This window comes from Musca vetustissima, unplaced genomic scaffold, assembly GCF_032173495.1.
Source record: "Musca vetustissima isolate MV318-11 ecotype Yass unplaced genomic scaffold, APGP_CSIRO_Mvet_v1 utg16389, whole genome shotgun sequence".
NCBI classification, from domain to species: Eukaryota; Metazoa; Arthropoda; class Insecta; order Diptera; family Muscidae; genus Musca; species Musca vetustissima.
The window spans coordinates 290,912-363,000 of NW_026883829.1; the positions used below are offsets into that span (position 1 = coordinate 290,912).

General features: G+C 37.0%; 2 protein-coding genes across 2 annotated transcripts; one reads left to right on the plus strand and one right to left on the minus strand.

Annotated features, from left to right (window-relative positions):
* The first annotated feature begins 4,651 nt into the window (after positions 1 to 4,651).
* Positions 4,652 to 49,221, plus strand: LOC133330830 (cGMP-specific 3',5'-cyclic phosphodiesterase). Its single transcript, XM_061539237.1, has 10 exons — positions 4,652 to 5,566; positions 31,736 to 32,006; positions 36,900 to 37,411; positions 37,475 to 37,564; positions 37,626 to 38,160; positions 38,240 to 38,655; positions 48,099 to 48,252; positions 48,312 to 48,471; positions 48,538 to 48,758; positions 48,821 to 49,221. Exons 1-10 carry the CDS (start codon positions 4,652 to 4,654, stop codon positions 49,219 to 49,221), a joined length of 3,675 nt encoding a protein of 1,224 aa, XP_061395221.1.
* A 12,231-nt stretch (positions 49,222 to 61,452) lies between these two features.
* On the minus strand, positions 61,453 to 62,394 carry LOC133330831 (basic proline-rich protein-like). The gene has a single exon (XM_061539238.1). The coding sequence runs from the start codon at positions 62,392 to 62,394 to the stop codon at positions 61,453 to 61,455; it is 942 nt and encodes a 313-aa protein (XP_061395222.1).
* Between the last annotated feature and the right edge of the window lie 9,695 nt (positions 62,395 to 72,089).

Consider the following 72,089-nt stretch of genomic DNA (forward strand, 5'->3'; position numbering starts at 1 on the left):
CCCTTTTTTAAATTTATTTCACAATTTACTACAACCAAACTTTATTTCATTACATGTTCTCAACAGAATAAAATTGTATTTCCTCCTTTCACATAGGACATAGGTTAAACAAAAAACTATTTGAACACGTAAAATAAAAATACGAAAAGGAAAACTCGTTACAAACATAAAAGTGAAAAATGCGATTTAATCTTTTGCATTGACATTAAAATGAATTTATTAAAAGTTGAAATGCCACAAGGATAAATTCTAACCGTAAAACAAGATGAAAGTTCATCCTTACGGTACATTCAACGGTACACATAACGTACGATAATTTTATGCAATTCCATATATATGTCAAACGTACAGCGAAAAATGCATAGCGAACATATCAAGTGGCATACATACATACACACACAGTAACCAGTGCACAAATACACTGACACAGGAAGCATGTTTTTGTTTCTCGCGCTCCCCAGTGTAAACTATGGCAATAAAAGTTTACAGGTAATAGTGTTGATGCACTCTTCAGCATCTGCATGACTCTATCCGGGTTATGTAGGATGAAACCGAGTTTTAGCGGGTTTTCTGTTACTACCATTGTCGGAGTATTACAGGTATTTGCGTCAACGGTTCCTCATTTACACTACAGCTGAAATGTCTAACTTCCATTAACTTTTTGTTCTGCTGCTAAGCGTTGAGTATGTCGTTAAAAACAGGTGTGTGCGTATGTGTGTGTGTTAAAATAGTGTTTGTTGAAGACATTAGGAATTTATTATCATTTTTGTAAAATTGCAAAGAACTATTGCGGGCTAGCGTGAAATGCAAAGGAACTTAAGTGCACTTAGACAATTAAGTGGGTTATTATGGTCCTACACAAGGAGTAGAATATTTTAAGGTCTCCCACACTAGGCGTGGATTTTTTAAAGAATTTTTGTAAGTCTTCCGCAAGGCGATTGGATTTTTTAGGGAATATTTTTTTATTTGGCACAGTTCACTTATTTGGCCCAAGGACGAACACTATTGAAATTGGAGAAAATCGGTTCAGATGGAACCGATTCAGATTTAGATATAGCTCCCATATATATTTTCGTCCGAGAGACGAATTTGGCTGCGGATTTATGGTTAACAGGAGAATAAAAGACCTTGTCTCCAGATTCTCTCCAGTATATGAGCGAATTGCTATAATTCGTATAAAAGCGAAGTTCTTTTACATCAGTCTAATTTGCGCCCATGCTCCGATCGAAGATAAAGATGAACAGACCAAAGACATATTTTATGAGCGCCTAGAAACAGCATATGACCGTTGTCCTGGCCATGACATTAAAATTCTACTAAGAGATTTTAATGCAAAAATCGGAAGGGAAAATATCTTTGGCCCCACCGTCGGAAAATTCAGCCTTCATGAAGAAACATCCGACAACGGCATGAGGTTGATTGACTTCGCGGCAGCAAAAAACATGGTAGTTAGCAGCACCAGATTCAAGCGTCTCGATATACACAAGGCCACCTGGAAATCAAATAGATCATGCTGTGATAGACGGAAGTCATTCATCCAGTGTTTTAGACGTCCGATCGATCCGAGGAGCGAATATCGATTCGGACCATTACCTTGTGGCAGCAAAGGTACGCAACCGTCTTAATGTTGCAACAAAGGTGCGATCTAATACAACACGGAAACTCGACATCGAAAAGCTGCAAACACAACAGGTAGCCGAGGCCTACACCGCTCAGCTTACCCATCTGCTTGAATAAAGCACTTCTTGTCCCGATAATAGTATAGAAGCACAATGGCAAAAAATTGCCCACTCCCTACAAACTGCAGCAAAAGCAACACTTGGGTACCAAAAACCACCACCAAGAAACCTATGGCACGATCAGGAGTGTCGTAATGCTACTGAGGTGAAAAACGCAGCGAATAGGGCAACCCTGCAGACAGTAGGAAAACGTAACGTGATGGTGAACTATCGGGAGAAAAGGAGAGAGGAGATAGGTTACCAGCCGAACTATTCAAGACTGGTAGCCAGATGCTGGTCAGGAGCATGCACCAGCTAATTAGCACAATTTGGCTAGATGAATGCATGCCCAATGATTGGAACCTCAGCATCCTGTGTCCCGTGCACAAAAAAGGAGACAATACGATATGTGCCATCGCATATAAAGTGCTGTGTGAACGATTGAAGCCAATGGTCAATGACACCATCGGACCATACCAATGCGGCTTCAGACCTGACAAATCCACCATTGACCAGATTTTCACTCTGCGCCAAATCCTGCAAAAGACCCACGAAAAACACATCGACACATACCACCTATTTGTCACTATAAAGTCGCATTCTACAGTCCTATCCGTTCAGAGGTGTTTAAAGCCATGTCTGCGTGCGGCATTCCTGCAAAATTAATACGGCTATGCATGATAACTTTAAGTGACACAAAGTCAGCAGTCAAAGTAGGAAAGGACCTATCGGAGCCCTTTACTACCGAACGAGGATTCAGACAAGGTGACAGTTTTTCGCGTGATCTTTTTAACATCCTACTGGAAAAGGTCATACGAGACGCAAAGGTGAACAGAAATGGCTCTCTGTGCACCAAACAACACATGTTACTCGCCTACGCCGATGACATCGATATAATGGGTCGAACATTGCGAGCGGTAACAGCCACCTTTGAACAAATTGAAAAAGAGTCTGCCAAAGTGGGTCTGGCAGTAAACGGCGAGAAGACCAAGCTGATGGTATCAACGCGCAAGACGTCCAGTAAACTCGGACCAACTGTGGAACTTGAGAACTACAGCTTCGAGGTAGTTAAAGACTTTATATACCTTGGTACCACCATAAATAAAACGAATAACATCAGTGTTGAAATTCGGAGAAGGATTGTGATGGCCAACAGATGCTACTAAGGTCTAAGTAAGCAGTTTAGAAAAAAGCCACCTCCCGCCAGACCAAACTCACACTTTACAAGACGCTGATACTACCCGTGCTATTATATGGATCAGAAGCATGGGTACTTGCGCAAGCAGATGAGGCAGCTCTTGGGGTGTTTGAGAGAAAAATTGTCCGAAAGATCTTCGGGCCGATCTGCATCGACGGTGAATATCGGCGTCGAATGAACCACGAGCTTTACAATTTATACGCGAACATCGACATAGTCAGTCCTATTGAGCTGCAGCGACTACTGTGGCTAGGTCATGTTGTGCGGATGAATGAAAATGCTCCAGCTCAAAAGGCATATAAAAATGAGCCTACTGATGGTTCCTGTAGAAGGGAAAGGCCACGAATTAGATAGAAAGACCAAGTAGAAAACAACATCTTGGAACGTGGTCTTCCAAATTGGTGGACTTGCGCACAAGACCGACGTGCGTGGTCATCTTTTTTAAGCTCGGCTTATGGAACAACCGTTCTGTAACAAGCCAGATAAGTAAGTAAGTTAATATCTATCAAGATAGCACATTTAATTTCGCCCGATTTCATCTCAATGGTCCTCCAAAGATTCTATGACCTTTCTATCTACAGGATATTGTAAATATTAACATCATATAGTCCGACTTTTGAACTTTCCTTACTGGTTTAAGAATATTTTTAAAGGTCTCCCGCAAGGCGTGGAATTTTTAAAAGAATACTTTTTAAGGTCTTACATAAGGCGTGGCTTTTTACAGTATATTTTTTTAAGGTCTCCCACCAGGCGTGGATTTTTGAAGAATATTTTTAAGGTCTCCCACCAGGCGTGGATTTTTAAAGAATATTTTATAAAGTCTCCCGCAAGACGTAGATTTTTTTAAGAGTTTTTAAGGTCTCACACAAGGCGTGGATTTTTTAAAGAATTTTTTTAAGGTCTGACACAAGGCGTGATATTTTGTTTCATTGACCTTTTTTTTGAAATGTCAACAAATGTTAAATAATTTTATTCTGCTTAATTTTTCAAAATTTAATTTTCCACTCAATTGTATCTAAACGAAATGTCATGTTGATGGAAATCTCTTAATATAATCTGTATTTTATTTGCATATATTTTCAGATATTATACAATTTGTATATAAGTTGCGAACAGTAGCAGAATCATCTGAGCCGGACGTCAATGGCAGCCATTGACAATTTATTCAAAGTGAAAACGTAAAATGAAATTAGTTGTTAATTCATTACAAAAGGAAGGAAACACTGTCTTTGTGCACAAATCGAGTTAAAAATAGAAGACAACCATGCGAAAATTAAACTGTTGAAATTAAAAATTTAAAAACAAAACAACAACAAAGACTTTAAACTACATTTTTGGCAAGGACATCCGTTGAAACTTGTTTCTTTGTTGTTGTTCCTTGATGACGTTTTACCTCATTCAATAGAGAGGCGTAGAGCTGGCGATTACCATGCCTACCAAGGGTAGTAAATATTGATACTGTTGATTTCCAACGATAGTTGTATTGCAAAAACAACAACAACATTCTCAAAGGAAAAAAGGGTTGTACAACAAAACCAACTTTTTTTGCTATATGTTAGCTTTCCTGTGATTGATGACATTTTTATTGACATTCTAGTTCGTTGAATCGTCAAACAGTTGCTTGTGTTTCCTTTCAACTCGATCATCGACCCACACAAAAATCTCCTCTGGCACCGGGTGATGGCATATGATATTTGATGGACAAAGCCTGGCAACGGATCCTGCCAGTCACAACATGACCGATGTGTCAACGACACAACAGCAAAGCAACGCACCAACAAGTGCAAAATCAATAAAAGCCACCAACGAAATATGTCACTCAACAGGGAACGGTACAACGTCCAGCAACAACCCCGGCAAACCGAAAACATTAGCGAATGGTTCAGCAGGCCGGTCAACAGTTGCCAGCCAACAAGGCATTAGTAGTAGTGTACCATATCAAATAGCCAGCCCCAGCGCAAATAAACAGGTGGAGCAGAGAATTTCGAAAAACAACAGCGACGCCTCCGCCACCAATAATAATCGCCCCATCCCCAAAATGTCCAATGCCGGTCTCAAAAGTCTTACATCACCCACCAGCCCAGCACAATCACCATTATCAAATGCAATGTCCTCCCAGCAACAAACTCCATCCACCCCATCGCCCCCCATCGACTCGGGAGGCCATCAAGTCACCACAACAACTAATCAATTCACAGAACCACCTGCCATTTCCACCTGCCACCCTGCCGCCTTACAAAGTGACAACAAAGACACCACCAGTACGTCCACTATTTCATCATCAGAAGCTACCGCCGCCACCACTTCGAACGCCTCTTCGTCAACGACTATAATTAGTAGTTGCACTGGCAGCACCAGTAACAGTAGTAACAGTCTTGTACCAGCTGTCCACCAACAGCAACAACATCAGCATCCTTTGACTAAAACGACGACTATGCAACGTGAAGTCACGCAGCAGGATGTCGACGAAGTGGCACGTCTGTACGAAGAAAAACCTGAGGCATTTGAAAAATGGCTAATGGAAAGAGCACCACCCGAGGCATTGTTGCGTCTACAAGAATTCATCGAGGGACGTAAACATCCGCCCAAAAGGCCATCGGTTACATCGGATTTATTTCAACAATGGATGGCAGCATCTCCGGTAGTGCAGGTATGTCCGTTATGTGTGCTAGCAAAGCTAATAAGCTTCTTATAGAAAATTTCATTTTCATGTTTTTCATTATTGACAAGATGGAAACGCTTTTGAGGGAAATTTAAAGCATGGATTTTGAGGGAGAAATTTTACGTAAAGCCAATAGAAGTTTTGAAGTTTTAGTCCAGAGAAATAAGAAGGAATTGTGAAAATGTGTCGAATCAGGGAAAGCATAAGTTGATACTAAAACCATTTGAAACACATAATATAACCATTTGAGACAACAAAACGTGGGATTTTTTATGAACCCGTTTTTGGAGAACTATAACGTGGATTCAATGGTGTCTGGAAAAGGAATCTAAGACATTCATATTTTGCAGAAAATCATCCAACCACAATGCGTAATTTTCGGTATTTTTAAGGTATACGCTAAATTTTTAGATCGGTTCACTTTGGTTCTTGGAGGCTGGCATACATTTATGCAGAAAATGATACCTACGTGTCAATATTTTGACATAGTCTACTCCGTGTATTTTTTTCGAATATTTTTCCCAGACTAAGAAAGTCGTGGATTTTTTTGAAGAATATTTTGCAGGGACCAAAACTAAGGCGTGGATTTTTTAAAGATCAACAAAAACAGGCGTAGATTTATTAAGGAATATTTTTCCAGGACAGAAATGGACATGACAACGCGCCGATTTTTTAAATAATTTTTTTCAAAGTACCATTACAAGGTGTTGTTTTTTTTAAGATATTTTCCAAGGACCATAACAAGACGTGGATTTTTTTAAAAAATATTTTTTTCAACTGACCATTACAAGGCGTGGATTTTTTTAAAGAATATTTTTTCAACCGACCATTACAAGGCGTGGATTTTTTTAAAGAATATTTTTTCATGGACCATTACAAGGCGTGGATTTTTTTAAAGAATATTTTTTCAACCGACCATTACAAGGCGTGGATTTTTTTAAAGAATATTTTTTCAACTGACCATTACAAGGCGTGGATTTTTTTAAAGAATATTTTTTCAACCGACCATTACAAGGCGTGGATTTTTTTAAAGAATATTTTTTCATGGACCATTACAAGGCGTGAATTTTTTAAAGAATATTTTTTCAACCGACCATTACTAGGCGTGGATTTTTTAAGGAATAGTTTTTTCAACCGACCATCACAAGGCGTGGATTTTTTAAAGAATATTTTTTCAACCGACCATTACAAGGCGTGGATTTTTTTAAAGAATATTTTTTCAACCGACCATTACAAGGCGTGGATTTTTTTAAAGAATATTTTTTCAACCGACCATTACAAGGCGTGGATTTTTTTAAAGAATATTTTTTCATGGACCATTACAAGGCGTGGATTTTTTTAAAGAATATTTTTTCAACCGACCATTACAAGGCGTGGATTTTTTAAGGGAATATTTTTTCAACCGCGTGGATTTTTTACAAGGCGTGGATTTTTTTAAAGAATATTTTTTCAACCGACCATTACAAGGCGTGGATTTTTTTAAAGAATATTTTTTCATGGACCATTACAAGGCGTGGATTTTTTTAAAGAATATTTTTTCAAAGTACCATTACAAGGCGTGGATTTTTTAAAGAATATTTTTTTAACCGACTATTACAAGGCGTGGATTTTATAAAGAATATTTTTTCAACCGACCATTACAAGGCGTGGATTCTTTTAAAGAATAGTTTTTTTTATTTATTTTTAATTCTATTACAAATTTAAAATATTTTAAAACTTGGATTATTAGGAATATTATTTCGGAACCATTGTATTAACTGAATTTTTTATGAATATTTTTCGAGGACTGGAATATGCGTGTTTTTATACCCTTCACCACTCTGTGGTACAGGGTATTATATCTTTGTGCATATGTTTGTAACAGGCAAAAGGAAACGAGATAGACACATGGTTCCTTTTGAGAATATGCATAGAATCACTTTCTGAGACGATTTATGCATGTCCGTCCGTCTGTCTGTCGATGTTAAATTGTAAACAAAATGCAGGTCGCATTTATAATCCGAATTGGATGAAATTTGGCATAGGTCACTTATTTGGCCCAAGGACGAACCCTATTAAATTTGGAAAAAATCGGTTCAGATTTAGATATAGCTCCCATATATATTTTCGTCCGATTTAATGTAAATGGTCCCTATATATCATTCGATGTGTGCAAAGTTTCGTGAAAATCGGTTCAGATTTGGATATATCTCCCATATATATTTTCGTCCGATTTAAGGTAAATGGTGTACCAAAGTCCCTATATATCTTTCGATTTGCAGGAAATTTGGCACAGCATAATGAATTAGGTCGAGAACGATGTGTGTTAAATTTTGTAAAAATCGGTTCAGATTTAGATATAGCTCCCATATATATTTTCGTCCGATTTTAGGTAAATAGTGCACCAGAGTCCCTTTATATGCTTCGATTTGCACAAAATTTGGCTTAGCGTACTAAATTGAGTCTAGAATGATGAGTGGTGAGTTTCGGGAAAATCGGTCGAGATTTCGATATAGCTCCCATATATATGTTCGTCCGATTTTATGTAAATGATGCACCAACGTCCCTATATATCCTTCGAATTGCACGAAATTTGGCACAGCGTACTGAATTAAGTCTAAAGTCTTTCCTTACTGGTTTCTAAATAGTTTTTCATGAATGAAATAGGGCCCCTCGTTTAAATATACTCCCTTCACCTCGTCCCTAATGAATGTTTTCTGATCATGTCTAAAGACACGTTTCAGCTCGTCTATAAAAACTCCTCCCAGCTCGTCTATAAAGATTCCCTTCGTAGCGAATATATAGACACCCTTCAGCTCGAATATAAAGACTTCATTCAGCTCGTTTATAAAAACTCTCTTCAAAACTTCCTTCAGTTGGTATACAAAGACTCCAATCACCTCGTTAGAGCTCCTTTGGTTCATATATAAAGACTCCATTTAGTTTGTCTACCAAGACTTCCTTCTGGTTGTCTATAGGTGAAGTTTTAAACACAATCAGGATTAACAGCATGTTTTTGTAAAATTCTAAACGAACGAATTCGAGTGACTTACGACCAAACTCCTTGGTTTTGAAAAATATGTCATTTATTTTTGTTTGAATCAAGAAACATTTTTTTACATAAATAAAGGTTTGGTAGTAATTCGTTCGACTTGTTTCGTTTCGAATTTTACAAAAACAGGCTGTAAATATCTTAGTTATAAATATCCATATGGAACCAAGGAAAAAAAATTAAATTTGCGAAAACCAAATCGAATTCGTTTAATATAAATTTGTTTCTTTTTTGTGTTTCGTTTTTAACTAACCACCAAATTTGTTGGATAACAAAAGCCAACTTGTTTCCTGGCAACATATTGTCAAAGAAATATTCCACCAGAAAAGAAAAAAAGAAGGACTTAGCAGAAAAGAAACTAGTACGTGTCCTACGTGGCAACTAACAAGTTAGTTGCTATTTGAACAAAGTGTAATTACACTGGTGGTGCATTCACTCACCCACTCGCGCACTAACATACAACATTCTCTACTAGTCTGGCATGCAAAGAATTACATTTACACAGAAACTATACGAAACCATGTAAAATTGTAAACATTCATTGCCTTTCCGCATTTGAATTCTTAAGTCAGGGGTTTTTGCTTTTCTCTTTTACGCGGTTGCTGTTCATTTAGTTTGTAGCCCTTTGTGGAACTTTGTTAGCGGAATTGCGGATAAAAGGGGATGTATACCAACGAGAATTAAAAAAAAACATATTTTTTTTAGTAATCGTTGGCTGTGAATGATGAATTTTAGACCCAAACACTTTAAAAATTTCTATGCACTATTGTGTCCTTTAGAAGCCTAAAACAATTGTCTCCTTGTTTAATTGATGAATGATGTGGTAAAGAATCGATGATATACAAAGTGTATATGTACTTAGTCTCATTTTCCATGTATTGCACGTGGCGCACCTTCCTTAACTCGTTAAAGTACTTAAAAGTGTAAGCACTTCACTTATGAACATTTATAAAAGAACGGAACGAATAGGATATATAGAAGAGGAGACACGCTAAGCTATGTACGTGCTAGAATGTTCATTTTGTACTTAACTTTTGTGCACGCCACTGTAGAACGTTCACACACACATTTATATACTCGACCATGTTGCGGCAAGCCATCTTTTATAACATCCTTAATTAATTGACACTTTTGATATGACAAAAAAAGAATGAAACGAAAATACACGAAACATTTTTTAAGAGATCCTAAATATTTTCATTACAAAGGCGCCGTTTATTTACGGCAAACATGTCTTTATAGAGTCGGGCTGAAGGGAGACTTTATAGAGTCGAGCTTAAGGGAGTCTTTATAGAGTCGAGCTTAAGGGAGTCTTTATAGAGTGGAGCTTAAGGGAGTCTTTATAGTGTCGAGCTTAAGAGAGTCTTTATAGAGTCAAGCTTAAGGGAGTCTTTATAGAGTCGAGCTTAAGAGAGTCTTTATAGAGTCGAGCTTAAGGGAGTCTTTATAGAGTCGAGTTTAAGGGAGTCTTTATAGAGTCGAGCTTAAGGGAGTCTTTATAGACGAGCTGAAGGGAGTCTTTATAGACGAGCTGAAGGGAGACTTTATAGACAATCTAAAGGGTGTATTTTTAAAGGACTGAAGGTAGTCTTTATAGACAAGCTGAAGGGAGTCTGAAGGCAGTTTTTGCAGATTAGCTGAAGGTTGTCTGTATTGATGACATAGTCCTGAATTTGTGGACGTCCTGAAGTTCAGGGTTCTCATAGGCGTCTTTAAGTTCAGGGAGTCATCGTAGACAAGTGAGTATTTATAGGTGTGCTGGAGTGCACAATTCTTATAGCCATGGGCTCTTAATAGACGAGCTGCATCACCCATGTTTTATAGAATGACAGGGGGTCCCAGTTGAAGAACATAAAATCATTGTAGACAAGCTGACTGTTAGGGATCCCTAATGGACGATATGAAGGCCAGGTAGCCAAAAATAGACTTTATGCTGTTAATGTTTTTGGACGCTGAAGGGCAAAGTGTCTTTATGGACGAGCAAAAGACCAATTTCAGGTTGTCTTGATAGATGAGACTAGGACACATTGAAATGAGCACGACTTAAGGTTGATTATCTTAGACTTGGGCCCATGACTAATGTTTCTGAGACAATTACATGTGATGACCGTTAGTGACCGGGGCTAATGATCATTAGTATGGTGGCCATTGGCACCTCTGGACAAGGTGAATTTGAATTATCATACTCATGGACTATATTGGATTTATTGATTGGGCAGAGCACGAAGTGATATCGTTTACCAACTAAATTTAGTACGATTTTGTAGTTTTTGGTAAAATTGAGGAATACATTTTTAAAACTATCAACTTATTTCAATCCTAGAAACTAGTTACGATCCACATACCAAATTTCACGGTCCAGTCTTAATATTCATTTATTAACAACGTGCCACATACCTAATTTCAAAATTCTTTATATATACCCTCTATATATGCACTTTATTCTTTCCGATTTTCTACTGATCCATTCACACAATAACAAGGGTACCAAATTTACTAACATATGGTACTTTTCGTAAGAAATTCCGAAGTCTCATACCTGAACCCACTACGGTGCAAGCGTGAATGGTCGGTCCCGAACGACTTTGATATTTTCATAAGGAGTGTACAAATTATTATACGGGCATGATCAGTCACACTGTCAATGAAGTAAAATTTTGAGCCTAACTGCCAATCATTTGTTGTACATAATTTTTGTACAACGCCACATATTTAACAAATAATTAAAAAAATTGTTGAACAAACGAATTTTGTTTTTAAATATAATTTATTAATACACATTTTTCAAACACACTCAATAACTTATATTAGCCAACAACAATAACTCGGGTTCCACCACCACGCCCACCAATTCGTCTTCTCCTCTTTTGTTTCTGCTGCTGTTGTTGTTGTTTGATTAATTTCTTTAGATCAGCAATTAATGGATTTTTAACTTTTCGCTTGAAATTATTATATTTAAGGTTCATTACTTTCACTTTCTTTTTACGGGCTGGTGAATTCTTGGACGATGTTGAGTTTCTCCTGTTATTTGATTGGCCATAGGCATACGACATTAATGTCGTTATGAACACCAGTAGTACGAATATTATTTTAATATTCATTTCTATCCACTCACCGTGAGTCTTGGTTTTAACCTCGACGAAGATTGTATTCTATTTAAAACTTTCTATTGTTGAATTGAGAGTTTTAAACTAAAAAATATTTCACAATTTCAATTAAACAAATAATCTGGTGACAAGGTTATAAATTATTTACATAGAGAATGTCAACAATTGTATGAAAAAATAGATTTTTTACGCAGTGTAAATTTAATTAATGTGGTGGCATAGATGGGTGTGTTTTGTTTGTTTATAAACATAATGTTTGTTTTTTAATGTGTTAACATCAAATGAAACCGGATAAAACGTTAATTCAGGAAATTAAAATTAGAGTTTAGAAGGCTCGTTCCTAAAATGTTTTGTTCCTCAAAAAGAAGTAGGTTATTTACCCGCAAAAAGATGTAGGTCATTCAATCCATTAAATAGTTCAAACGTTCGTTGTTAAACGTTAATTCTTTTGATCAATGAACAGGAAGATTTGATCACAAGGAACTAAGGGAGGGAAGCCTAAATTAACGACTGAATTGAATCGATCGTTCCTTTTGATGAATTGCTCTTTTGAACTAGTTCATTCCAGAATGAAAGAAAAATATACACTGGTGGCCAAAATTAAACCACTGCTACTATATGGCCAAAGGCTTAATTCTGATCTCTACTGTCAGCAACAGAATTGGCCAACAGGAGAGGTGTCGTGTCCCACCACGACAAAGCTAGGCCACACACATCTATAGTGACTCGCCAGAAACTTCGGGAACTTGGTTGGGAAGTTTTAATGGATCCGCCATACAGTCTGGACTTGTCACCAAGCGATTATAATAATTTTCTTGCGTTGCAAAATTTCTTTAATGATACAAAATTGGTATCTAGGGAGGATTGTGAAAATCGACTACTAGAGTTTTTTGCAAATAGAGAGCAGTACTTCTATGCAGAGCTCCGAAATGCTCGCTCGAATTCGAGTAAAGAGTGAAACTCGCTCGAATTCGAGCGAGAGTACTCTTGCGAGTAGAAAAAGTAAATAGAGTATACTCTATTTTTCTCTGCCACTCAAATAAGAGCGCAAGTGCTTCGCTCGTTTTCGAGTGGGTGTGAAATACGCTCGAAATCGAGCAGATTACACTCTTGCCGAGTACTCTTTTATTTTTATTTATTTTTTTGTTTGTGATACCGTTGTTTTACTTGATGTTGTTTGTGTGCATTGTTTGTTTGTTTTGTGATGTTTGGTTTGCAGTACTGCTGGGAAAGCATGCATTAACAAGCTCGTTCTCTGCGATCTCTTTATGTAAGTCATTTCATATAAGATTTTTATTTGTACCTCACATGTTTTTTGTTTTGTTATGTTTTTTGAACATGATCTATCTCCCCACCGCACACAAAAGATCAACATCAAAAAATTTTGCTACTACACACACACTAATAACCAAACAACCAAATTTATTTGTCCACTTGATTTCACTCTTAGAGTGAACTCTTACTCTATTTCGAACATTTTGACTCACACTCTTTTTCTTCAACAAGGAGTACTCGCGAGCACTCCCAAACAAAATAAAAGAGTGGAGAGTATACTCCCTAAAAAAACTCGTACTCTTTACTTACTCCCACTCGGGGGTATTTTTCACTCGCGAGTAAAATCGAGCAAATCGGAGCTCTGCTTCTATGAGAGAGGCATTATTAAGTTACCTTTAAAATGGCAACATATCATACAACAAAACGGTGTATATTTGGACATTCCGAAGCAAGTTAAATAAAGTCATATATTTCACATAAAAATTGTGGTATTCTTTTTCGCCAACCTAATATTATAAATACGGAGATGAGATGCGCTGGGGTTGAAAAGCTTCAAAATTCTTTTAATTGATCGTTACTATTAGACCGGACTATAAAGTTGTTTATAATTTGAAACTAGTATGGAAAGTTCAAAAGTTGCATGGGGTGGGTGATACTCTTCACCACTTTAGGTATATACAATATATGTTCCTAAGATTCTTATCTTAAGGTTCAGGGAAATCGGTTCAACCTTTTCAGAGGATACAGCGCTTCGAATTCCCAAAAAATATAATAGACTTTTTCACCACTGTAATGTTCTGTGAACATTGCAGCGAAATCGATTCAGACGTCTTGATAATAAAGCGTTTTGTAAAAAAGTAAAAACAATGTTTGATTCGGCTCGGCCGAATTTTTTATACCTGCACCATAAGGATGGCATTAAAAATATGTAAAATTAATGGGGGCTCCTTGGAGAAAACTCATGTTATGATAGGAACTTCAATATAACGAAAAATACTTGAGAAACATGTAATTACTTAATAGGGGGGGACTATACCAAAATCAATATTGATCATTTTGTGTAGTGAAATCATTTTTAAGTAAAGAAATGTGGCGTACCGTTATATTGGCGCTACACATAAACTTGGTTCCATATAAATAATTTTTAGTACAAGGATGGCCAGAATCCCAAAAATACCTTATATGGTGTCTACAATGAAATTTGATACAATATTAAACTTTTTTTCTTCATGTACTATACAATGAAAAGCCAAATACTAAATTTCAGCCCATTCGGTTGAAAAACTTGTACAAAATTCCTAAAATATCGAATATTTAGGGGTATCGTTATATGGGGTACCCTGACACTTGGGTCAATGTTAATAATGTTTAGTTCGGAGATGTGTTACACAATAAGAAATACCGAGTATTGGGGGTAACGTTGTATTAGTTTTCCCTGAAACTTGAGTCAATATTAACAATTTTTACGGTACGGACATGTGATATACAATGATAAACCAAAAAACTAAATTTCAGCTAACATTGTTGAAAAAACATATCCAAAATCCGCAAATATGGAGATGTAACGTTATATGGTGGCTACCCTGAAACTGGGGTCAATTTTAATAATTTTTGGTACGGAAATGTTTTATGCAAACCAAATTACAGCCCACAATACCAAATTACAGCCAATTTCGTTGAAATACCTATCCAAAATCCCCTAAATACCGACTATTGGGGGGTGACAATATATGGGGGCTACAACAAAACGTGAACAGATATATCCCATTTGCGATACCAAACATCATAGGAGTACTAGAAATATCTGTACAAAATTTCAGAGTTCTATTTGAAATACTTTATAGAGATTTCAATACATTCATCGACATAGAATTTTATCCTGATCAAGAATATATACACTTTGTGGGGTCTGTGGGGAATATTTGGAGGTGTTGGAAAAGAAATGCCAAATTTAATATACACTTCACCCTATGGTAGTGGGGAGATGTTAGCCGTTTCCGAGTCTGCAAGGTACATACACACAAACACACATACAAAAACTATAGATATAGATTCGACAAATATAAACCGGTTTAACCGAAACCGCATTCGGGCAATTTTTGGTAACATTCGCATAGGTCAATCCACGTATTTAAAAACATGGACATATATTGAAGCAATTTTTCTATAGAAATAGGAAATGTTAAAGTCGGTGGGTAACCTCTACAATAACGAAAAGGGATCTGGGCATTTATGTGGAGACTATCACAAAACATGGAACTAAATCCAAAATTGCAACTTCGATCATGTCGCTCACTCATCTCGAAAGAAAAATGAATAAAAAACCATTGAGCGGATCAGTATAGTCGGACGGGGCCGACCATATTATACCCTACACAACTTCCTGGAAAATCTAACTTTCTGTGGTTCTATATTCTGAGCTTGGGCAATATTTCTCGATATTTGCACCCTCTTGACCGACTAGATGAATATTTCTAATATTCAGTAGACGAAGGCTGTACTTGTCCACATTCTCTTTACCGTGGGTTATGTTCAATTGTGGACTTTAGATCGACTCGAAAAAACAAAACACAAAAAACGTTTTCGGTCCACTTCATCTCAAAATTATTATCTGATCATCAACGAAAATTATATGCGTTGTCCTTGACCATAACTATAATCTCATGGAAAATTTCTGCGCTATATTTCTGACCTCTAGTGTAGTAATACTTACTTACTTAGCTGGCTTGTTACAGGACGGTTGTTCCATAAGCCGAGCTTAAAAAAGATTTCCAAGCGCTTCGGTCTTGTGCGCAAGTCCACCAATTTGGAAGACCACGTTCCACGATGTTGTTTTCTACTTGGTCTTTCCAACTAATTCGTGGCCTTCCCCTTCTACGGGAACCATCAGTAGGCTCATTTTTATATGCCTTTTGAGCTGGGGCATCTTCATTCATCCGCACAACATGGCCTAGCCACCGTAGTCGCTGCAGCTCAATACGACTGACTATGTCGATGTCCACGTATAAATTGTAGAGCTCGTGGTTCATTCGACGCCGATATTCACCGTCGACGCAGATCGGCCCGTAGATCTTTCGGAGAATTTTTCTCTCAAACACCCCAAGCGCTGCCTCATCTGCTTGCGCAAGTACCCATGCTTCTGATCCATATAATAGCACGGGTAGTATCAGCGTCCTGTAAAGTGTGTGTTTGGTCGGGCGAGAGGTGGCCTTGTTTCTAAACTGCTTACTTAGACCATAGTAGCATCCTTCTCCGAATTTCAAAACTGATATTATTCGTTTTATTTATGCGGGACCAAGGTATAAAAAGTCTTTAACTACCTCGAAGCTGTAGTTCTCAAGTTCCACAGTTGGTCCGAGTCTACTGGACGTCTTGCGCGTTGATACCATCAGCTTGGTCTTCTCGCCGTTTACTGCCAGACCTACCTTGGCAGACTCCTTTTCAATTTGTTCAAAGGTGGCTGTTACCGCTCGCAATGTTCGACCTATTATATCGATGTCAGCGGCGTAGGCGAGTAACTGATGTTGTTTGGTGTACAGAGTGCCATTTCTGTTCACCTTTGCGTCTCGTATGACCTTTTCCAGTAGGATGTTAAAAAGATCACACGACAAACTGTCACCTTGTCTGAATCCTCGTTCGGTATTGAAGGGCTCCGATAGGTCCTTTCCTACTTTAACGGCTGACCTTGTGCCACTTAAAGTTATCCTGCATAGCCGTATTAATTTTGCAGGAATGCCGAACGCAGACATGGCTTTAAACACCTCTGAACGGATAGGGCTGTCGAATGCGGCTTTATAGTCGACAAATAGGTGGTATGTGTCGATGTGTTTTTCGTGGGTCTTTTCCAGGATTTGGCGCAGAGTGAAAATCTGGTCAATGGTGGATTTGCCAGGTCTGAAGCCGCATTGGTATGGTCCGATGATGTCATTGACCATTGGCTTCAATCGTTCACACAGCACACTGGATAGCACTTTATATGCGATGGGAAGGAGACTTATTCCTCTATAGTTGGCACATATCGTCTTGTCTCCTTTTTTGTGCACGGGACACAGGATGCTGAGGTTCCAATCATTGGGCATGCATTCATCTAGCCAAATTGTGTTAATCAGCTGGTGCATGCTCCTGACCAGCATCTGGCCACCAGTCTTGAATAGTTCGGCTGGTAACCCATCGGCTCCTGCTGCTTTGTTGTTCTTGAGCCGATTAATTGCTTTTATGACCTCATCTTGGCTAGGTGGTATACACTCTACACCATCATCTCTTATTGGTTCTGGGGTATCTTCTTCATCGCCACTATTTTATACTAGTAGCTTTTCGAAGTGCTCCTTCCAGATCCTCAACACGCTGTCTGTATCTGTCACCAGGTTTCCTTCTTCATCTCTACAGGAGGATGTGCCTGCACCAAAGCCTTCGGTTTGGTGTTTTACTCGTTGGTAAAATTTCCGGACTTCATTCTGACTCCTGTACATCTCGATTTGCTCACGCTCACGTTTTTCTTGTTCTTTCTTCTTTTTTCTGAAAACACGTTTCTCCTCTCTCCTTTTCTCCCGATAATTCTCCATCACGTTACGTGTTGCTACTGTCTGCAGGGTTGCCCTATACGCTGCGTTTTTCACATCAGTAGCATTACGACACTCCTGATCGTACCATGGGTTTCTTGGTGGTGGTTTTTGGTACCAAATTGTTCTTTTTGCTGCAGTTTGTAGGGAGTGGGCAATTCTTTGCCATTGTGCTTCTATACTATTATCGGGACAAGAATTGTTTCTTCAAGCAGATGGGTAAGTTGAGCGGAGTAGGCCTCGGCTACCTGTTGTGTTTGCAGCTTTTCGACGTCGAGTTTCCGTGTTGTATTAGATCGCACCTTTGCTGCAACATTAAGACGGGTGCGTACCTTGGCTGCCACAAGGTAATGGTCCGAATCGATATTCGCTCCTCGGATCGATCGGACGTCTAAAACACTGGATGAATGCCTTCCGTCTATCACAACATGATCAATTTGATTTCTCGTTACTTGATCAGGAGAAAGCCAGGTGGCCTTGTGTATATCGAGTTGCTTGAATCTGGTGCTGCTAACTACCATGTTTTTTGCTGCCGCGAAGTCAATCAACCTTATGCCGTTGTCGGATGTTTCTTCATGAAGGCTGAATTTTCCGACGGTGGGGCCAAAGATATTTTCCCTTCCGATTTTTGCATTAAAATCTCCTAGCAGAATTTTAATGTCGTGGCCAGGGCAACGGTCATATGCTGTTTCTAGGCGCTCGTAAAATATGTCTTTGGTCTGTTCATCTTTTTCTACGGTCGGAGCATGGGCGCAAATTAGACTGATGTAAAAGAACTTCGCTTTTATACGAATTATAGCAATTCGCTCATCTACTGGAGTGAATCTGGAGACAAGGTCTTTTATTCTCCTGTTAACCATAAATCCGCAGCCAAATTCATGTCTCGTTTCATGGCAGCTATAATACAGGGCGTAATCGTCTGATTTACTTACGCCTGTCCCTTTCCATCGCATTTCCTGTAAGGCAATAATATCGGCTTTGTACTTCTTGAGTACATCCGCCAGAGCGAACACTGCACCTGTTCTGTACAACATGCGCACATTCCAAGTGCAGATTCGCAGATCGTGGTCCTTTATACGTTTGAGGGGGAGGTCAATATTAGGCGGGTTTGGTTTTGTTTTTCTTTGCTTTTGCATAGTAGGAGGGGTTTTCCGAGGCAACTAACCCGACGCCCCAACCAATTTTTTTTATAGTTCTTATGGGTGAAACACGACACCTCTCCGATTGGCTAATTCTGGCCGTTTCTGGTCAATTGCTATCTTTAAACGCTCCAGTTGTTGACAGTAGAGATCAGAATTTAGCGTTTGGCCATATGAAAGCAACTCATAATAAATAATCCCCTTCCAGTCCCCCCAAATGCGTAGCAGAACCTTCCTGGCCGTTAGTCCTGGTTTGGCCGCCGTTTAAGGGAATCCCCCCTTTTTCGATTTTAATTTTTCAAGATTTTCAATGGGCTGGTAAATGAATACAAATGCTTGTTAAGGTTTGTAACTTTGCACATATATAATTGAAGATTTAAAAGAGAAGAAAAATAATTTACAAAAAATTTTTGTTATTGTTTTTTTGTAATTAAAGAAAATTCCTTATTTTTGATGGCGGGCATGATAACTCCTCACTGGAACATCGGAATCCGAAAATTCGAACGGTGTTAGAAAGAGTACATGTCTGGCTCTCGTATGAACTAGGATTATTGACTTCGCTCTAAAATTAACAAAATGGTGGACCTTTGAAAAAATATTTTTGGAAAATTGCCGATTTTTTACAAAAAACTAAGTTAAAAAATAAGGAAGATCTTCACCGATTGGCTTTATCCTAGTTCATACGAGAGCAATACACTCCCAGAGAAACGTTGCAAAATTTGGAACCGATTAGATTATTAGTTTTTGAGTTATCGTGCCCGCCATTCGCAAAAAAATGTTTAGAGAAAAACGCGTTTAAAGTTTGAGAAGCCCTTCAGCCGTCACTTGATGCTGACACAATAAATCGGCTATATCTTCAAGAGTTCTTGAGATTTTCACTTGAAATTTTGTAGGGACATTATTGAATTAGTGTAGATTCGAATTAAATCAAAAAAAATTGTGACCCTGAGAATGGGGGGTCCCCTTAAGGTGCTTCACCGATCGCTTTCCCACAGGGTTATCGTATACGATCCATTTCATCATTTCCATCTCTTGAGATTTGCACTTGAAATTTTGTAGAGACATTCTTTAATCAGTGTAGATTCGAACCAGTGAGCGCAGTATAGTCGGACGGGGCCGACCATATGATACCCTACACAACTACCACGGAACTCAAATTTTTTGCGGATGTTTATTCCGAGCCTGGGCAATATTTCGTGATATTTTCCCCCTCTTGCCCGATTAGAGGTAAACAGCACCTCACAGTGACATATTTTCCGAATATTTCGAGTATTCAGTACAGCTATTGTCCAGATTCCAGATTTCTTCGGCTTTTATTTTGTCGTCTATAAATCGACTCGAAAATAACACAAAAAATTAAGTTTTCGGTCCACTTCATTCCAAAATTATTATCTGATCATCACCGAAAATTATAGGCGTTGTCCTTGACCATAACTGGAACCTCATGGAACATTTCAAAGCGATCAGCGCTATATTTCCGCCCTCCAGTATGGTAATGGGTTACTAAATAATATACGTATACGGAAATACCTGTAAATATTTGGGTGTAACTCCCACATCCGAGCACATACAACAATATAATTGGTATTAATTTAAAGGTCAACCACTCCTCGTGGATATAAAATCAACTTCTCGGGTCTATGTCCATTAGGGACAAATATATACGCTATAGAATAAAAATTTTGTCCTTTTTCACACAAAAGTCTGGGTCCATTTGACCCGCTAAATATTGACCGATCTTTATCAAAACATGCATGCTTATTCTTTAGCCCGATCCCCTTCTCCATGCAAAATTTCAAGATGTTCGAGCCATTATTGCGGCCTCTGGAGCGACCAGAAAAACCGACAAAAATTTAGTATTTGGTCCATTTCATCCCCTAAATATTAACCGATCTTTCCCAAAAACAATAGGGGTCTTCATTGGCCAGAGCCCATCCTACATGCAAAATTTCGTGAAGATTGGTCCATAACTGTGGCCTGTATCGTGTTTACAAATTATAATGGACAGACGGACGGACGGACGGACACACATGTCTAAATCGACTCAGCTAGTCGAGATATGACGATCGGTATACTTAAAGGTGGGTCTAGGACCAATATTTCGCGGCGTTACAAACTTTTGGGGCTGCACAAAGCTATAATACCCTGACAACATAGTTGTGTAGGGTATAATTATATCAACAAAAATTTTGACCCAGAGAATGGGGGGTCCCCTTAAAGCAGTTTTATGGTAGATTTTTAGCTCCTGGGCGATGTTACGACTGCTAACATGCCTGTCAACTTCGATCATTTCTCCGAATTAGAGTATTTTAAGAAAAATGTATAACGTGTTTTTCATATATGCTCCGGGGGTGTTCGATTCACTGCTACTGTTGGGGTGAATGCCAGAACGGACCCGAATACTTAAAGGCATCTGAATCCGGTCAATATTTATGAAAGTTCGCCAGAAGTTTATTTCCAGTGGTTGTTGTGTAGGATATCATATTAAGTTAATCAAAGAAACAAAAATTCCGACGGGATTTAAAATTCCAACACATTAATCGTTAAATATTCAGTTTATTAATTTTATGAAAAATTAGTTATTAACCAATTACAATAACTCTTGTTGCAACTCGCCTACGGCCACCATTTATACGTTTTCTCCTTCTCCTTGTTTGTTGTTGCTTTGCCAACTTCTTAATATTTCCAATCATTGGTCCCTTCACTTTTCGCTGAAGCTTATATTTGAGGTTCACTAATTTAACTTTCTTTTTTGTTGTCTTTTTCTTTGTGGTGGTTGTATTTTTAGATGGTGTTTTATTCGGTTTTTCGGAGTTATTTCCATTTTCTTCTTCCGCTTCTTTTTCTACAGCATTTGGCCTATTATTGCCATTTCCATTTCCACGTTGTGCACCCACATATACCAGACAGATCGATATCAGGAGAAATAACAAAAATATTTTATTTAAATTCATTCTCAAGTATCATCGGATCGCTGAAATATAACCTTCAGTAAGGTCTTGCGTACTTTGAAATTGTTTTCGCTTTGAAAACAGCTTTTAACTGCGTATACTCCGGATTGGTTTGCAAAATTAAACAACAATTTGAGGAATGGAAGTTATCTATTTAAAGAGAGGGCATAATAATATGTATGCGGTTATACCATTCTAAGGCGTAAAAAGCAGAACAAGTTGAAGCAAAATGTTTAGATTTGAAAATATTCAGAAATATAAATAATTGAACTCTTTAAAACAATGTTTTCAAAATTGTATAAATAGGCGCCATGCTAATATCAAGGTTATTATATTACGCTAATATGGCTAACTATTATTTATTTAAAGTGTTATAAATAACCTTGTTGAGTTGTTTGAACTTATTGTGATATTTTTTTTAAATTTCGATATGTTCCAGAACCCAGTATTAAACTATATTTTTATTCATTCTTCCATCATCTGTTTGGAGAGTTTTTGTTTATGGGAGCAGCTCAGTTTTTTATTTATGCTTTCGGTATTAACTTTCTAGAAATGCTTTTACTCTGAAAACATTTGTTATTTAGCAACTTCGGCGAACTTAAGAAATTTCAGTTGTTGGCAGGAAATATTTTATTCCCATAGTATAGAGGGTATTTGCATTTTATCATTCCGTTTGTGACTCCAGATAAAATTTTAAGACGATCTAGCCTTCTTCTTCCGTCTGTTGTATTCACGATAATGGACTATATCAGAGATATGGAGCAAGATTTTCAATGAAATTATCTGAATTTTATTATTTGTGGTTAGAATTTGGGGTTCCGGTTGACCTAGACTATAGACTATAAAAATCCAAATAATTTTCCAATTGTAATTTCGATTATACACTATTATTCCCATTTCCGAAGTAAATAATTGGCCGGGTCGAGCTTAATTTACTTTACCATGAATATATATAAAAAAAACTATCAACATAGTATTCACAAAATAATTAGGAGCAACCAGAACTATTGGTAAAGCCGAGTCAAATAAGGATTTTTTCAGAATTTATACTACAATCCGTCCGAAATTATAACATGGATGATGATCTATATAAAATGGCTTAGTGATAAGTGAGTGAGTCAGTGACTGGCAGGTGAAACAATTTCGATTTAATTGAACGGATAGAATGTTTATTGCTAGAGAACATGATTGAGTTAGTTAAAAAAAATTCGTACTTATTGGTAGGAACAGTACTAAACCAGTAAGGAAAGTCGGACGGGCCGACTATATGATACCCTTCACCACTTTGGGTATATTCAACAGATGAATCCTAATAGACGTCGCATTTTTAATGGACCAGTAAAATGAAATTGGATCTATGCAGAATGACATGTTTCATTCTGCAATCGATACAAAATTTTTCATTTGGTCAGATATAGAAGCGATATCTAAATCTGAACCGATTTCAGGAAACTTAACACACGTCATTCTATACTTAATTCATTACGCTGTGCAAATTTGGTGCAAATCTAAAGATATGAAGGGACTTTGGTGCACCATTTACATTTAATCGGACGGAAATATATATGGGAGTTATATCTAAATCTGAACCGATTTTCAAGAAAATTTACACACATCATTCTATACCCAATTCACTACGCTGTGCCAAATTTCGTGAACATCGAATGATATTTAGGGACTTTGGTGCACCATTCACATTAAATCGGACGCAAATATATATGGGAGATATATCTAAATCTGGGCCGATTTTCAGGAAACTTAACAAAATGAAAAATTCGCGATTGTAAACATAAATTTACAGTGGAAAAAATTCATTGAAGATATAGACGATTTATTGTATCAGCCTCAAGTGACGGCTAAAGGGCTTCTCAAACTTTAAACACGTTTTTCTCTTTTGCGAATGCTGGGCACGATAACTCAAAAACTAATAACCCAATCGATTCCAATTGTTTACACGTTTCTCTGCGAGTGTATAGCTATCGTATGAACTAGGATAAAGCCAATCGGTGAAAAACTTCCTTATTTTTTAACTTAGTTTGTGGAAAAAATCGGCGATTTTCCAAAAAAAATGTTCAAAGTTCCGATATTTTGTTATTTGTTGTGCGAAGTCAATAATCTCTCTCTTTCTTACTCTTTCTAACACCGTTGGAATTTTCGGATTCCGATGTTCCAGTGAGGAGTTATCATGCCCGTCATCAAAAATAAGGACTTTTCTTTGATCACAAAAAACAACAACAAAAATTTTTTGTAAATTATTTTTCTTCCTTTTTAAATCTTCAAATATATATGTGCAAAGTTACAAACCTTAGTAAGCATTGGTATTCATTTACCAGCCCATTTAAAATCTTAAAAATAAAAAATCGAGAATGGGTGGGGTTTCCTTAATTTAATTTTTTGTTTTCAAAGAAGGTCCAATCACAATATCGGACCAAGAATTTACCTTTTGTGAATGTAATGACATTCTTAAATTACTTTAGGCTTCTCAGAACCCTAAATACGACAAAGTTGTGTATTAACATACCTGAAGTTGGTCGATTATATAAAATAGCAAACCAAAAAATCTAAAAATTACCCACATTGCCTAGCCAAATGGATAAAGTTTTCTTCAACTAAATACTATTTTTTTATGATTGCTCAATCGAGCATTTGTTTATGTGAAATGTGAGTCTAAAAAACCAAAAAGAACCCAAAAGAAGTAATCCCAGTAAATCAACACCCACCATTTCGGTTATGGCATTGATAGTTTTACGAGTAAACAATACCACCCATTTCCACTTAACAAACAACTAACTTTGCGAACAATAACAATAAATTACGAAAAAATTGCATAGCACGACAGATAGCTTAAATCCGATCCACTGCTAGGGATAATGTTTACACAAACAACGCCACCACCGCCACCACCACGACCACTGCTAGCCAATGCAGGTGATGTGAATGTTGGCTAAGTGTCCTCAAAAGATCTAAACGGAGACATAAACAAAACGCAAAAAACACCACCAACAACAAAAAAGCTGGGGAGAAAAATCAACTACTGAAAAACAATACCACAGCACTTTACACTGACTGGATGACACTCGGACGGTGCTGGTGGTGGTGGTGATGGTGCATTGCAGGTGTATTTGACGTGATATTCATTTAACGACCAACTTGTTTTGTAGTTCACACTAAACCTGAGCTAGTCTTTTCTAGCTGTGGTGCATTCACGGCTGTACGTTCGAAAACGGATATGATGCCATATAACAAGATGTAATTGTAGATGTGTGTTAACACCACATATACACACACCGATGCATATGCTGCCACAACTCTCGTAGCAAATAAAAACAATGCTGCTCAACTAGTTTTTTTTTGTTAGTCATTGCTGCTCGTTATCACCCCCTCCCCACTTTTTTGTTATCCCTTTTATGTGTGGTGTGAAGGATATAAGAACCTATTTAGAAGTGTATATATATGTGTGTGTGAGTTTTTTGTTTGCAATAACAACGAAAACAAAAACACCTACACATTAAGACGTGCTTCCATTATTCGTACAATGTTAATTGTCAACATACGAGTGTAATAAATAAACACAAATGAGGGTGATAACATCTTAACCATGTCATTGTACTCGAAATGTCATTTTAAGGGGAGGGCGAGGAGAACATTTTCCTAAGATTTTATTTGTACGCTGCGTCACCTGACATTACCGTGAGAGAGGGTGGGGGATATTATACAATTTGTTTGGATTTCTTTTGTCCTGGTCGCTTATTGGACTTTTACTAGCGTGGATTTTTTTTAAATATTTGTTTTTTCAAGGACTACTACAAACATGGATATTTTTACCGTACACAACTATGTTGTCAGGGTATTATAGCCTTGTGCAACCACAAGAGTTTGTAACGCCGCGAAATATTGGTCCTAGACCCACCTTTATGCATACCGATCGTCATATCTCGACTAGCTGAGTCGATCGAGACATGTGTGTTCGTCCGTCCGTCTGTCCAATATATTTTGTAAACACAATACAGGCCACAGTTATGGACCAATCTTCACGAAATTTTGCATGTAGAGTGGGTTGTGGCCAATGAAGACCTCAATTTTGATAAAGATCCGTTAATATTTAGGGGATAAAATGGACCAAATACTAAATTTTTTCGGGTTTTCTGTTTTTATAAAGATTGGTCAAATGGTTTTTGTGTGAAATAATTACAAAATTTTTATTTTAAAGCCTATATATACCCCTGAAGGACTTAGACCCGAGAAGTTGGTACTATATCCAAGAGGAGTGGTTGACTTTTAAATTGATACCAATTTTATTGTCGTATGTACTCGGATGTGGGAGTTACCCTTAAATATTTACAGGTACTTACGAATTCCGATATTATTTAGTAAACCATTACCACACTAGAGGGCGAAAATAATACCCTGATAGCTTTGAAATGTTCCATGAGGTTCCCGTTATGGTTAAGGACAACGCCTATAATTTTCGGTGATGATCCGATAATCATTTTGGGATTAAATGGACCGAAAATTTAATTTTTGTATTTTTTTCGAGTCGATCTGCCCACAATTTAAAACCGAACATCAGAACCAGGGATGGTCCATGTGACGAATTTTTAGGTTTTCGACTGTTAAAAGGGTGTAAACGTCGAAAACGTCATATACAGGTATATGTAATAAATGTAGTAAACGTCATTAATTTTAATATTATCACCATATACAGTTATTTACAGGAATATATATTATTTTTACATATATCTGACTATTCCTTACCAGAACTTATAAAAAATTCTGAACTTTGTGGAGAAGAAAATTTTGAAATTCGATATGGATTTGAGTAAAGCATACGTAATTTCCAAATTGATTAATGGAAATAGCTATTTTGTCAAAAACCTAATGGTTTTGGGTGGGTTTCCGACGTTTCTGACGTATGTATTATACGTCGGAAATGTATGTCATTTACGTCACTATTTCTGACGGACCATCTCTGATCAGAACATATGGTGAAGGGAATCTGGACAAGTACGAGAAGGGCTGGTCTGTATATTGGGAATATTCGAAATATATATCGATGTATGGAAGAGGTGCTGTTGACCTTTAATCGGGCAAGAGGGTGCAAATATTACGAAATATGGCCCAGGCTCGGAATAAACACCTGCAGAAAGTTAAAGACTATTTTTTCAAGGCGTGGATTTTTTAAAGGTTATTTTCTCAAGGACCATAACTAGGCGTGGATTTTTAATGACTATTTTTTTTAAAGATCTTCACAAGGCGTGGATTTTTAAGGAATATTTTTTAAGAGCCATAACAAGACGTGAATTTTTAAAGCCTATTTTTCAAGGACCATAACTAGGCGTGGATTTTTAATACTATTTTTTCAAGGACCTTTACAAGTTGTTCATTGTTATACTCTTCACCACACTGTGGTAAGGGTATTATGTCTTTGTGTATATGTTTGTAACAGGCAAAAGGAAACATGATATACACTTGGTTCCTTTTGAGAATATGCATTGAATCACTTTCTGGGTCGATTTACACATGTCCGTCTGTCCGTCCGACGGTCTGTCCGTCCGACGGTCTGTCCGTCCATGCATTTTTGTGAACAAAGTACAGGTCGCATTTATGATCTGATTTGGATGAAATTTGGCATAGGTCACTTATTTGGCCCAGGACGAACCCTATTGAAATTGGGAAAAATCGGTTCAGATTTAGATATAGCTCCCATATATATTTTCGTAAGATTTAATGTAAATTGTGCACCAAAGTCCCTATATATCTTTCGATTTGCACGAAATTTGGCACATCATAATGAATTAGGTCTAGAATAATGTGTGCTAAGTTTCCTGAAAATCGGTTCAGATTTAAATATAGCTTCCATATATATTTTCGTCTGATTTAAGGTAAATGTACCAAAGTCCCTTAAAATCTTTCGATTAGCACGAAATTTGGCACAGCGTAATGAGTTAGGTCTAGAATGATGTGTGTTAAATATCGTGAAAATCTTCCGATTTAAGGTAAATGTTGTACCAAAGTCTTCCGATTTAAGGTAAATGTTGTACCAAAGTCCCTTAATATCTTTCGATTTGCACGAAAATTAGTACAGCATAATGAATTGCAGGATGACATGTTTATGGATCCAATTTCATTTTATTGGTCCTTTAAAAATGCGACGTCTGTTAGCGGTGAAGGGTATCATATAGTCGGCTCCGTCCGACTTTACTTCTTTCCTTACTGGTTAAATACTACTTTTGAAGGACAGTTTTTCAAGGATCACTACAAGGCGTGGAATTTTTAAATAATATGTTTTTAAAAACCTTTTTTCGAGGATAATTAGAAGGCGTGGGTTGTTAAATAATATTTCCTTATTAAAAAAAATCGCTCTCTGTACCACCCTGTTCACTAATGACCCCTTTTTTACTTTTTAATATAATTGTCATACTTCTAATCAATATGTAAAATGTACCCTGTAACAAAAACTATGTCGTATAATGCATATCATTATCTAAATGTCTTTTCAAATTAACGGCAGTCGTCCATCAGATGACGTTTTTTCTAAATAACCCCATAGTCCTTGTTTGCGTTTATCAAAACATTCACATCGCCACTCAATAAATAATTGTTTCAATTAAAGCCTACAAGTATGCAGCACGAAGTGACTGACGTTAACTTATTTAAATTGAATGAAACACGAAAATGTTTGGGGTCTAAATGAAAACTTGTCGTTTTATGAAAAAATTAAAACAAAAGCTAAATACAAACAAAACGGCAGTCATAAATAATTAACGATGGTGCATAGGTATAGTGGCACGGCACAGCCACTTCTTCACACAGCCACTAAACTATAAGGCCAAGTGTGAGTAAATGGTTGTACTTAAATATTGACTAGAGTGGGTGCTGTGCTGTGCTAGTTCCGCCGGTAGGTGAGCTGGCTTATTTTACACCCACAAACAAAAATGGAAAACACGGCCCATACAATTATCACCAAAAGCTTAGCCGTATACATCCCAGTAGACGAGTTGATAGAAATCTAAATATTTAATTATGCACTTCACTGCCGCACTCAAACCACTTTCTCTCAGATGCAAATGACGTGAAAAAATGAACTAAAATGGGTAGGGGAGACTAACCCACAATAAATGCAAGGAAGGAACACTGATGTGTGTACCTTGGTGGCGGGTGCGTGCAAAGAGCAGTTACTTGTAACCCCTCTAGAGTTTATTTACTGCAATTTACATTTATATACGACGAAACGGCATCCGAAGCAGGAGCACATCAACGAACCAAATCTAAATGGTCATGTTGCATGTCTGACAACGATTACTACATTGTTGTCGTTTATCCACGTTTATCCTCTTGGCTGGCTGGTGGAGAATGTGTAAACAATGTCAGTCAGGTTTGCCAAGTGAGTGAAATGTCTACAATGTTTAAAGTGTACTAACCTAGAGAGAGAGAGAGGGAGAGTAATGGGGGTCTTCGAGAACCACTGCAACAAAAACAAACTGTAAAATACTTAAATTCACTTTAGTTTTTGTTTTGCCAACACTTATGTCTAATAAAGAGAAAAACAACAATAAAACGCATTCTATGCTGTGGAATATATTAGGGTGGGACGAATTTAAAAAGGCGTAAAGATAATATAATAAATGACCATAACAAGACGTGGATTTTTTAAAGAATATTTTTTCAACTGACCATTACAAGGCGTGGATTTTTTAAAGAATATTTTTTCATGGGCCATAGCAAGACGTGGATTTTTTAGAGAATATTTTTTCATGGCCATAGCAAGGCGTGGATTTTCTAAAGAATATTTTTTCATGGGCCATAGCAAGACGTGGATTTTTTAGAGAATATTTTTTCATGGCCATAGCAAGGCGTGGATTTTCTAAAGAATATTTTTCCATGGACCATTACAAAGCGATTTTTCAAAGAATATTTTTTTAGCTGACCATTACAAAGCGTGGATTTTTTAAAGAATATTTTTCCATGGACCATTACAAAGCGTGGATTTTTATACCCTTCATCACACTGTGGTACAGGGTACTATGTCTTTCTGCATATGTTTGTAACAGGCAAAAGAAACCAAGATAGACAAATGGTTCCTTTTGAGAATATGCATACAATCACTTTCTGTGTCGATTTACACATGTCCGTCTGTCCGTCCGTCTGTCCATGTTAAATTGTAAACAAAGTACAGGCCGCATTTATGATCCGAATTGGATGAAATTTGACATAGGTTACTTATTTGGCCCAAGGACAAACCCTATGCAAATTGGAAAAAATCGGTTCAGATTTAGATATAGCTCTCATATATATTTTCGTCCGACTTAATGTAAATGGTGTACCAAAGTCCCTATATATCTTTCGATAGGCACCAAATTTGGCATAGCGTACTGAATTGAGTTTAGAATAATGTGTGTACAATTTCTTGAAAATCGGTTCAGATTTAGATATAGCTCCCATATATATTTTCGTCCGATTTAATGTAAATGGTGTACCAAAGTCCCTATATATCTTCCGATTGGCACCAAATTTCGCATAGCGTACTGAATTGGCTTTAAAATGATGTGTTTAAAATTTCTTGAAAATCGGTTCAGATTTAGATATAGCTCCTATATATAGTTTCGCCCGATTTTAGGTAAATAGTTTACCAAAGTCTCTATATTTCTTTCGATTTGCTCGAAATTTGCCATAGCGTAATGAATTAGGTATAGACTGATGTGTGTCAAGTTTCCTGAAAATCGGTCCAGATTTAGATATAGCTCCCATATATATTTTCGTCCGATTTAATGTAAATGGTGTACCAAAGTCCCTATATATCTTTCGATTTGCACGAAATTTGGCATAGCGTACTGAATTGAGTCTTGAATGATGTGTGTAAAATTTCTTGAAAATCGGTTCAGATTTAGATATAGCTGTCTTATATATATTCGTCCGATTTAATGTAAATGGTGTACCAAAGTCCCTATGTATCTTTCGATTTGCACGAAATTTGGCATAGCGTAATGAATTAGGTCTAGACTGATGTGTGTCAAGTTTCCTGAAAATCGGTTCAGATTTAGATATAGCTCCCATATATAGTTTCGCCCGATTTTAGGTAAATAGTTTACCAAAGCCTCTATATATCTTTCGATTTGCTCGAAATTTGCCATAGCGTAATGAATTAGGTCCAGACTGATGTGTGTCAAGTTTCCTGAAAATCGGTCCAGATTTAGATATAGCTCTCATATATGTTTTCGTCCGATTTAATGTAAATGGTGTACCAAAGTCCCTATATATCTTTCGATTTGCATGGCATAGCGTAATGAATTAGGTCTAGAATGATGTTTGTTAAGTGTCTTGAAAATCTGTACAGATTTAGATATATCTCCTATATATCTTTTCTTCCGATTTTATGTAAATTATGCACTAAAGACCCAAAGTTTGTCCGATTGTCACACAATTTTGTACAATGAACTGTAGTTAATATAAGTTAATCTCTGGCAAAACTCATTGAAAATATATATATATATATATATATATATATATATGCGGCCCCGTCCGACTTTAATACTTTCCTTACTGGTTTAAAGAATTTTTTTTTTAGAAATGTATGTTATCTTTTAAAATAGGAACCACAACCCTGCATGACTAATATCAGTCGCAAAAATTGACTTTAAGTTCATCACACTTTTTTAATACCAACCCCTTTTATGTTTTCAAATTCAACACACCTAATTTTCTGAGTGTAACAGCATAAAAAACACTTAAGCTCTTAACGTTTTCTGCTATTATTTAAATTTATGCAATTCTCAGTGGGCTCTTTTGCAACCACAATGGATGTCATAAATTCTGCTTAAAAAAGTTTTTAACTAAATTAACTTTTGACAGACACAATGCTTACCTGTTAGCATAGTTGAAGTAACCACGTAAGTGTAACTTATGACACACGCAGGGTATATACTCATATTGGTTGGTGGGCCAGTTGCTTTTTATGCTGCCAGAAGTCAAGCTCATTTTTCTTTTCTGCCATTTTCTAGTTTCCATCCAAACACATTTCCATTATCATCACCGTTGCCGTTTTGTTCATCATTTCTAATTCTGGATTTTTTCTCCTGTCTTTTCTTCTTCTAATAGAAAAATCGTTCATTTTCATCAGCATCGGCTAGCGGCGGCAAACCATCTCTGGACAATCGACAACATTTAATGGAATTGGACGAAGGTGAACTCTTTATGGAATTGATACGTGATGTTGCCAATGAATTGGATATTGATGTGCTGTGCCATAAAATACTGGTGAATGTGGGTCTGCTCACACACGCAGATCGTGGCTCATTGTTTTTGGCCAAGGGGACACCCAACAATCGATATCTGGTGGCGAAACTATTCGATGTTACACAAACGACACGTAAGTTAATAGCTATGTATGCAGTTTTGTATGTATGAGTGTATGGATGTATGTATTCACTGGTAGCCCACATTTACTGCAACCTAAAAAGGGTATAAGGCAACAGTCAAGAGAGAAAAGTAAAATCAAATTAAAAACGAAATTGAAATATTCGAAAACAATAATAGACTCAATTTGAATTATCACAGGGTGGGAATCATAATTCGTATAGGCACAGACTATTGTGATTAATAATTTGGTTTTGAATTTCAATTACTGCTATGATAATAGTTATTAATGAATGGAAGTGATTGTGATTGGGTTTTAATTTGGTAAGGTATGGTGTCGATATGAAGGTACTAGTAGCATTGGTATTATTAACTTATTGGAGAGATATATTAGATTTATTTAAAATTGATAGGGCAGAATATAATCAATATATGTGAATCTTAGTGTAATGTATTCTTTCATATTGTTCTAAAGCCTATATATGCTAAAATTACACCTTCTAAAGTACTTATTCAGTAAAGTTCGTAAACTTATACGTAGTAAACTATGTGCAGGAGATGTGTTTTCGATTGAATTTTATTCGCTTGTAAGTAGCATAGAATGAAATTCGATGGAGAAACCAATGATGAAGGAACCAAAGCCAGAAGGGCCGACCACCATATATAGAGGATGTGTTTCTGGCGTTAGATTAATATTCCACAAAGTCCCGTCAGTGACTTTGCATTTAAGTTTCTTAACTACTGGGTCGATTTCGTAGTTACAACAGAAAACGTAAATAATATCCATATAAGTTTTTCATGATAAATATTTATACCCTTCACTACACTGCGGTACAGGGAGATATACACATGGTTCCTTTTGAGAATATGCATAGAATCACTTTCTGAGTCGATTTACTCATGTCCGTCCGTCCATGTATTTTTGTGAACAAGGTAAAGGTAGCATTTATGATCCGATTTGGATGAAATTTGGTATAGGTTACTTATTTGGCCCAAGGACAAGCCCTATTGAATTTGGGAAAAATCGGTTCAGATTTAGATATATCGCCCGATTTAATGTAAATGGTGCACCAATGTCCCAATATATCTTTCGATTTGCACGAAATTTGGCATAAAAAAATCTATAAAAACGTAGTATTGTTAAGTCATCCGATTTTACACCCAATTATTTTTTTTCAAATACTCACAATGAGACATATCCTTATTTATATGTCAAAACATGGACCTACATCAAAAATCGGCTACAAAGGTGTTTTTCGACCTTCAAGACACCCCATGAAAACTGAGAAATCAAATTAGAGAAAATTCGATTGAAAATTTAGCCAAACTCCTAAAATAACCAATAAATGGGGGGAGTTTGTGTGGGATTTTCACTCAATGAGAATCTAAAATATAAATGACAGCCCAAACTCGCTAAAGATATGGAATTTTAGGATGTATCTTAAACTTATTAAAGCTTACTAACTTAGCCGGTTTGTGACAGAACAGCCAACGTAGTCACTGCAGATCTACACGTCTGACTATGTCAATGTCCGAGAATAGATGGTACAACTCATGATTCATTCTACGGCGATATTCACCGTTGACGCAGATTGGTCCATAGATCTTTCGGATATTTTGTACATTCAAACACTCGCAGAGCTGCATCATCTGATTTCGCATGTATAAGCATAAGGTATTCGTGTACTATTAAATATCTCGGAATAACGGTGTCAGAGCGTTTGAATTTTCTTCCACACTTCGATCGGTTGAAAGAGAAGCTGACAACGGACGTTGGGACCATCAGGCGTGTTTTGCGGACTGATTGGGGCTTGAGTAGGCGCTCTGTACGTATCATATATGGTGGGCTTTTTGTTGCCTGCGCAACTTATGGTGCACATATATGGTACAGAGCTGCCTCTTCTGTCTTCGGGCAGAGGAAGCTCCTTTCGTGTCAGCGGGTCGTCATGTTAGCGTGCTTGCCAGTGTGTTGCACTGTTTCAACAGAGGCGTTGCAAGTGCTGCTTGGCGCCGCTTGATCTTGAAGTGAGATGTAGGGCTATCATGTATAAGCTTAAGCGTGGTTTGCGGTTGGATGAGGATGATTGGCTCAGGCCTTCTGATTTGGTGGATGGGGAGAGTAGGCGGTACAGCACTATCCTTCGGGACTGTGTTGTTGATAGGTGGAGGACTAGGTGGACGAACAGTGACGTACGAATTTATTCGTGACGCAACGTTCGTATTGGACCGGCCAGACTTTCGCTTCGGCTTAAGTACTGGTTTCTTACTGACGGGGCATGGCTCTCTTAATGCTTTTCTGCATAAAAGAGACCTTGCCCAGACGGATTTATGTTGGTGCGGGGTGACCGAGGACTGGAAGCATATACTGACGGAATGCTGTTACTATGATGACATTAGAGATTTAGCAAGTATGGGTATATCAAATGGAGAGGCGGGGTGGGATTTCAGTAGGGCACTTGAAGACGATCGGACCTTTAGTTGTTTAAGTAGTTTTGCTCGTGAAGCATTTAGGAGAAGGAATGTACTTAGTGGAGGTGGTCCTCGTACATAACCCCCTTGCAGCTGGGTTTGGTCGGTTGCACCGGGTGGTGGTGGGTAGGTGCACCGGGTGGCGGTGCTGGTCTCGGTGCGGTTATCGGCGGTTGTTGGCAGTTGTAGGTGGTGTACGGGCTACCTGCGGTTGTCTGTGCATCGTGGGTGGTTCGCGGTTTCCACTTCATGTGTTTCACTCGTCCTGTGGATGTAGTGTAGGCTGTCCGTGAGGGCAGTTTAGTTCATTGTTTGTGTTGTGATGTCCGATGCCGCGGTCCGTTGGGCCCTTTGTGCAGTCCGTGAGGACAGCATGTTAATTGTATGTGGTTTGTGTTTTTGTCACTGCTTGTGGCAAGGTTTTCCTTGCCACTTGCGGTTATCGCCGTTGCTTATTGTTGTTTTGGAATACCAGCCCGGACGTGTGTCAAACTGACAGTTGGTGTGCCCCCCTGGGGAGCTTCGCGGGGGTTGTGGTTTCGCCCCTCACCAAGGGGAAGAGTGTGCCTTCTGCATGCTCTCCAATTGATACAGTACTTCGGTGCTGGTGGGCGCTTTTCCGCCTGTGGCTCAGCCACGTGAGGTAGGCCTTTTGGCGGGTACTCACATAAAACTCTTCAAGATACTTCGCATGTATCCATGCTTCAGATCCATATAACAACACGGGTAGTATCTGCGTCTTGTAGAGTGTGAGTATGGTCTGCCGAGAGTTGGCCTTGTTCTTGAATTGCTAACTCAGAACATAGTAGCACATGTTTTCCAACACTATTATTGTCCGGATTTCGAAGCTGATGTTAGTAGTTTTGTTAATGGCAGTACCGAGGTATATAAAATCGTTCACCATTTCGAAGGTGTAGTTTTCATGTTCCACAGTTGGTCCGAGTCCACTAGACGTCTTGCGCGTTGATACCACCAGCGCGGTCTTCTCGCCATTTACTGTCATTACCACTTCGGCAGACTTCTTCTCAATTCATTCAAAGGCGACTGTTACCGCTCGCAATGTTCAACCAATTATATCGATGTCATCGTCATAGGCATGCTTTTTTATGCTTCTTGTTGTACAGAGTGTCATTTCTATTCACATTTGCATCTCGTATGACCTTTTCCAGCAGGATGTTAAAAGATCACACGACAAGCTGTCTGAGTCTTTTCCGACTTTAACTGAGTGGACTGGGTTGTCGAATGCGGCTTTGTAGTCGACGAATAAATGGAATGTGTCGATGTATTTTTCGTGGGTCAATGGTGTATTTGCCAGGCAGGAAGCCGTATTGGTATGGTCCAATAATGTCATTGAGTCAGTCGTTCACCCAGCACGCTGGATAGAACTTTATATGCGATGGGAAGGAGACTTATTCCTCTATAGTTTGCACATATCGGCTTGTCTCCCTTTTCGTGCATGAGACACAGGGTACTGAGGTTCCAATCATCTCTTATACCCCAGAACCGTTATCTCTTATTGGTTCTTCTTCTAAAACACTGGATAAATACCTTCTGTATATCACAACATGATCAATTTGATTTGACGTCGCTTGATCGGGAGAAATTCAGGTGGTCTTGTGTATATCGAGCTGCTTAAACCTGTGCTGCTAATTACCACATTTTTTGCTGCAGCGAAGTCTATCAACCTCATGCCGTTGTCTGATGTTTCTTCATGAAGGCTGAATTTTCCGACGGTGGGACAAAAAATATTTTGCCCTCCGATTTTTACATTAAAATCTTTTAGCAGAATTTAAATATCGTGACCAGGGTTGTATCTAGGCGCTCGTAAAAAATGTCGTTGGTCTGTTCGTCTTTGCCTTCCCTCGGATAGATATAGAAGAACTTCGCTCGGATAGATATAAAAAAAATTTCGCTTTTATACGGATTATAGCAATTCGCTCATTTACTGGAGTAAATCTCCTCCTGACCATAAATACGCAACCAAATTCATGTCTCGTTTCATGGCAGCTATAATACAGGATGTAATCATCTGATTTACTTACGCCTGTCCCTTTACATCCGCCAAAGCGAAAAATGAGTGCATATTCCCAGATCGAAGTCCTCTATACGTTTGCGGGGGTCGTTAATAATAGAGAGGTTTGGATTTCTTTTTCGTTGCTTTTTCATAGAATTGGTTTTTTTTCGAGTGTGGACAAATAACCCGACCTCGCGGCACATATCAGCCCACTATTTCAACGGATGATAAAAGTAGCTACCCCAGGTTACACCGCGGGGAGGTCAGTGTCCACAATTGAGATGAAAGAGGGACCAAGATAAGCCTGGGCTTTGCAAGCCAATCAGAGCCGTTGCTTGGTATCTATCATCCCCTACATCACCTAAAATTTAAAGCTCTATCTTAAATACAAATTGTTCACCTATTTCTTTCCCCCTTTTTCAGCTCTCAAAGATGCTGTGAAGAAGGCACGCTCAGAAGAAATAGTCATACCCTTTGGTGTGGGCATCGCCGGTATGGTGGCTCAGACCAAAGAGATGATCAATATTAAGGAGGCCTATAAAGATGCTCGTTTCAATTGTGAAATAGATTTGAAGACTGGCTATAAAACAAATACGATACTCTCAATGCCCATTTGCAATTATGAGGGTGATATTATCGGGGTGGCACAAATTATAAATAAAACCGATGGATCTCTGGAATTCGATGAACACGATGTGGAAATATTTCGTCGATATTTAACCTTTTGTGGTATTGGTATACAAAATGCTCAATTGTTTGAAATGTCCGTCCAGGAATATCGTCGTAATCAAATCTTATTGAATTTGGCGCGAAGTATATTCGAGGAGCAGAATAATTTAGAATGTCTGGTTACGAAAATTATGACTGAGGCACGAGTGCTGCTGAAATGTGAACGGTGTTCGGTATTTCTAGTCGATTTGGATTGTTGTGAGGCGGTAAGGTTGGGACGAACTGTTGGTTGATTTTTATAATTATTTTGAATTGAATTTTGTTTACAGAGCCACTTAGAAAAAATCATAGAGAAACCTAATGAAGTGCAAAGAAGGCTAAGTCGCAGTAGATATAGCAGTGATAGTTTGGATGATAAGGTAAGCTGTAAGAATCTTATGTAGATTGTATATAAATTTAATTTTTTTATTCTGTTTCCAGCAAAAAACCAACAACCGTTTTACGGTTCTCTTCGAATTGGGTGCAGCTAATCAATCGGCAAATATTTCCCGCCCCACTGGCAATGATTTAAGCAATTCCACCCTGGCTCAAATTGCCCAATTTGTGGCGACCACCGGTCAAACGGTAAATATAGCCGATGTTAGGGAGTGGGTGCAGGAGCATAATCAAATTACGGCAGAAAATGAAATTGATTGCATCAAGGCCATATTGTGCATGCCCATTGTCAATGCTCAAAAACGGGTGATTGGTGTGGCCCAGCTAATCAACAAGACCAATGGCATGCCTTTTACCGATTGTGATGCTTCCATCTTTGAAGCATTTGCCATCTTCTGTGGCCTGGGCATACACAACACACAAATGTATGAGAATGCCTGTAAGCTAATGGCCAAACAAAAGGTAGCCTTGGAATGTTTGTCATATCATGCAACAGCGCCACAGGATCAAACCGATCGTTTGGTTCAGGACACAATTGAAACTGCTGAGTCTTATAATTTGTATAGCTTTAAGTTTATTGGTAAGGAAATTCAGATACATAGAAATAATTGAGATACGCTTCTAATGTGAATATGTCTCCTTGTTCCCTTTTCCCATAGATTTTGATTTGTGTGATGATGACACTTGTCGTGCTGTGGTCCGTATGTTCCTGCAATGTAATCTAGTTCAAATGTTTCAAATACCCTACGATGTGCTGTGTCGTTGGGTGTTGAGTGTACGCAAAAATTACCGTCCTGTCAAATATCACAATTGGCGTCATGCCCTCAATGTGGCCCAGACAATGTTTGCAATGATGAAAACGGGTCGCATGGAACGTTTTATGAAGGACTTGGAAATTTTCGGGCTGTTAGTGGCATGTTTATGCCACGATTTAGATCATCGTGGAACGAATAATGCTTTCCAGACAAAGACGGAATCACCCTTGGCTATATTGTATACAACGAGTACAATGGAACATCATCATTTTGATCAGTGTGTAATGATTTTGAATTCGGAGGGTAATAATATTTTTCAGGTGAGTTTTATGTGCCGAATACTTTACATATATACATAATAGCTTTATTAAATCTGAATTTATTAAAAGAAACCTTATACTGTACAATTTCAAATTTGAGGGTTATGTTTTTGTCGACAGATCATCGCCCAGACGAAACGACTAAAGCTAGAAGCTTGAAATTTGGCGGGGTGTTTGGAAATTCGAACTAGAAGGGTACGAAAAGTACTAAAATGTACCAGATATGGTACACTTTGTATTAGGCGAACGGGAAGAGCTAGAATTCTGAAATTTGGCATGATGAAAAGTTAGAAAGATGTACAAAAGGGGTTTTGGAAATTCGACCTATATGTGTAAGAAATGTACTAAATTTAGTTCTAATTATATATATATATTGAACATAAAGAGCTAGAATCTGGAAATTTTATATGGAATTCAGGTTGGTAGCGGTGTTTATGTATGGAAATGGTGTAAGTAATTCGTACTTATATGTATAAAACGTACAAAATGGTACTAAATTTGGTACTATTTGCATTTAGTTGAGTGTATAGAGATGGAATCCTGAAAATATGAATTAGGACTGCTATTGGAGTACAGGAATGATGTACCTTTAAAAAATCGTACTTATGTGTACGAAAAGTACTAACTGGTACTAAATATGGTGCAAGTTGGATTTAGGTCAACAGATAGAGCTGGAGTCCTCAAATTGGGAATTAAAATGACTGTTGGAGTGACGGATTGAGGTAGTTTAGGAAATTCGTACTTATTGGTACGAAAAGTACTATATGGTATTAACTTTAGTACAATTTGGATTTTGTTTGAATGGAGAGAGCTGAAAACCTGCAATTTGAAGTTCGTATTTATGTGTACGAAAAGTACTAGATTTGGTACAAATTGGATTTGGAATTCTGATCTATTGTTAATCTGTGTGATGGAAATAAGAAAGAGATTTCGAAAAATAGTGCTTATGTGTATGAAGAGTACTAAATGGTAATAAACTTGATATTAGATCTAGTAATAGAAGTGGAATTCAGAACTATAGTACATAAAATTATACCGTATTCACGATTTCCATAAGAAATATTATTATTTATTATACCCTTCACCACACTGTGGTACAGGGTATTATGTCTTTGTGCATATGTTTGTAACAGGCAAAAGGAATCGATATAGGCCCATGGTTCCTTTTGAGAATAAGCATAGAATCACTTTTGAGACGATTTTCGCACGTGCGTCTGTCCGTCCGCCTGTCCGTCCGTGTATATTTGTGAACAAAGTACATGTGGCATTTATAATCTGATTTGGATGGAATTTGGCACAGCTCATTTGTTTGGCCCAAGGACGAACCCTATTGAAATTGGGAAAAATCGGTTCATATTTAGATATAGCTCCCATATATAGCTTCGCCCGATTTTAGGTAAATAGTCCACTACAGTCTCTGCAAATCTTTTGATTTGCACGAAATTTGGCACAGCGTAATGAATTAGGTCTAGGATGATGTGTTCGAAGTTTCGTGAAAATCGGTTCAGATTTAAATATAGCTCCCATATATATGCGTCCGATGTAATGTAAATGTCCACCAAAATCCCTATATATCTTTCGATTTGCACGAAATTTGGCACAGTGTAATGAACTAGGTATAGAATGATGAGTGTTAAGTTTCCTGGAAATCGGTTCAGATTTAGATATAGCTCCAATATATATTTTCGTCCGATTTAATGTAACTGGTCCACCAAAGTCCCTATAGATTTGCACGAAATTGGGTCAGCGTAATGAATTAGGTCTAGAATGATGTGTGCAAAGTTTCGTGGAAATCGGTTCAGATTTAGATATAGCTCCAATATATATTTTCGTCCGATTTAATGTAAATGGTCCACCAAAGTCCCTATATATCTTTCAATTTGCACGAAATTCGGCACAGCGTATTGAATTAGGTCTAGAATGATGTGTGTTAAGTTTCCTGAAATCGGTTCAGATTTAGACCAAATAAAAATTTAGTACCGGTTGCAGAATGAAATGTTTATGTATCCAATTGCATGCCTTTAAAAATGCGACGTCTGTTAGGATTCATCTGTTGAATATACCCAAAGTGGTGAAAAGTATCATATAGTCGGCCCTGTTCGACTTTACTACTTTCTTTACTGGTTTTGTATATATATGTGTATATGTAAATAGTGCATCAAAGCCAATTTTTTTCGATTTACACGAAATTTGGCATAGCGTACTGAAATAAGTCTGATGTGATGCGTGCTAAGTTTCGTGCAAATCGTTTCAGATTTAGATATAGCTCCTATATAAATCCGTCCGATTTTATGTAAATTGTGCACCAAAGTCCTTGTATTTCATTCGATTTATATAGTAATATTTTTACCGGTCCTGAATAAAGATCGGAGTTTGGACCTATTTGTCTATTCTGCTACCTCAATCATAAAATTTCAAATTTATGAAAAATTCTATATGAAGCTAAATTTAGGTTTTTTTAATAATAAAAATTCAAGAAAGCTACATTCATAGAGGGGACAGAAAGGAAATTTAGGCTCATTTTATTGTATGTGTGGAAATCTGTCCAGAAATCCCAGCTATTCATAAAATTGAGGAGATTATGTTAGCCTATATTGGAATCGCCCCCTTGGTGCTTGTCACAATTCTCGGGGGAGGTTAAATACGCCTATGGAAAGATTTTATACGGCCAACACAATTTCCATGATTTAGTCTTTGGTCGGGCATTTATGTCCTTCAATTTTCTAAAAGAAGACAAGATTTGAAGCCACTCCATAGAAAAAATAGATTGTAATCCACAATATAACCATCACAAGGAGCCATTGGATAATTGTGGGAAACTTAAAATTAATCGCGACCAGGTCTTAAACTTTATTTTTCATTGACCTAAAACCGCAAATAACCCAAGAATACACAAATTCATTATTTATTCCTCAAAGAATAGTTCTTCACAAAAATAAATTAATAATTGTTTTTGTTTATTTTTGTCAAAAACTTATTGTCAGCATGACAATTTAATTTCTATAACAACAATGTTGTGTTTGTAAAATATTTGTTGTTGTATCTGATGCATACACCTTATTAAATACACCTTGATAGACATAAAGCCCAAATATGTTTGAAAAAAAAACATTTCTTGCAAAACAACCTTATAGTATGTCCGTGAGATGGGCATTTTTCCGATCGGGCGGTGCCGACTATATGATACCCTTCACCACTTTGGGTATATTCAACAGATGAATCCTAACAGACGTCGTATTTTTAAAGGACCAGTAAAATGAAATTGGATCCATAAACATGTCATTCTGCAACCGATACTAAATTTTTCATTTGGTCATTTTTCATTTGGCATTTACATTGAATCGAACGAAAATATACATGGGAGCTATATCTAAATCTTAGCACACATCATTCTAGGCTTAATTACATACACTCTTAGACCTTAGACGTTGAGCCCCCCTCAACTCCGCACCCTTCTTAATTTTTTTACAGTGGCCCATTTTATCGGAAATTTTCCTAAAGTCGTCCTAAAAATTTTCAGAAAATCGGAAAAATTTCCATCTCCGACACTCTTTTTACCTATATGGTCCTCATATTCTGAAAGTACACTCTTAGATCTTTCTTTTGAGCCCCCCACCTCAACTCCGCACCCTTCTTAATTATTTTACAATGGGGTATTTTATATGAAATTTGCATAAGGCCGGCCGAAATTTAGTTCTGCAAATTGGTGGCGCATTGTCAAATACGCTCACATACTGCGCACAATTCTGTTCTGCAAATTGTGGCACATTCTCAGTTACGCTCACACACACACTCCCTCTCTCTCTCTCAATTTAGTTCTGCAATTTCGCATTCTCTCACTCTCTCTGTCTTAACCCTATGTGAACCAGCGAAAAAGTTTGGTGGTTTGTGTCTGTTAAATTTTAAATTTATCTTCACGGACATATTTATAGTTCCATCCCAATGGTTGCCTAAATCTATCAGGCTAAGGTCCAAAGTTCAGCACGTGTCACATTTGTAGAATAATGTGAAAGCTCCACGTACTCTCATTGAATAATAAATTCTGAATACATTGTTTATTCAGTTGTATAAATTATGCTAAATTTCTTTATGGCATTGAATATAACTTAAAATAATGTTTTGTTGTTTAAAAAAATCCGTTAACAATAGAAATGCGTAAACAGTTAAATAAATATTTATTGTGAACATGTTTGAATAATATTAAGATATTGCAAAATATTGTTATAATTTAGTTCGCATAAATTGGCATACAGTCGATTCAGTGGTATAAGTGTTGATAGGTTATATTTTATATTTGTATATAGTTCCCCTTCGGTAGTTATTTTCCATATGTGTATATTTTGTGTGTTTTCGACCTTCTTGATTACGATTAAGATCACAAGATCTCGGTGGCAAATTGTTATCAACTCTTCGAGAGGTAATAAATTGTAGAAATGTTTTCCTTTAAAGAGCAATGAGTTCGTGGTTGTGTGGCATTATGCTTGTATAGAGTAAACATTGTGCCGATCAATGCCATCAGACTTATCCAAAGCACAATAAATCATTATTCAATTCTCGATTGCGCAATCTATTCACCGTATCTGTTGATCTATACTCATTTCCAATAACCAAATTATCACACATAGGATGCCGACGCAACTCTTTGATTTTTATACTCTAAACATAAGCCAGAGATATTGATTTATGTGCTCGGATGTGGGATGTGGAAGTTATGCGTAAATATTTACAGGGGACTAGAAAACACTAAGCCGAATATCACAAATTTTACACGGAGAAGGGGGTCTGACCAAGCAATTAGAATGGCTGTTTTGATAACACTGTGCAGCACTAAAATCTTGAACCAATCGAGACCCCAAAATCTTGAAGCTTGTGATGGTGGAAGAAAATCCCTAGCTGGGTTTTGCATTATTAGCTAAGGTTTTCTTTTAAATTAATTTTTAAAATATTCGACTGGAGGTGGATTTTAACAATTTTCGAATAATACGTACTTATTATTGAGTCTATATTTCGTGAACTATTCGAAATATTGCTTTTCTCTCTTAAGCAATATTCTTCCTCTTAATTAGAACTAAAAATTTGTTCTTGAGATAAAATCAATAAAACATCACCATCATACTGAAAATAGCACAACTGCAAAAAAAATTAAAATGTTGACATACTTTTTCCATGTTTTTTCACACTTATTTCAGAAACTGCTATTGACTCGACCAAACAATATATGACAAGAAGATAGCCAATAGCAAATCAAACAACTCTTCTTAAAACCCCGATTTCATTGGTTGACTCCTTCACATAGTTATAGCCTCACAAATTCATCAAAATGAACCAAAAAACACTCCCAATTGTATGTTTATAGAAATAAAAATTGCTATGCTTTTTGAATAAATAGGTACAAAATTAAAGTAAAAATTAAAATGTTTGGGCCCTTTGGTTTTTTTCGAAGACATGTCGCTGCCATATATGCACAGGGTAATATGCAGCGGTGGCAACAATATGTCACTTATATTTATACCCTTCACCACACTGTGGTACAGGGTATTATGTCTTTGTGCATATGTTTGTAACAGACAAAAGAAAACGAGAAAGACACATGGTTCCTTTTTGGAATATGCATAGAATCACTTTCTAAGTCGATTTATGCATGTCCGTCCGTCTGTCTGTCCATGTTAAATTGTAAACAAAGTACAGGTTTATGTTTATGGATCCAATTTAATTTTACTGGTCCTTCAAAAATGCGACGTCTGTTAGGGTTCATCTGTTGAATATACCCAAAGTGGTGAAGGGTATCATATAGTCGGCCCCGTCCGACTTTACTACTTTCCTTACTGGTTTTTATTAGTGGCTCTGCTGTCATGTCTAATGTGGAATCTTTTACTCCTGACATACGTTTTTCCCAAGTGTGCGAGTAGTGATCGACTTTTGCTCGTGTGTCCCAACGGCACAGAAAGCAATAATACTTTGGCCATCCAAAATATTGACCACTTTAAGGTCGCACCTCCAGTTCCTGCGTTTACCCTGTGCATATATCGCTGCGACATGTCTTCGAAAAAAACTAAAGGGCCAAACATTTTAATTTTTACTTTAATTTTGTACTTATTTATTGAAAAAGCATAGCAATTTTTATTTCTATAAACATACAATTGGGAGTGAATTTCTTTGGTTCATTTTGATGAATTTGTGAGGCTATAACTATGTGAAGGAATCAACCAATGAAATCGGGGTTTTAAGAAGAGTTGTTTGATTTGCTATTGGCTATCTTCTTGTCATATATTGTTTGGTCGAGTCAGTAGCAAAAAGTATGTCGAAATTTTAATTTTTTTGCAGTTGTGCTATTTTCAGTATGATGGTGATGTTTTATTGATTTTATCTCAAGAAAAAAATTTTAGATCTAATTAAGAGGAAGAATATTGCTTAAGAGAGAAAAGCAATATTTCGAATAGTTCACGAGAAATAGACTCAATAATAAGTACGTATTATTCGAAAATTGTTAAAATCCACCTCCAGTCGAATATTTTAAAAATTAATTTAAAAGAAAACCTTAGCTAATAATGCAAAACCCAGCTAGGGATTTTCTTCCACCATCACAAGCTTCAAGATTTTGGGGGTCTCGATTGGTTCAAGATTTTAAAGTTGAAAAATGTGTCACTGTGTAATGATCGATCAATATTTGACGGGTGAAATGAACCAGTATTTTTTGTGTAAAATAACAAAATGTAAATCTTATAATGTTCACTCAAAACATTATTCGGAAAAGAGGAGCTGTTGACCTCTAATCGGTCAAGGAGGTTCAAATCTCGCGAAATATATCCCAGGATCAGAATATAGGCGTTAGAGTTGGGTGGCAGTTGTGTAGGGTATCATAGAGTCGGCCCGGTCAGACTTTCTAACTTTTCTTACTGTTTTTGAAGAAAATTCTCGATATGGGTTCAGATTTTAACATAGCACACAGATAAAGGTCACATTTTCGTTACTAAAAAACTTCTTTAGAGAAAATTTAAAACAGAGTTCCATGTTCTTTTTTTAGCATAACCTTATTTTCCCTTATAATATTTTTTCAAAACCAAAGCATTTCCTACACTTTCGAAATTTTAAATGATATAACACTGTGCGTCAAAATTTTGGGTGGCGAAAAATTCCTTTTGGAGATGCTAGGTCAAAGTTAAGAGATATGTCGTCATCATTTCCTTGTATGCCCTTTTCGTCCCTAGTTTATTGAACCGGACTCTAATGATCGCAAAATGTGATTTTTCATCCTCGCAAGATTCTACCAAAATTATTTCCATACGAGTCTAAACTACTGAAACGCTATAAGTACGTATTTCAATATATTCAGTAAAAATTTTGTATTATGAAGAACCTTCGGATTCGTCCGAGTTATTTACTAAAATTATATATAGTTAGGCTAAATAATCCAAAAACTAAATTCATGGAAGAAAGAACCAATTATCAAACATTTTGGAACCGGATATTCAGATAATAAAACCGGTAATAATCCGGTTCAATTCATTTTGGGCCTATTCGAATATGAATATATGTGTATAAGGTATTAAAACCCTATTTATCATCTGAATATCCGGTCCAAAAATGTAGAAAAAAAATATCCATGTTTTGTATATAACTCCCATATAAAGGAGACTTTTAGCGAAAAAGTCCTTGGTAAAAAATGCTGAATATATGGTGGACGGTATGCAAAGTTAGGCCAAGCCGAACATAGCCCGATTTTACTAGATTGTTTGTAACCTCCACCATAAGGTGGAGTGTATATGGGGGATGGAGTGTACATTTGTCAGTCCGTTTGCCATTTTCTACATGACCCCAATACAAAGATCATGTGACATTTTCGGTATATTCAATGTCAGTATATATGTATAAAAGTCCCAATCGATTTTATTAATTTTGAATGTCGGCCTTATGGTGGACATTTTTATGCACATGGAGTGCATAAAAAGTCCGGGCCTTTACAACTAACGATAATTTTTTTTGCCACATATTTAAAGTTCACGCCCTGGTTAGGTTCGGTTGAAAAGTGGTGTGCTATACACCACCACATGTCCAATAGTAGGACATACACTTAAGCCTATGAGTGGCCTGTTATGTGCTCCAGTGAAAGAATAAAGTTGTAAAAAATCATCTTTAAATTTGGTTTCCCTAATCGTCAAGAAATTTTTTTATTAGCTTGTCTTTGTCTTATTCTCATTTGGGTATTCCCATAGAATTTGTGTTTTAACCAGTCCCCTCGCTATTCCAAAGAATTTTTTTGGTTTCCGTTGTCCATGACCTCAGTTCTAGACGTGTTGCACTAACAAGTTTAGCGTTATTTACAAATGTTGTAGGTCGGTCGCTGGCACTTCTACCGAGTATATTTTCCGCTATCCCATGAGTCTCTGTCATGCTGTGACTATTCCTATTTCAGTTATTTGGTCCGACTCCAAACTACTGATTGAACTTTGGATTGTAGCCTGGTGCACTATTGTGTCCGGTTTCAATCCACGGTTTCATATTTAATTTGGATGTATACAATATAGTCTCCAAAGCCCTGGTTGGTTTTGTACGCATTGCCCCACATATACCTAGGCAGCATGTTCTCTCTTTTGTCCACCAAACTACCGACGCGTATGTTTGAAGTGGTCTAATAACGCTCTTATAAATGAAACGCAGAAACGTTCATACTGCACAAAAACTAAACCAGGTCAAATGAAAGCCCCATAGGAGTACTTTCAGAATACATCCATAATTTTCAAAAATAACTTCTGAATACCCCATTTTTAAGGATTTTTCTAAAAGACCTGAGTGATATTTGGCAAATTTGAAAATTATCGCCATATGGTAAAAAAAATTAAAATGAATGTGCTACTTCGACCTAGCTCAAATGAAAGCAACGAATTTCTGAATACCGTTTTTTTTTTCAATTTTCTTTCATATCAGTTTTTTTATAATATCGTGGTAGTTTTCAAATTTGCCCATTATAACCCAGTTCTCTTAAAATCAGGTATTCAGAAGATTTTTAGTGGATATATTCTGAAAGTACTCACATAGAGCTTTGAATCTACAAAGCGAAGTGATAAAAATATTGTCAGTATTGTATAGTCTTCATTTATTGTTACACTCCTATTTTCGGTATTTTGAAGCCACTTCAGAACCAAACTGGTTGTAATGTGGGATTTTTTAAACCTAATGTGGCAACTCTAATAGATCTGAGTCACATTTTACAGTTCAATTAACTGCAATTCTGAATTTTCGATTTCAGTAGATATGAATTTATCGCAACATACTGGGAACATGTAAAATAAACCACCATAACCTCGGAATTTCCTCAAGTAATACTTTTCCTCCACCCTGCCATTCATATCAATTCCGATGTTTTTATATTAATTGTGGAAACGCCTTTGAATCCATAAATCCTATATATTAAAAATAACTAAATATTTACAAATTTATTTCAGGCTCTATCACCAGAAGACTACCGACATGTTATGAAAATCGTGGAGAATGCAATTTTATCCACAGATCTTGCCGTTTACTTTAAGAAACGTAATGCCTTCTTGGAGGTGGTGGAAAGTGGGGAATTCGATTGGCAAAGTGAAGACAAAAAGGATTGTAAGTATCAACACAACCCTCTTCAATTTCAAGTTATTCTCACCAAAATCTGTTTACAGTATTATGCGGTATGATGATGACAGCTTGTGATGTCAGTGCTATTGCCAAGCCATGGGAGGTGCAGCATCGGGTGGCCAAGCTAGTGGCTGATGAATTTTTCGATCAAGGAGATTTGGAAAAACTGCAATTGAATACACAACCCGTGGCCATGATGGATAGGTGAGAAAATATCTACTCTTCATTCCTTCCGAAAATTATTTAAATATTTAAATATCATTTCTTCAGGGACCGCAAAGATGAGTTACCCAAAATGCAAGTCGGGTTCATTGATGTCATCTGTTTGCCCCTCTACAAAGTGTTGTGTGATACATTCCCCTGGATAACGCCATTGTATGAAGGTACATTGGAAAATCGTCGCAATTGGCAGGATTTGGCTGAAAAAGTAGAAATGGGTTTGACATGGATTGATCATGATACCATCGATAAGCCAGTAGAGGAATTTGCAGGTATTACACAACAAATATTAATTTGAAATATTATTAATTAATTATTGAAATATTATTTCCAGCCTGCAATGACGAAGAAATCAAAGACATTGAATTCACTGTAACCACACTAAATTGTCATCAGCAGCATAGTGATGATACCTCAACACCCGAACATCAACGTGGCATTTCTCGTTTGAGTATCAAGAAAACCGGTGCCCTCGGCAAGGCAGTAAAATCAAAATTAACCAAAACTTTATACAACAGTATGGACGGTTCAAAACCAAAAACATCGCTGAAACTCTTAGAGACACATGCCAGTGAAGATTTAGAAGATAAAAGTCCTACCAGCCCATCACAACCCACAGGTCCTGCAGGTTCAACTGGTCAAATGTCGGCATCTTCATCGATATCATCATCCTGCACAACAAATTCCATCACCGACAAAAACAAGAAACGTTCCAAACTTTGTGCCCTCTTGTGACGTAAACCTTCCAATTAGAATCCAAACTAAATCTCTCAGTGTGGGGATCACTGATTCTAATTGGAAGCTGTGATTAAATATTTTTGGAAAATTTAGAGCTTGGGAGACATATTTTTTTGTAACCCTACAACTACAAAATGGGGACAACTTTTTTTTGCAGAGCCACTATTTTTGTAGAAAATGGATTTTTTCCTAAATGAAATCTACACAAGAACCTATAGAAAATATTACCAAGAAATATATATACATACGTACATAGGTGTCCTATATATACATACCCAACCAAGAACTAATGTCAAAACAATTGTGATGTAAATCAAGACAGAAATAGTAAATTTAAAACCATTTCTTTACTCAAGTAACAGACATAATGTGATGTAGGTTTGAAACTCTTCTTGAGGAAGTGTCAGATGAAATTCCAAGTAAAATCTTTCGGATAAGGTTAGATAAAAATACTAATTGATTTTAGTAATTGGCTTCGAAATTAGTAATTGGCTTCGAATCTCACCAATGTTCTTGCAAAATATCAATGCTACGTTTCGGAAAATTATTTGAAATCGACAAATTTTACTGGTTTATGTTCAAAGTCCCCAGATTTCAAAAACATAAACTATAGAGTCGGAGTCTATATTTGGGCCAATTTTGCTGTAGTCAGATTGAAAAACTAACTCAACTCTGGAAAAAATATTCAAAGAAATCAAACATTTCCAACTTTTTACAATAAATTGTCAATTTTCCAAAAAAAAAAAATTATATCTGATCCAAACTTAACACAATTCAGTATTTATACTGAATATTCAGAAAATTCATAAATATCATAAAATGTGAAATAAGTTTTTTCTTGTCGTAGAAAATGCACTTATTTTGGGCAAGTCAGGTCCGTCCAAAAATAGATCCCACGTTTTGAACCGAACAAAGCGACTGTGATTTGGTGATGGACACCCCACTACAATTTTTATAAGGTTCATGGTTTTTCATCATTATACCTTACCATTTTGTAAGGTTACAGTTATGGACTAGTCGTACGAAATGCATATAGGTTCCCTCCGGGCCAATGAAAACCCAATTGTTACTGGTAATGGTCGCTTAATATTTAGGAGATCAAAACATTACTCCTAAATTTTTTTGTGGTCGCTATGGAGATCGCAATTATGACCCGAACATTAATCAATTTTACATGCGGTCAAATCGCCCCTGACTTTTTGTGGGAAATATTTAACTATTCATTTACTCCAGATAGTCGTAAACCAAAGAAGTTGGCCGTATATGGCAAGTAGTGTGGTTGTCCTTCAAATTGATAGTTTTACCCTATATGGTGGAAATGTTGCGCTATTGGCTATTTAATTTACATGACGTTCAGGTTATGGTCAAATATGACACCTATAGTTTTTGCTGGTAATCGGATGATAATTAAGGGATGACACAGAAAGTTAAAATTCAGTGACTGGTTTGCAGGGTATTATTTGTTCGGCCCCGTTCAACTATACTTCTCCGCTCACTTTTACTTTTTATGTTTTTAATTTTTTTATTTATGTCTGCTCTACTTAGATCCAAAGATGGAGCTATTGCGATCATTAGATATGAAGGGAATTCCAAACATTGGCTGTGATACGGATGTTGTATCTGCACATTGTTATACCCTCAGCCTTATGGCTAATGAAGATATGTGCACTTTGCTACGGCACAAATTTGCCTCATCGAAATATTGATTTTAGGTCCCATGTTTAAGTTCGAAGATGGGGAATATCCCCCACAAACTAATTCTGAAAATTATGCTATAAAATTATTGTGAACTATCTTTGTGGACTATCTTTGCTATGTCTAGATTAAGTCCGAATATGGAACCCTCCTGGTACCTGTTCCACAAATGATGAACATTTTCAATGTTTATACATACAATATCAGACGATTTGAACCAAACTTTGCACAACCTATTATCTGTACAAAACCTAAATCAAGTCCGAAGGCGGTACCTGACTACTCAAATTTGTCCATATTTATATATCCGAAATCAATTTTTCGGCGGTTTCAAATTCAGGTCATTAGAGGTAATAGCATCAAACAAATAGAGTGTATGTTGGCACTAGAGGCTCACAGAATATAACATAACTCCTCGTAAAAATATAAATACTTGTCCATTTCAGGTACACAATCGATCAACCATTGTCTGTCCATTTGTCTGGCGCATGAAATTTTGAATGTGGGTCCGGTACTGCCAAAGAAGACACATATTTTTATCTGTAGTCGCACTAGAGGCCAGAATTGTGACACAGTTATCACAAAATTTTCAATGACTACTTTGATGATGATCGGTCAACATTTAGCTGTTTAAATGAACATTAACCTTTTTGTGAAAATTATAAAACATGCATACTCTAACGCATTTTTTCACGTGATATGGGAAAGTTGCAAGGGTTTGATACGAGGTGCGGATGACCTGTTCATTGAAATCATCGCGATAGTTGAAACATAAATCAATATACCTAATATTGTTTATCAATAAATATTTGACCTCTCTAAAGTAATCCCCGCTCATATAATATACTTATGCCAACGTTTCTTCCAATCCTCAAAACACTTCTGAATCTCGCTTTTCGGTACACCCAACAACTTCTGTTTCGGGGTTTCTTGTATCTCATCAATCATAGCAAAATGCTTTCCTTTCATTGATGTCATTTTCTGACGCTTTGCGAAAAAGGTGTATTTCTTCAAGGTGGTATTCCTTATAGAACAACAAGTGGCAAGAATTAGGGATGCATCCTTCACAGTTCACTTAATTTATTTATACTCTACATAACTATGATGAGAGAGTATTATAGGCTTTTTTTTGGCCCTAAGAGTTTTCCTTTTATTTCATCGAACGTCAGATCTTGACTGGCATAGTTCATCTAGACATGTGTGTCCATCCATCTGTTCATTAAAATTGTTAACAATGTACAGGCCACAGTTATTGACAAATTCTCACGAGATTTAGAGGTTCTTGCCTAACACGTTTCAAATGAAACAAAAAATTTTTTCTGGTCGATCTAGAGGCCGCAGTAATGGGGAACGGGATCTGCTCAAACAAAAAACATGGCTGTATTTATGAATATCGGACACTATTTAGAAATGGGCTCAGACTTTTGTGTAAAAAATTACAAAATTTGCAATCAATGGCTTTTCAATTTACTCCGGAAAGAAATAGAGTGAATAGACCGAATAAGTTAACAATATATCCCGTAGATGTGGTTGACTCTTAAATTGAAACCAATTATTGTAAACCATATTAGTAGGGATCTACGTGGTCTGATATTGTTTAATATTCCCATTACAATAGTAGAGGGCATAAATGTCGATTTTCAATTTTTGCATAAAGTTCCGTCAAGGGACAAGGACGACTTCTGTAGTTCATGCTGGTGATCGGGTTATATTTATGGATAAATTAGATCAAGTTTTTTGTCTTAGGACTCGAATCTCACGAGGAAGCATGGTTCCTTTGACAATAATTTTTCATTATTTCGCGGGTCGAATAGACCAAGACTCTTGTGTGATAAATAACAAAATGTTCTTAATAAGGGCAAAAAAATGTTTTCCGTATACGAATTTGGAATGGTTGGCCAATAATATGATGTATTGATGCAAGAGGTGAATTTGAGATGCAGACAGTACTGGTGCATCCGGGAAACTTCTCGGTGGTTAATCGGTAATAATACCACTGCCATACAAGGAAATCTAAATATCACGAAATGTATCCGGATTCGGAATTTAGATCCACATTAGGTTAATGTTTAACGGTAACGTATCATAAGGTGTCGACCATTACAAGCAGTTTTTAATTTTAATCACATATTCCAACCAGAGAACAACAATAAGTGGCTTATTTTGATACTTATGCGCCACTTGCCAACAGCGTGACCGCTGAAAATTTTCAAAAAGTATCACAAAAAGTATAATTTTTTAAAAAAAGTAGCACATAACTTCTGAAAAAGTGTCACAAAAAGTGGCACACTTTTTTTACTTTTTATTTAATAAAAAACTATATAAAACATAACAAATAATTCATTTATGTGTATTTTAATATACAGTAAACTGAAAAAAAAACTAAATAAAATCACATATTCTTACAATATATAAGCAGTATATACTATTGGTCTGTTCTCGTACTGCAAGAATCTACTAGATTTTACTATTTTCTTCGATAACATAAAGGAAAATTCGTTATCGTAGTAAAAAGTAGTAGATTCTTGCAGTACGGGAACAGACCATATATTGTTATTGAATAACATTTATTTTTTAATTACATATTCACAATTAGTCCTGATTTAGATTAGGCGAGTTTAATTGCGGCAATTTTTAACGTTCTCTTTTGAAATTGCTTCATGCGTCTATACAAGGCAATTCGGTTTCAAACCAATTTTTTTTTTTTTTTTTTTTTTTGATATTTTGTGCATGTTTTGTTATGTTCGAAAATGTTTTGGATTGGTATTTCAAATTACTGACACTACAAACAAAATACACAAAACGAATTGCCAGAAAATTGTCGGTACGAGCAAATTTTTTCCATTTGCTCGTACCCCTTGCCCCTCTCTCCAGCAAACAAAAACTTGCCGCAAGTAAACTCGCCTAATCTAAATTGGGACTTAGCAATCGAAAATTCTACAAATCGAAACACACATGGTCTGTTCCCGTACTGCAACAATCTACTACTTTTTACTACGATAACGAATTTTCCTTTATGTTATCGAAGAAAATAGTAAAATCTAGTAGATTCTTGCAGTACGGGAACAGACCAACACACAAATGCGAATGCGACCTAATAATAATAATCAAAATAAAAATCACTCCGTCTGTTACAAACGACCCCTAGTTAAAAATCGCTCCGTCTGATACAATATTACAAAACAAATCATTATGTTTTATGCAAAATCGCTTTAATTTATGTACTTTTTTAAAAAAGTGGCACAAAGTAACAAAAAGTTTCACAATAATTCAAAAAGTGGCACATTTTGTATCAAAATGAAAAAGTATCACAAAAGTAGCAAAGGCGAAAAAAAGTGGCAAAATTGCCACTTTAGTGGCACAACGGTCACGCTGCTTGCCAATTGTGAGTACAATTGTGTTTTGCACACTTGAATAACGAGTTCATTGATTCATCGACACTCGGGTCGTGTCGTTTTGCGCACTCTGTTAAATTTCTTGTCTTACTCTCTTGATCTCTGCACATCAAGTGTTATTTTTTGTTGTTATTCAGCCGCCTGCCTTATGCTCTTCGAGAGCGTGAGCACAACGATCAAAATGAAGAAGAAGTAACAACTTGTTTTGCTAACAAGTGGCTTGTATACTTGAGTGAGTTATACGCATGTTTTTGATTTTCGCAGGAAAAATTTTGGTTTGAGCACAATCATTTTACCGTTATTTTGAGTTTTCTTTTGCCTTATTTTTTACGAGTTTCTTTTGGTAAAATAAATAATTTTCAACTATAAAAGTTTTACGTTTAAACATAAATTTTATTTTTATTACAATGTAGGAAACTCTTTCCCTTATATTGTACAGAAGCATTTGCAATACTATAAACAGTACTCGTTTCCAAGGTAAAGAGGTGTACGATCTGAAACGACTCAACACAACAAGAACTGAGTATAATTTGCCACTTGAGAAATCTTGCACTATTCCTTTTACTCTCTCATACTCTAGCGGTGATCGTAAAATCAAACAATTGATGTTGTTAGGGTGTGAAAAAATACTCGAGTATAAAAAAATACTTGCACTCAAAAGGCTTGACACCCAAAACACTTGTGCTTATCTAAGTGGCTTACGTTTGTATGTAGCTTGTTCAAGTTCTCTGATTCCAACCGAATTTGTCAATGGGTAGGTCTTTACATTGGCATATGTATCACCCATAAAACGGTAACGATCAGAAACAAGCATTTTCTTCATATAAGAGGACCCCCACCATTCTCGGGGTCAACATTTTTTTGACTTAATTCGAATCTACACTAATCCAAGAATGTCCCTATAAAATTTCAAGTGAAAATCTCAAGAACTCTTGAAACCTGAAGGGCTTCTTAAACTTTAAACGAATGGCGGACACGATAACTCAAAAACTAATAACCCAATCGATTTTTACACGTTTCTCTGTGAGTGTATAGGTATCGTATGAACTAGGAAAAAGCCAATCAGTGAAGAACTTCCTTATTTTTTAACTTGGTTTTTGGTCAAAAATCGGCGATTTTCCAAAAATATTTTTTTAAAGGTCCGCCATTTTGTTAATTTTTGGAGCGAAGTCAATAATCCTAGTTCATACGAGAACCAGACAAGTACTCTTTCTAACACCGTTGGAATTTTCGGATTCCGATGTTCCAGTGAGGAGTTATCATGCCCGCCATCAAAAATAAGGACTTTTCTTTAATTACAAAAAACAACAACAAAACAGAAACAAAAATTTTTTGTAAATTATTTTTCTTCTCTTTTACACCTTCAAATATATATATGCAAAGTTACATACCGTAACAAGCATTGGTATTGATTTACCAGCCCTTTGAAAATCTTGAAAAATTAAAGTCATGAATGGGGGGGGGGTTTCCCTTAAGTCTCATATTCCAAACGAATTGTTAAAAACATTTTCCTATCGTTTTCGGTACTTCTTCACATCTCAGTGCAAAGAAAGCGTACTTTGGTCAGTTTGTGGGAAAATTGAATATTTTCTAAACAAATAATATTTTTCAAAATACATGGAAAATGTATATTTGAATCATAAAAAGTAGCATGGAAAAACTTGTAAATATATATTTCCCTGAGTCGAGTTCTTTATTCTGAATTTAGAAAAATTGACCGACTCCATAGGTGTAAACTTGAAACATTTCCAAGTTGTGTTTCAATCCTAATTTCACAATGTCTTAAGAAAATAATGTCAAAATAATATCTACTAAAATAAACGCTCTTAGTAAAATTACAACAAAACGGCAATAGCTTAACCAAAGACCTAATCTAGTCAAAAAGCCCTAAACTAAATATTTAGGGTTAATTTTTATTCAAAATGTATGTAACAATAAAAACTAGTATATATTTTTGGAAGCATGATAGAACTAATCTTGGAAAATAGAACAAAAAAACAAATCTTGTCTAAATCAAAATTTACAATATCGAAAGGCAAAAAAAAAAAAAATGTAAGAAAGAAAAACACCCTCTCTATTGAAAACTTATAGCAATATAATGATATTTAGAAAATATTCAAATTAGTTTATAAGGAAAAATAAAAATAAATGAAATATTATAATAAAATGCATATTTGTATGTATGTGTAGAAAATCAAAAGTGAAACTACAAAAAAAAACTAAATTTAAAAATATATTCTCACAGCATTATTAAATGTTAAAAAAAAAACAACAAAGCGAGTGAGCTGATTAACTAAAGTCTAGCTAAAATTAAGTCAATTTTTTGATGATGAAGAAGAGTAGAAATATTAAAAAAAAAATAGTAATAATAAAACACTTATATATTAAATATTAGAAAATTTTTAAAAATTTGTTGTTTGTAAACACTCACCCATTGTTTTTTTCCCTCCCAAATAAATTGTTAATAAATGTGAACTGCAAGTAAAAATAATATATAAATTTAAATTATTAAAATGATGTGTAATTGTATATAAAATCCAAATAATTTTTTTTTATTTTCAAATTAATAGAAATATATATTTTTTTGTTGGTGTCAATCTACAGCAATAAATAGTAAAATTAAACACACACACACACACAAATAAATTTATTGTCACACAAATTAGCATAAGGAAATACTAGTAATTGTTTCTAATATTTTTTGTTAACTATTTTTTCACACTACTATATATCTAAGAATTGTTATTTAGTCGTTATAAACTATTTGTTGTTTTATATTTAGTTTTGTTCAAATCTCTAAAAAATTTTAATAATTTTGTTATTATTTTTTGGAAAAAATATGTGAAATCTTAAAATTCACATGATTTCAATGTAAACCAATCAAAACGATTATAAATGAAATGATAACACAATGAGTCAAAAGACAAAAATGAAATAAAAATTTACTCACTCAAATTAAAAATAAAAAAAAAAAATTAGAAATTGTTTTATTTTAATATGTATCGATTGAAGTAAAGTTTCCATTAGTTACTAACTTAGATGGCTTGTGTCAGAAAATTTGTTCCATAACTTAGATGGCTTGTGTCAGAAAATTTGTTCCATAAGCCCAGTCTAAAAAAGATTTCCAGGCATATCGGTCTTGTGCACGGTTCTTCCAATTTGAATGACCCTGTTCGAAAATTTTCTTCTACTTGATCTTTCCATCGAATTCGCGGTCTTCCCCTTCTGCGTGAACCATCAGTTGGCTCCCCTTGTAAATCCCTTTTCTGCTGGGGCATCCTCATCCATTCTCACAACATGACCTAACCAAAGTAGTCGCTGCAACTTGATACGTCTGACTATGTCTATGTCCGAGAATAGATGGTACAACTCATCGTTCATTGGCCCATAAATACTTCGAAGAAAATTTTCTCTCAAACATCTGTCTCATCTGCTTGCGCAAGTACCCATGTTTCAGATCCATATAACAGCACGGGTAGTATCAGCATTACAACGGCGTTACAAAGCCATATTACGCTAAAACATAGTTGTGTAGGGTAAAATTAATCCAAATTGTTGAATGCGTCTACTTAATTGAATTGTAGATTGGTCTCCTTCTATTGGGACTGTATTACAATATGGACCTACATTGCCGCGAGTTCACCCATAAAAACTATAAACAAGTGAAAAAGCGTTAAGTTCGGCCAGGCCGAACTTTGGAATACCTCCACCATAGATATACTGTCAGGTACTTGAAACGAAAATAAAGGGAACATACCAAAAATTGACCTTTCCACAAACTGATTAGGTAAATTTCAGCAATTTTTGATGAATATTTATACCCTCAGCCTTATGGCTAATGAGGGTGTATTCACTTTGATACAGGGAAAATGTGTCTGGTCGAAATATTGGTTCTAGACCCCACTTTTTTGGATCAAATCAATTTCAGAAAATTTTGATTTCATCCAAACTTTGCATATTATATTATTTATTCCAAACTTTGTTCGATGATGGGAAATATCGATCCACTCCTTCTGGTACGTCCCACACAGGGGCTAGGCCTAGGCCTAAATCCGGGCTATAGTTTTTATATAGTACATTATCGAACCTTACGTTCTATACTATACTATTTTAATATAAAAATGAGGTTATATGGGGACTACGCCAAAAAGGGTGCGAAAATTAATCATTTTTATTAGGGAGATTTGTTACCATATAGGACTACAAAATACCAAATTTCAGCGAACTCGGTTGAAAAACGCGCTCAAGAACCCCAAAATAATGAAATTTGGGGGCCTATATTCATAATTTTTTGTGGAGAGATTTTGTACCTATTAAAAACTCAAAATACTAAATTACAGCCAAGTCGGTGGAAAAATACGACCAAAACACTCAAAATACTGAAAATTAGGAGGTACCGTTATATGGGGGCTACCAGAAAAAGTGGACCTATACTTATATTTTTTTTGTGGAGACATTTAGTACACAATAAGAACCCAATGTAGCAAATTTCAGCGAATTCGGTTGAAAAACGAGTTCAAGAACCCCAAAATACCGAAAATTGAGGGGTACCGTTATATGGGGGGTACCAGAAAATATTGACCTATATTTATAATTTTTAGTTGGGAGATTTGCTACCTAATAAGAACTCAAAGTACCAAATTTCAGCGAATTCGGTTGAAAAACACGCCCAAGAACCTCAAAATACCGAAAATTGGGGGGGGGGGGTACCTTATATGGGAGCTATGCCTAAACATGCACCGAGATATCCCATCTTCGAACTTGACCAGCCTGCAGACAAAAGACAACTTTATGCACTCAATTCCTTCAGAAGATAGCGTGATTACAACAGACGGACGGACATGGCTAGATCGTCTTAGAATTTTACCCTGATCAAGAATATATATACTTTATAGGGTCGGACATGAATATTTCGATGTGTTACAAACGGAATGACAAAATTAATATACCCTCCATACTATGGTGGAGGGTATAAAAAATGGGTTGATGCGTCGGATTAGTTACCCACACTCGGAAAACCCCTTCTACTACAATAAAGAAACTAAAATGAGAACCCTAGCCATGACATTAAAATTCTGCTAGGAAATTTTAATGCTAAAATCGACAAGGAAAATATTTTTGTCCCCGCTGTCGGAAAATTTAGGTTGATTGACTTCGCGGCAGCAAAAAACAGAATCAGATTTAAGCACGATGTGAATTTCTCCCAACAAACAACGTGAAATCATGAACGGAAGGCACGCACCCAGTCGAGAGAGAATTATCGGGTGACAAGGAGAAACGTATTTTCAAAAGAAAAAACAAAAAACCGTGAGTACAGGAGGCAGAACGAAGTCAGTCGAGAGAGAATTATCGGGAGACAAGGAGAAACGTATTTTCAAAAGAAAGAAAAAAACGCGAGCGGGAGCAACCCGAGGTGTACAGGAGTCAGAACGAAGTACGAGAATTTTACCAACACGAAAACACCAAGCCGAATGCTTTGGACAGATACAGGTAACGTGTTGAGGAAGGTACATTTTGCAAAGCTTTTGGCATCAAATAGTGGCAGTGAAGGAGATATACCATCTAGCCAAGATAAGGTCAAAAAAGCAACCAATCGGCTGAAGAATAATAAAGCAGCAGGTGCCGATGGGTTACCAGCCGAAGTCCGGTGCACCAACTGATTAGTACAATTTTGCTAGAAGAATGCATTGCCAATGATTGTGTCCCGTGCACAAAAAAGGAGACAATACCATATGGAATTAGTCTCCTTCCCATGGCATATAAAGTGCTATCCAGCGTACTGTTAGATCTGGCAAATCCACAATAGACCAGATTTTCACGCGGCGCCAAATCGTGCATTCGACAGCCCTATCCGTTTAGAGGTGAGGTCTCAATAAGCAATTTAAAAACAAGGTCACCTCAAGCCAGACCTAACCAGGCATGCTCGGCCATACACGCTACCGTAACTGCGTGTCGATGGTTAAACACACATTCTCATTTTTCTCTTTTCGTCAATTATTTTTAATGGTGATTTCTCAGTTAAGCTCACCCACACTTACGCTCAATTTTGTTATGCCCACCACTGGACCAAACTCACACTCTACAAGACGCTGACACTACACGTGCTGTTATATAGATCTGAAGCATGGTGCTTGCGTAGAGATTAGGCAGTTCTTGGAGTGTTTGTAAGAAAAATTCTCCGACAGATCTATGGTCCGAACTGCGTCGACGATGGAAATCGGCGTCGAATGAACCACGAGCTATACCATCTATACACAGACATTGACATAATCAGTCGTATCGAGCTGCAGCGACTGGATGAGGATGTCCCAGCTGAATAGGCATATAAAAGCGAGCCTACTTATGGTTCACGCCGAAGGGGAATGACACGAATTCGATGGAAATATCAAGTGGAGGATGACATATCGAAGCATGGTCTTTCAAATTGAAAAAATTGCGCACAAGATCGACGAGTCTGGAAGCTTTTTTTAAGTTCGACTTATGGAACAAATAGAGCCAGCTAAAAAAAAATAGTTCGTACGACATTAATAACCTAAATTTGGTATTTTCCATTAATTAATAATTCTGCTATTCATCGAAGTTATTAATGTTTTGCATTCATTTAGTGATTTCATTATAGCCCATACCCTTCCAATTGAATTTTAAAGTCATTTTCACTTGCAATTGGCTTTATAAAATAATACAAATTGGTCTGTATTAAGACCGCATGCCTTTATGAAGACCAGTTGGTATGTAAAGAGACCGATGTGTGTGATTTATGTAAGTTTTTTTCCCGTTTAGTAATTTGTATTAAAAAATTGTAAATGTGTCATTTTCCCCCAGATTTTTTCCTCTATGTATAAGATGTAATTTCCTTGTGGGCAACACTGTACAGAATTGTGATGACCAAAGGGTGCTCAAGAAATCCTTAAAAATTATAGAAATTCAATTCAAACAAAAAGTTTTATTGCAAAGAAATTTTTATTTGTTGTAAATATTTTAAAAATAAAAGGAATTTAAAATTTGTTTCCCATATAAGGGTATGTATAGCCTCTATTAAAAATACACACTGAAAATTGTGAAATATAGAAAAAATTAAATGTTCATATTCACACACAGGTATGCCTTTTAGCTTCTGATTAGACAAAAACTAATATATCTAACCAGATTTCGTATTCGCATTAGACCTCGATTTCAATGTCGTACTTCTGACATTGCGTTTAACGTCCATTTTTCTGGTCATGTTCGCTTTGTTCTTCGTGACACGACGTTGACCAACTGGCTTCATTGGTGCTTTCTTGAATTTACGTGTAGTTACAATCTTTTTGGGCGAATTGGTTTTGTTATTTTTTACATTACGGGGTTGTGTAACCTTGTTTGGGGCATTCGTTGGGGCTTTCCTTGGAGCATTCATTGGAGACTTTCTTGGACCATTCGTTGGATTTCTCTTAACTTTACGTATAACTGTGAATTTTAAATTTTTAATTTTGACAATTTTTCTTTTAGCTCCACCAGCAGATGTTGGTGGGGTTGGTGCTGGGGTGGTACCAGTAGGGGGAGTGGTTCCTGTTGGAGGTGCGGTTCCAGTAGGTGGTGTAGTACCGGTGGGTGGTGTAGTACCTGTGGGTGGTGTTGTACCTGTGGGTGGTGTAGTACCTGTGGGTGGTGCTGTTCCAGTAGGTGGTGCTGTTCCTGTTGGTGGTGCAGTTCCTGTGGGTGGTGCTGTTCCAGTAGGTGGTGCAGTTCCTGTGGGTGGTGCAGTTCCTGTGGGTGGTGCAGTTCCTGTGGGTGGTGCTGTTCCTGTTGGTGGTGCAGTTCCTGTACCACCAGTCCCAGTAGGTGGCGCTGTTCCTGTGGGTGGTGCAGTCCCAGTAGGTGGCGCTGTTCCTGTTGGTGGTGCTGTTCCTGTGGGTGCTGCAGTTCCAGTAGGTGGCGCAGTTCCAGTTGGTGGAGCTGTTCCAGTAGGTGGAGCTGTTCCAGTAGGAGGTGCTGTTCCTGTTGGTGGTGCAGTTCCAGTGGGTGGTGCTGTTCCAGTAGGTGGAGCTGTTCCCGTTGGTGGCGCTGTTCCAGTAGGTCCTTGAGCGGCAATGAAACTATGCATTGTAGCCAATATGGCAAACACTACCGCAAAATACTTAAAACTCTTCATAATTTGTTTCGGCCTTGTCCGTGATCTACTCTGGAAGACTGTGAACTGAAGTTATGATGCTTTTTGATCGAAAATTGTTCTCTTTTTATATAAAATGTGAATAATTATTCTCGTAATCTTTAGAGCAAACAGATGTATGTTTTTCGAATAGTTTGTTTTTTTTAAATTTAAAAATTTTGCAAACTTATCTTAAACAAAAGAATATGGATCAATTTAGTTGCCTCATAGCATAGAAATATAGTTGAATATATTATTTGCTAATAGTGTTTTTGCAAAACAAAACAAAAATCATTGGTAATTTTCCTTCAATAACACTGTGACGCAAAATGGAGCAATACAAATGTTGGCGAGCCACTCAGTGTTCTGAATCATTAAGACAATTTCGAAGGTTGCGTAAAAACATGGCTATACCATGGGAACAATTGGGTATACCGACGGAAGACAAATATGAACAGACCAAGACATATTTTACGAGCGCCTAGAAACAGCATATGAGCGCTGTCCTGGAAAAACCAAACCAAAAACCACCATAAAGAAACCCATGGTACGATCAGTGGTGTCGTAATGCTACTGATGTGAAACACACAATGTATAGGGCAACCCTGTAGACAGTAGCAACACGTAATGCGATACAGAATTATCGTAATGGGATCGAAGAAAAGCGTGAATAAATCGAGATATACAGCAGACAGAAAAAAGTCCAACGCACATCCTCCTGTACTAGAGATGAAGATGAAAAACTACAGAATTATCATAATGCGATCGAAGAAAAGCGTGAGTAAATTGAGATATACAGCAGCCAGAAAAAAGTCCTGAAATTCTACCAACGCACATCTTCCTGTACTAGAGATGAAGATGGAAACCTTGTGTCAGATTTAGATAGCGTGTGGAGGATCTGGAAGGAGCATTTAGAAATGCTTATGTTATCAAATAGTGGCGATGAAGAAGATACCCCGGAACCAATAAGAGGTACGGTATAGATTGTATACCACCTAACCAAGAAGAGGTCAAAGTAGCAATTAATAGGCTGAAGAATAATAAAGCAGCAGGTGCCTATGGATTACCAGCTATTCACGACCGGTGGTCAGATGCTGGTCAGGAGCATGTACAATTGGAACCTCAGCATCCTGTGTTCAGTGCACAAAAAAGGAGACAAGACGATATGTGCCAACTATAGAGGAATTAGTCTCCCACCATCGCATATTAAGTGCTATTCAGCGTGCTGTGTGAACGACTGAAGCCAATGATTAATGCCATTATTGGACCATAGCAAAGCGGCTTCAGGCGTGGTATATTTACAATTGACCAGACCAGCTGATGGTATCAACGCGCAAGACGTCCAATAGACTCGGATCAACTGTGGAACTTTAAAACTACAGTTTCAAGGTAGTGAACGATTTTATATACCTCGGTATCGCCATAAACAAAACTAATAACATCAGAACTATGGTTTGAGTAAGCAACTCAAAAGTAAGGCCACCTCTCGCCAGACCAAACTAATGCTCTAAACCGGTAAGGAAAGCAGTAAAGTCGGACTGGGCCGACCATATGATACCCTTCACCACTTTAGGTATATTGTACATATGTATCCCCTCCAAGGAACATACGCAAGTCTTTCTGCAACCTATGATAAACTTAATTTCATTCGGGCAGATTTAAAGTCGACTTCGTACCATGGGACAAATTTATTAAAAACGACTTATAGCTATTCGGTCGCCGCACTGTTGAAATTTTAATTTCATTCAGACATCCATTCAAAATACATATGGAAGCTATGACAGCATCTACATCAATTTCACCAAAACGCAATAACGTTATTCAAGTCTCAACTTGATACGTTGTGCAAAAAATCGTGTTAATCGGACAAATATTAGAAGGTTGGGGCACCATTTATGTAAAATCGGATGAATATATATGTATATGTGGGAGCTATATCGACACCAGAATCGATTTGTCCGAAACTTAGCACACATCATTCTAGACTTAATTCAGTACGCTGTGCCAAATTTCATGCAAATCGAAAGGTATATAGGAACTTTGGTGCACCATTTAAAATCGGACCATAAAATCGGAAAAAACTATATATGGGAGCTATATCTAAATCTGAACCGATTTTCACGAAACTTAGCACACATCATTCTGGACCTAATTCAGTACTCTATGCCAAATTTCGTGCAACTCGAATGATATATAGGGACTTTGGTGGTGAACCTATATATGGGAGCTGTATCTAAATCTTAACCAATTTTCTCGAAACTTGGCACACATCATTCTGGACCTAATTCAGTAGTCTATCCAAATTTCGTGCAAATCGAATGATATATAGGGACTTTGGTGCACCATTTACGTTAAATCGGACGAGAATATATATGGGAGCTATATCTAAATCTGAACCGATTTTTTCCAATTTCAATAGGGTTCGTCCTTGGGCCAAGTTAGTGACTTGTGCCAAATTTCATCCAAATCGGATCATAAATGCGACCTGTACTTTATTATATCCTTCACCACACTGTGGTACAGGGTATTATGTCTTTGTACATATGTTTGTAACAGGCAAAAATAATCGAGATAGACCCATGGTTCCTTTTGAGAATATGCATAGAATCACTTTCTGAGTCGATTTATGCATGTCCGTCCGTCCGTCTGTCCGTCTGTAGATGTTAAATTGTAAACAAAGTACAGGTCGCATTTATGATCCGAATTGGATGAAATTTGGCACAGCTCATTTGTTTGGCCCAAGGACGAACCCTATTGAAATTGGGGAAAATCGGTTCAGATTTAGATATATCTCCCATATATATTTTCGTCCGATTTAAGGTAAACTGTCCCTATATATCATTTGATTTGCACGAAAATTGGCAAAGCGTAATGAATTAGGTCTAGAATGATGTGTGTAAAATTTCATAAAAATCGGTTCAGATTTAGATATAGGTCCCATATATATCTTCGTCCGATTTAAGGTAAATTGTGTACCAAAGCCCCTATATATCTTTCGATTTGCACGAAATTTGGCACAGCGTAATGAATGAGGTCTAGAATGATGTATGCCAAGTTTCGTGGAAATCGGTTCAGATTTAGATATAGCTCCCATATATATCTTCGTCCGATTTAAGGTAAATTGTGTACCAAAGTCCCTATATATCTTTCGATTTGCACGAAATTTGGCACAGCGTAATGAATAAGGTCTAGAATGATGTATGCCAAGTTTCGTGAAAATCGGTTCAGAGTTAGATATAGCTCCCATATATATCGTCGTCCGATTTAAGGTAAATTGTGTACAAAAGTCCCTATATATCATTCGATTTGCACGAAATTTGGCATATCGTACTAAATTGAGTTTAGAATGATGTGTGCAAAGTTTCGTGGCAATCGGTACAAATTTAGATTTAGCTCCCATATATAGCTTCGCCCGATTTTAGGTAAATAGTCCACTAAAGTCCCTGGAAATCTTTTGGTATAGCGTACTGAATTAAGTCTAGAATGATGTGTGCAAAGTTTCGTGACAATCGGTTCAGATTTAGATATAGCTCCCATATATATTTTCATTCGGTTTAAGGTAATTGGTGTACCAAAGACCCTATATATCTTTCGATTTGCACGAAATTGGGCATAGCGTACTTGCATTTGGGTCTATAATAATTTGTGCTAAGTTTCATGAAAATCGGTTCAGATTTAGATATAGCTCCCATATAAATTTTTGCCCGATTGTAGGTAATTGGTGTACCAAAGTCCCTGGAAATCTTTTCATTTGCACGAATTTTGGCATAGCGTACTGAATTAAGTCTAGAATGATGTGGCAAAGATTCGTGAAAATCGGTTCAGATTTAGATATAGCTCCCATATATATTTTCGTCCGATTTTATGTAATTGGTGCACCAAAGTCCCTATACATCTTTCGATTTGCACGCATTTTGGTATAGGGTACGTTGGTCAGCTAAGTACTTCGCTTTGTTACAAGAGACATTTGGGTTTGAAAGGTTTTTTGTATAGAAGCAATAGCTTCTAGGGGGAATGTCCCAACAAAAAAACTAAGGGAACTTATGAGGATCAGTGGCGTGATCCGAAACTATAATCTTCCCTGCCATACACCTCGGCAATCAATGCCATACATTCCCCACTAATATATAGTTGTTTTTTATAAAAACAAAATACAAATGGTATCCCAAATAAACCGCCAACACTACTGAAGTACTGAATTAAGTCTAAAATGATGTTGCTAAGCTGCGTGAAAAGATCCATAGCAAGGCCGGATGACACAACGTACTGAAGTAATATAAATTAGTCTCTGGCAATTTTCCCCGAAATCGGTTCAGATATAGATATATAACAAAAACGCGTCGTCTGTTGGGATACATATGTAGAATATACCCAAAGTGGTGAAGGGTATCATATAGTCGGCCCAGCCCGACTTTACTACTTTCCTTACTGGTTTACAATTTAACATCTACAGACGGAGAGACGGACGGACGGACATGATTCTATGCATATTCTCAAAAGGAACCATGTGTCTATCTCGTTTACTTTTGCCTGATATTACCCGTGCTGTTGTTTGGTACTTTGGTGGTACTTGCGCAAGCAGATGAGGTAGCTCTTGTAGTGGTTGAGAGAAAAATTATCCGAAAGATCTATGGGCCATTATGCGTCGATCTTGAATGTCGTCGTCGAATGAACAAACATAGACATAGACAGACGTATCGAGCTGCAGCGACTACGTTGGCTAAGTCATGTTGTAATAATGGATAATGATGCCCCAGCACAAAAGGCATATAAAAGGTCACGAATTCGATTGAAAGAGATCAAGTAGAAAACAACATCTCGGAACATGGTCTTTCAATTGGATGAGATACGCACAAGACCGACGCGCTTTGAAATCTTTTTTAAGCTCGGCTTATGGTACAACCGTTCTGACACAAGCCAACTAAGTAATAACTGTAACATGAATACAATTTATCAGCATACGACCAATGTAAATTCACATTGCCCGTATGTTGTAGCTCTTCAAATATCCACCAATAGTCCTTCAAATATATTCCATCAAAAGTAACGTATAAGTTCATTGCTCTTTATACACTAACACAGAAATGACGTCAAGCTTAATTAAATATTCTCCGATATTATAATAACTTAAATTATAATAATAAATAAAACATTTCAAACAGCTTTGAATAAATAAAATTTCTTTTCAATTGATACACCTGGTACAATTTGACCCATATTCTTAATTTAAAAACAACTATCTTTCAAAACTATTTTGCAATTCGCTGCTTTTGTTCTTAAACCAACATACGTAGGAATAGTTAAACAAATATATACATAGTTGAGCATGACCTTAAAAATTCACATAACTTAGTGCTATAAAATTTGATATATAAGAGGCTATGGTTTTCCATTTCAAAGCATAACTTTTCCAATATACAATACCGAACAATCGATAGCAGAGAAGAAGCGTTGACAGTCATGAAGAGTTTCAAATATATGGTAGCATTTTTTGCCTTATTGGCTACAATGAATAGTTTCATAACCGCTCAAGGAACTACACCACCTACGGGAGCAACGACACCTACTGGAACACCAACACCAACTGGAACACCAACACCTACTGGAACACCAACACCTACAGGAACACCAACACCTACGGGAACACCAACACCTACTGGAACACCGACACCTACTGGAACACCAACACCTACTGGAACACCAACACCAACTGGAACACCAACACCTACTGGAACACCAACACCAACTGGAACACCAACACCAACTGGAACACCAACACCTACTGGAACACCAACACCTACTGGAACACCGACACCTACTGGAACGCCAACACCTACTGGAACACCAACGCCTACTGGAACACCAACACCTACTGGAACACCGACACCTACTGGAACACCAACACCTACTGGAACACCAACACCTACTGGAACACCAACACCAACTGGAACGCCAACACCTACTGGAACGCCAACACCCACTGGAACACCAACACCTACTGGAACACCAACACCTACTGGAACACCAACACCCACTGGAACACCAACACCTACTGGAACACCAACACCTACTGGTACACCAACACCTACTGCAACACCAACACCCACAGGAACTGCAACACCCACAAATCCCCCTGCAACACCTACAGTACCACAAACACCACCAGCAGCTGGCGGTGGATCTAAGAAAAAAATCGTACGAATTAAAAATTTGAAATTCACCGTTGTACGTAAAGTTAAGAGAAATCCAACTGGAACACGTTCTGCTAAGAAGGCGAACGGAAGACGTAATGTAAAGAAAGCAAACGCAAGACGTCATGTTAAAAAAGCAGCCGGAACACATAGTATAAAGAAAGGAACCGGAAATCATAATGTTCAGAAGAACAACTCGAATACGAACCATAAAAAAGTGCAAAAAAATATAGATACACGTAGCATCATCAAGAAGAATACTCCCAAAATTGTAAGGAAGTTTAACGTTAAACGTAATGTTAACCACAACAACAAATCTAAATCGGATTAGAATTGCTATTAATTGCACAACCATATCCCATGGTTTTTTAGAGGCTATTCCCAGTTATGGGATTTAATTTTATAGAAAATAATATTTTTTTGAAAATAAATATAGATATTATTTAAATAATTGATGTGTTGTCAATCCTTTATCAATTGAAAAACTATTAAAAGGGAATAGAGATCGCGATGATCATTGTAAGGAAGTACACTTTTCTCTTTGGAGTCGACCTTAATAATAGACGTTTTGCAATGAAAAGGAAACATCGGTCATTAACATGACTCGAAAGAGAAAAACGAACTTAAATCGTACAATGATCGTAGCCCTTACTGGACACGCCTAGGTTCCCAGAGCATTACAAATGTTGGCGGGCCACTCAGTGTTCTGAACCATTAAGACAATTCCGAAGGTTGCGTAAAAACATGGGTATACCATGGGAACAATTGGGTATACCGACGGTAGACCAAGGTGAACAGACCAAAACATATAATGCGATACAGAATTATCGTTATGGGATCGAAGAAAAGCGTGAATAAATCGAGATATACAGCAGACAGAAAAAAGCCCAACGCACATCCTCCTGTACTAGAGATGAAGATGAAAAACTACAGAATTATCGTAATGCAATCGAAGAAAAGCGTGAGTAAATCAAGATATAAAGCAGTCAGAAAAAAGTCCTGAAATTCTACCAACGCACATCCTCCTGTACTAGAAATGAAGATGGAAACCTTGTGTCAGATTTAGATAGCGTGTTGAGGATCTGGAAGGAGCATTTAGAAATGCTTATGTTATCAAATAGTGGCGATGAAGAAGATACCCCGGAACCAATAAGAGGTACGGTATAGATTGTATACCACCTAACCAAGAAGAGGTCAAAGTAGCAATTAATAGGCTGAAGAATAATAAAGCAGCAGGTGCCTATGGATTACCAGCTATTCACGACCGGTGGTCAGATGCTGGTCAGGAGCATGTACAATTGGAACCTCAGCATCCTGTGTTCAGTGCACAAAAAAAGGAGACAAGACGATATGTGCCAACTATAGAGGAATTAGTCTGCCGCCATCGCACATTAAGTGCTATTCAGCGTGCTGTGTGAACGACTGAAGCCAATGATTAATGACATTATTGGACTATAGCAAAGCGGCTTCAGGCGTGGTATATTTACAATTGCCCAGACCAGCCGATGGTATCAACACGCAAGACGTCCAATAGACTTGGACCAACTTTGGAACTTGAAAACTACAGTTTCAAGGTAGTGAACGATTTATATATCTCGGTATCGCCATAAACAAAACTAATAACATCAAAACTATGGTCTGAGTAAGGAACTCAAAAGCAATGCCACCTCTCGCCAGACCAAACTAATGCTCTAAACCAGTAAGGAAAGCAGTAAAGTCGGACTGGGCCGACTATATGATTCCCTTCACACTTTGGGTATATTGTACATATGTATCCCATCCAAGGAATATACGCATGTCTTTCTGCAACCTATGATAAATTTAATTTCATTCGGGCAGATTTAAAGTCGACTTCGTACCATGGGACAAATTTATAAAAAACGACTTATAGCTATTCGGTCGTCGCACTGTTAAAATTTTAATTTCATTCAGACATCCATTCAAAATACATATGGAAGCTATGACAGCATCTACATCAATTTCACCAAAACGCAATAACGTTATTCAAGTCTCAACTTGATACGTTGTGCAAAAAATCGTGTTAATCGGACAAATATTAGAAGATTGGGGCACCATTTTTGTAAAATCGGACGAATATATATGTATATGTGGGAGCTATATCGACACCAGAACTGATTTTTCCGAAACTTAGCACATCATTCTAGACTTAATTCAGTACGCTGTACCAAATTTCATGCAAACCGAAAGGTATATAGGAACTTTGTTGCACCATTTACATAAAATCGGAAAAAACTATATATGGGAGCTATATCTAAATCTGAACCGATTTTCACGAAACTTAGCACACATCATTCTGGACCTAATTCAGTACTCTATGCCAAATTTCGTGCAACTCGAATGATATATAGGGACTTTGGTGCACCATTTACCTTAAATCGGACGAAACTATATATGGGAGCTATATCTAAATCTGAACCGATTTTCTCGAAACTTGGCACACATCTGTGCACCTAATTCAGTACTCTTTGCCAAATTTCATGCAAATCAAATTATATATAGGGACTTTGGTGCACCATTTACCTTAAATCAGACGAACCTATATATGGGAGCTATATCTAAATCTTAACCAATTTTCTCGAAACTTGGCACACATCATTCTGGACCTAATTCAGTAGTCTATCCAAATTTCGTGCAAATCGAATGATATATAGGGACTTTGGTGCACCATTTACCTTAAATCGGACGAGAATATATATGGGAGCTAAATCTAAATCTGAACCGATTTTTTCCAATTTCAATAGGGTTCGTCCTTGGGCCAAATAAGTGACTTGTGCCAAATTTCATCCTGATCGGATCATAAATGCGACCTGTACTTTGTTTACAATTTAACATCTACAGACGGACGGACAGACAGACAGACGGACGGACAGACGGACGGACGGACAGACGGACATGCATAAATCGACTTAGAAAGTGATTCTATGCATATTCTCAAAAGGAACCATGTGTCTATCTCATTTCCATTTGTCTTTTACAAACATATGCACAAAGACATAATACTCTGTACCACAGTGTGGTGAAGGGTATAAAAACGCTAATATTACCCGTGCTGTTGTTTGGATCTGAAACATGGGTACTTGCGCAAGCAGATGAGGTAGCTCTTGTAGTGGTTGAGAGAAAAATTATCCGAAAGATCTATGGGCCATTATGCGTCGATCTTGAATGTCGTCGTCGAATGAACAAACATAGACATAGACAGACGTATCGAGCTGCAGCGACTACGTTGGCTAAGTCATGTTGTAATAATGGATAAGGATGCCCCAGCACAAAAGGCATATAAAAGGTCACGAATTCGATTGAAAGAGATCAAGTAGAAGACAACATCTCGGAACATGGTCTTTCAATTGGATGAAATACGCACAAGACCGACGCCCTTGGAAATCTTTTTTAAGCTCGGCTTATGGTACAACCGTTCTGTCACAAGCCAACTAAGTAAAA

What these genes read in the sequence shown, in the direction of transcription:
- LOC133330831 (XM_061539238.1), bottom strand. Translation starts at nt 62,394, where the DNA reads ATGCATAGTTTCATTGCCGCTCAAGGACCTACTGGAACAGCGCCACCA.
- LOC133330830 (XM_061539237.1), top strand. Translation starts at nt 4,652, where the DNA reads ATGACCGATGTGTCAACGACACAACAGCAAAGCAACGCACCAACAAGT. An exon ending in ATTTGGATTGTTGTGAGGCG is followed by an intron (nt 37,412 to 37,474) that starts GTAAGGTTGGGA and finishes TTTTGTTTACAG; the next exon opens with AGCCACTTAGAAAAAATCAT. An exon ending in AAGTGAAGACAAAAAGGATT is followed by an intron (nt 48,253 to 48,311) that starts GTAAGTATCAAC and finishes ATCTGTTTACAG; the next exon opens with TATTATGCGGTATGATGATG.